Genomic DNA, 72,089 nt, shown 5'->3' on the forward strand with positions numbered 1-72,089 from the left:
CTTTCATTAAGATATCAAGACAATACATTTATGAAATGGAAATTACATCAATACTTATACAAGATTTTCCATAAGCTCCTAATCCTAACATCAACAGCTTTAGTCCTAGCTAAGAAGCCTGACAAAGCTGAGGATGAAGAAGAACAGGAAGAAGACAAGATTAAGTCATCTTCCTCTTCCTATCTTCGACAAACAAGATGGCGAGTCGGATGATTCGCTCTTGCTGACAGATAGCTTCCCGCCTTTCCTCCTCCAATCGCTCCAGATGGCGATGGTAGTCCATATAGAAGAACAGGAGGCGTGTCAGTACCTCCTGTGGGACAGAGTCCCATATCTCCTCAGGAATGGCTGTGACATGCCATTCCTGCTGCCACTCGGCACAACTTAGCTCCATATTGAAGGTTTGGTAGTTCAAAAACATGTTGTATCGAACCATTGTGTTTTTGACAGAAAAAGGAGGATAAGTGTGTGAGAAGAATGTGATTGAAAGACTGATGTGAAGTGGTTGCTTATATAGGCAAGAGAATGCCAAGAGACGCAAAGATATTTAATGCTGACAGGTAGAATTAATTCTACCTCGTCTCCCTAGACTTTGAAAAAGAATAACAGTCATTGGAAAGAGGAATCATGGTCTAGACCGCACAAGACACAAGAAACAGTGGACTGTTCAAGTACGAATACCATTAATCCTAATTATAGTGACTATTAATCTTCCACTTCAACATATTCTAGTTCGAACTGAGACTGTTATCAAATTTTATTCACAGATAAGCCAAGTAAAGGATTAGACTGAGAAATCAGAACTTAGACCTATACCAGAACTTAACAGTCATCAGAACATAATTTCTGAACTCGAAAAAGGAATGCCCATCTTAGTAAATACTCATACAAGTTCTGAGTTATGGACGTCAGAACTTAATCATCAGAACGTGTAACTTAGAACTTATCCTCAGAATTTGTGCAATAATGACACTATGACTGTTTATCTAAAATAACATAGACCACCACATAAATTTTCATCATTCAGATGGAGTGATTAGTGTGTGCATTAAGCTAAAAACAGACAAAGAGTAAAGTCTGAGTCACTTCAGTACATCATAGAAATAAGGCATAACTAAAATTTTGCTAAAGATCTGTCATTGTCCTGAAACCTACTGATGAATGAGTTCATGCTTAAGTCCATCTCAACTGTTTTGTGCTAATTTTATGCATCTTTTGCAATTCTATTTTACAGTGGCTTCTCAGTGTAAGTGAGTTACGACTGTTTATCAGAATTTATGCTATTTTCAGAGTATTTCTCCAGTAATCATAGAGTGTGAAAAGTCACCAAGAAAATATTTTGCTTTTCTAATGCATATTTACTTAATACCAGCAATGCACTTGGGTCGTCCCTTCCACATTTTTACTCTAGATCTCAAAGGAGTACCTGATTTTATTCTTTGATCTTTTTGCTTTTTCTTTAGATAAGAGAGGTTTATCAGCACTTAGTACATTCAGCAGTTTTACTAGTATCAGAACTTAACAGATGAGTAGCATTATTCTAATTTGTGACTTAGTAATAAGATATACAAAGTAAACTTAACTAAGCTCAATTATCAGAATTTGCTAGTGTCATAAGATTTCCACCGAAATAATTACTTCTTACATGGAATCATTTGTTTATTGAAGACTACTAGGTCAGTTATCTAGCACAGTTATCCTCATAGGATTGAATAGGTAATAGAACAAACATATCACTTATCAGAGTTTAGGAACATATATCAGACAACAGTCAGTACTTAAAGACATTTATCAATTAAGCACTGAATATACAATGAGATTAATTCTGTAAATATTGAGCATAAAGTCTGATAACACAGAACAAGTCTAAGCAGATTTAGAGAAAGAACCTGAAACCATTCCAAGTTCATTTACCAATCTTGTAAAAGTAGCTTCACATAATGGTTTTGTGAAGATATCTGCCAATTGTTGATCTGTGGGAACAAAATGCAATTCCACTGTACCTTCATCCACATGTTCCCTGATGAAGTGGTACCTGATGCTGATGTGCTTTGTCATTGAGTGTTGAACTGGATTACCTATCATAGCAATAGCACTTTGATTATCACAGTAAATAGGGATTTTGAAATATGTTAACCCATAATTCAGTAACTGATTCTTCATCCAAAGAATCTGTGCACAACAGCTTCCTGCAGCAATATACTCTGCTTCTACAGTTGATGTGGAAATTGACTTTTGTTTCTTGCTGTACCGAGAAACCAATCTGCCTCCAAGAAATTGGCAGCTTCCACTTGTGCTTTTCCTGTCAATTTTGCAACCTGCAAAATCTGCATCTGAGTAACCTATTAGTTTAAAATCTGATTCTCTAGGATACCATAATCCCAGAGCAGCTGTTCCTTTAAGATACTTAAAGATTCTTTTTACAGCTGTTAAGTGAGGTTCTCTTGGATCTGCTTGAAATCTTGCACAAAGACAGGTAGCATACATGATATCAGGTCCACTAGCAGTTAGATAGAGTAGAGAGCCAATCATACCTCTGTAGTCAGTAATATCTACTGATTTACCGGTATCCTTATCCAGTTTTGTTGCAGTGGCCATTGGAGTGGATGCACTTGAACAATCTTGCATTCCAAATTTCTTTAGCAAGTTTTTGGTGTACTTGGTTTGACAAATAAAAGTGCCTTCCTCATTCTGCTTGACTTGAAGGCCCAGAAAATAGCTAAGTTCCCCCATCATACTCATCTGATATCTTGACTGTATTAGTTTGGCAAACTTCTTGCAAAGTTTGTCATTTGTAGATCCAAAAATGATATCATCAACATAAATCTGGACCAGAAGTAAGTCCTTTCCATGGTTGAGGTAGAACAGTGTTTTGTCTATTATCCCTCTGTTGAATCCACTTTCCAGAAGAAACTGAGATAAAGTCTCATACCATGCTCTAGGAGCTTGCTTAAGTCCATAAAGTGCTTTATCAAGCCTGTAGACATAATCTGGATGTTTGGTATCTACAAAACCTGGAGGTTGTTCAACATATACCTCTTCCTCCAATTCTCCATTGAGAAAAGCACTTTTCACATCCATTTGAAAGACAGGAAACTTTTTGTGAGCAGCATAAGGCAAAAATGTCCTTACGGCTTCTAACCTAGCAACTGGTGCAAATGTTTCATCATAATCAATTCCCTCCTGTTGAGAATATTCTTTTGCAACCAGCCTTGCCTTATTCCTTGTAATTATGCCATCACTGTCAGTTTTGTTTCTGAATACCCACTTTGTACCAACAACAGTTCTATTCTTTGGTCTTGGCACTAGGGTCCAGACTTTGTTTCTTTCAAATTCATTCAACTCTTCCTGCATTGCTTGCACCCAATCAGCATCTTGAAGAGATTCTTCCACTTTCTTTGGCTCAGTCTGAGAGAGAAAAGAATTGTAAAGACACTCATTTGAAGTACCTGTTCTAATTCTGACACCTGCATCAGGATTTCCAATTATCAAATCAGGTGTATGTGATTTTGTCCACTTCCTTGCAGATGGAAGGTTTTCTCTAGAACTGGATGCTCCCCCATGATCCATGCTATCTTCATTTTCATTTTCTGATGCTCCCCCTGAAACTATGCTCTCTGAGTTAGATTTTTCAGTATTTAGATTTTCAGCACTATCAGTACTTGGCTTATCAGAACTTGACGAATCAGAACTTGAAGAGCCAGATGCATGTTCTGATGTTTCTTGAGATGTGGTAGGATCTTGAGTATGCTCCCCCTGCATAGGTGCATCTTCCTTTAACGTAGTCACCACAGTTTCAATAACATCAGAGTTTAATCCATCAGAGTTTGCAGTATCAGGACTTAGACTGTCAGGATTTTCAGTATCAGAATATGAGTCTTCATTTTCAAATCTCAGCTGATCATGGTCAATGAAATCTTTAAGACCAGTGATCTTCTTGTCATCAAAAGAGACATTGATAGATTCCATGACCACTTTTGTTCTCAAATTATAGACTCTGAAGGCTTTTGTGGAAAGTGGATATCCAACAAAGATTCCTTCATCAGCTTTTAGATCAAACTTTGATAGCTGTTCAGGATGAGTCTTGAGAACAAAACACTTGCATCCAAATACATGAAAATATTTCAGATTTGGCTTCTTTTTCTTCACCATCTCATATGGTGTTTTTCCATGCTTGTTAATGAGTGTTACATTTTGAGTAAAACAAGCAGTCTGTACAGCTTCAGCCCAGAAATAGGTTGGAAGCTTTGCTTCTTCAAGCATTGTACGTGCAGCTTCAATGAGAGTTCTATTCTTCCTTTCAACAACTCCATTTTGCTGTGGAGTTCCAGGAGCAGAAAATTCCTGCTTTATTACATAGCTTTTGCAGAACTCTTCCATTATCAAATTCTTGAACTCAGTGCCATTATCACTCCTTAAAATTTTCATAGAATCTTTGACCATTTTATCCAGCTGTTTGACATGATCAATCAAGATAGATGCAGTTTCACTTTTTGTGTGCAAGAAATACACCCATGTGTATCTGGTGAACTCATCCACTATGACCAACACATACTTCTTCTTTGCAATAGACATGACATTTACTGGACCAAATAGATCAACATGTATAAGATGATAAGGCTCAAGAATTGATGAATTAGTCTTGCTCTTGAATGAAGATTTTCTTTGTTTGGCTTTCTGACATGAATCACAAAGACCATCAGGAGCAAATACTGTGTTTGGCAATCCTCTCACAAGATCTTTCTTGACCAGTTCATTTATATTGTTGAAATTTAAATGAGAGAGTTTCTTATGCCAATTCCAGCTTTCTTCAATTGATGCTCTACTTAACAGACAGATTGCAGAACCATCAGTACTTGTTGAAAGCTTAGCTTCATAAATGTTACCACGTCTGTATCCTTTCAGAACAACTTTGCCTTTAGATTTACTCACAATTTCACAGTGTTCTTCAAAGAAATCAACATGATAACCTCTGTCACAGATTTGACTTATACTCAGTAGGTTGTGTTTAAGTCCTGAGACCGGAGCTACTTGTTTAATTATGACATTTCCAAGATTGATATTGCCATATCCCAATGTTTTTCCAATATTGCCATCTCCATAAAAAACACTTGGGCCAGCTTTCTCCACAAAGTCTGATAGCAGGGCCTTATTTCCAGTCATATGTCCTGAACATCCACTGTCCAGAACTAGAATATTTTTCCTGTTGCCCTGCAATCACAAATACCACTAATTATTAGTTTTAAGGACCCAGACTTGCTTGGATCCTTTGGCCTTATTAAGTTTGTTAACATTTGCAGCGGATTTAGCATCAGAGTTTATGTTAACTTTTTTCTTATCAGAACTTACACTATCAGACTTTGAATCAGAATTTACACTAGAAGGAACAATGGAAACTTTCTTCAAAGAAGGTTTTATTTGATAATAATCATAGTACAAACTATGATATTCCTTACAAGTATAAATGGAATGCCATAAACTACCACAATGAAAATAAGGATTTTGTGGTTTGTATCTAACAGACTGACTCTTAACTCCTGATTTTGAAGGTAAGGAGTTAATATTCTTATTCTTCCTGCAAAAAGAAGCCAGATGGTTAGAACTTCCACAGTTATGACATGTTTTCCTAGGAGCATCAGGAACAGGTTTATAATCATTGCTTTTATTCACACCTTCCTTTCCATTCCTATTTTTCCTAGGTGATTTTACCTTGTTTGCATTCTTGACATCTTTCAGCTTATGCTTAAGCTGCTTCTTTGTCATTAAGCCTATGTTCACTTCAGCTGTCTTTTCCTGTTTTAGTTTGTCAGAAGTTAATTCCTCTTTAACTTCTGATTTCTCATTTTCAGACTTTACAGTTACAAACTTAACAGGTTTAAACTTTGGCTTTTGCTTAACAACAGGCTTAATTTCTTCAGTTCCTTTATCATTCTTATCTTCTCCATAACCTAAGCCCTCTTTCCAGTTTCCACTACTTAGCAAATTTTGAGTTGTTTTGCCAGAGTTAGTCCAAGTCCTGATAATCTCTCTTTCCTTTCTAACTCAGTTTTTAGAGATTCATTTAATTTTAGCACTTCATTCCTAACATAAAAAGCATCATCTCTATCCTTCTGAGTTTGATGGAACATGACTAACTCTTTTTTCTAAGAAATCATTCCTTTTCTTAAATGCAAGATTTTCAGAAGTTAATCTTTCACATGTTAAAGTTTGATCTCTATAGCTAACAAACATGGTTTTAAGATATCTTCTCAACCCATTAATATCATCAGTATCAAAAGCATAAGTAGTCTGAGGTACCTTTGTTTCAGCAGCTTCAGAACTGCTCTCAGCACTTTCTTTATCAGCATTTGCCATCAATGAATAGTTCTCCTCACTTTCAGAGTCTGAGGTGTCTGTCCAGCTTTTCTGCTTTGTGACAAGAGCCTTGCCTTTGTCACCCTTTACCTTCTTGCAGTCAGGAGATATGTGGCCTTTCTCACCACAGTTATAGCATTTAACATTGGTGTAATCTCCTCTGTCAGACTTTCCTCCTCTGCCTTCAGATCTTCTGAAATTCTTCTTATCAGAACTTATGCTTTTCCTGGAAAACTTCTTTCCCTTCCTGAACTTGTTAGGTCACACACACACTGTAGAGGGGGTGAATACAGTGTATAGTACACTCAAATCGAACTTTAAGAACTTAAGTAACAGAAAACAAACTTTATTGAAACAATAAACTCTGTTACAGTATGGAACTGTTACCTCTCAGTGATGAACAAATATCACGAGAGCTACAAAGGTTACAATGAATAATCTTTTCTAATAATGATAACACTTTTAGTGTAAACCCTATGTCTGTGTTTATATACTACACAGTTACAAGATAATCGCTAATTGATATGGAATATAATTCTGCTTCCTAAAATATATCAATCAGATATCTTTTCTTCCAAGTATTCCATTCTTTACGGAATTCCTTCTTCATGCATATCTCTTCTTATGTTTATCTCGATCTTCTTTCCTTTAATCAGCTACTGTCCTTATCTGATTGTCCTTCAGCACTTAAGTTCTGATATCTATCTTCTGATGATTATCTCCTGATAATATAAGTACTGATATCCTTAAGTCCTGACTTCCAGTATAAGTACTGATCAACAGTTAAGTACTGATTTATCCTGTTCACGTAAGATTCTGAAAGCTAAACATAAAACATATTAGCCATGACATTATCAAATATATCTAACATATTCTGACTCACGAGTCTCTATCAACTAAAACTATTTCATAAAAGAGGTACGATTTCTTTTACTCATTTTATTCTTATCATTGTTACATATTTATTTATGTTACTAATTGAAAACTATAAAGATGGCTATGCCGTCAAGTAATACTATAAAGATGGCTCTACCGTCAAGTAATACTACTATAAAGATGGCGCTGCCGTCAAATAATAATCAAAAGTTTTTTGGTCGGCTATGCTGTCGTAACTTTTGTATAAAGTTATTATTTCAACTTGCTTGTTTAAATATTATGTGACATATTATATCTTGTTTAAAATCTATTCAGAATGGCGAATCTTGCAAAATTAGAGTTTCTTGCCTTGGATGTATCTGGGGATAATTATCTATCTTGGGTAGTCGATGCTGAATTACACCTTAGTGCTAACGGGTTAAAAGACACCATAGAATCGGGAAAAACTCCAAACGTTGAACAAAATGCCAAGGCTATCATTTTTCTTAGGCATCACATTCATGAAAATTTAAAATCTGAGTACTTAACCGTCAAAAACCCACTAACCCTTGGGAATAATCTCAAATATAGATTTGATCACCAAAAAATTGTTCATCTACCTCATGCCCGATATGACTGGCTTAACATAAGCTTACAAGATTTCAAATCTATTGGTGAGTATAATTCTGCCTTATTCAAAATAAGTTCAAAACTGACCTGGTGTGGTGAGAATTTTACTGATGCTGACATGATTGAAAAGACGCTTTCAACCTTTCACCCAAACACTATGATTCTGGCGCAATAATTTCGGGAGCGCAACTTTCAAAAATATAGTGAGCTGATATATCTCCTTCTTGTAGCTAAAAGAACAACGAGTTGTTATTGAAAAATCATCAGATACGTCCCACAGGCTCTGCCCAGTTACCTAAAGTACATAACACGTCATTCCGGAAGAATGGGCGTGGGAAAGGGCATAGAGGAGGACGAGATTACGGACGGAATCGTGGACACGGATATTTTCGTGGACGGTTTCGTAATCAGTATAACTCTGGTCACCTGAATTGGCAGCGTGATGGATACAACAACAACTCTGGCCACCATAAGTGGCAGAATGAGATGCCAAATAAAAGGAAGGCACCACCAGAAGGGGATACTAGAGATATCTGCTTTAGATGTGGGGCTCATGGGCATTGGACTCATACTTGTCGTACACCCAAACATCTTGTAGAACTTTATGAGTCATTCAAAAAGGCAGAATGGACAAAGGATGGAAACAAACTTGGCTAGCTATAATGATGAACCGATGATTAAGACCACAGATGAACTAGAAAATGGTGTTAATATCTACTATAGCCTAGATGACTAGTTTTAATATGCACTTCTTTTATGTCATGTGTTGCATCTACTTATTTCGACATCTACTTCCATGTACTTGTTTTATGTTCTTGTTCAATGTTCTAGTTTTATGTACTTTTTTTATCTTAATAAAGTCATTTTTCACTTATATATATATATACTTTTTCCGTGGGAGTATTGAAATTAATGATGTATATGCTTTTTCCGTGGCATGTGATATTATTATGAACTCTGATCCAGAACCACAAAATATGAAAGAATGTCGACAAAGAGATGATTGGCCAAAATGGAAAATTGCAATCCAGGAAGAATTACAATCCTTGCGCAAGAGAATGTATTTGGACCTGCAGTCCGAACACCAGCTGGTGTGGTCCCCGTGGGGAACAGATGGGTATTTGTACGAAAATGAAATGAGAGAAATAAAATTATAAGATATAAAGCCCGGCTCGTAGCCTAGGGATTCTCTCAAAGGCCTGGATTTGATTACCAGGAAACTTACTCTCCTGTGATGGATAGAGTTACTTTTCGTTTTTTTATGGGTATGGCTTGTATGGAAAAATTGGAAACACGTCTGATGGACGTTGTGACAGCCTACCTATATGGATCACTTGATAGTGATATCTATATGAAAATCCCTGAAGGATTAAAATTGGATGAGAATAAGACTTGTCATTTATACTCAGTTAAATTACAACGATCAATATATGGACTGAAATAATCTGGTCGTATGTGGTACAATAGGCTTAGTGAATACCTATTGAATGATGGGTATGTTAATGATAAAGTATGTCCATGTGTGTTTATTAAAAGATCTCAAACTTGTTTCGTTATTATTGCTGTATATGTGGATGATTTGAATATTGTAGGTACTTTTGAAGATATTACTAATACTGCTAATTATTTGAAAAATGAGTTTGAGATGAAAGATCTTGGAAAGACAAAGTTTTGTTTAGGTTTATAAGTGGAACACTTATCTTCAGGAATATTTGTTCATCAATCAACCTACACAGAAAAGGTTCTTGATCGATTTTACAAGGACAAATCTCATCCTCTGACTACACCAATGGTGGTTCAGTCACTTGAAGTTGAAAAGGATCTATTTCATCCCAGAAAAGAAGATGAAGATCCACTTGGACCAGAAGTTCCATATCTCAGTGCAATTGGCGCTCTTATGTACCTCGCAAACAACACATGACCTGATATTGTTTTTGATGTGAATCTATTAGCAAGATTCAGTTCAGATCCAACTAAAAGACATTGGAATGGAATCAAGCATATATTGAGAGATATCTTCGCGGGATAATTGATCTTGGATTATTCTTTCCAAATAATTCGAAATCACAGCTGGTTGGATATGCAAATGCTGGATACTTGTCAGATCCTCGTGTTGGACGATCACAGACAGGTTACTTATTCACATATTGCGGTACTTCTATCACTTGAAAATCTACAAAACAGAACATGGCTGCAACTTCATCAAATCACGCAGAATTACTAGCAAAACATGAAGCAAGTAGGGAATGTGTCTAGCTACGATTCATAATCCAACATATTTGGCATTCATGTGGATTATCAAATGTCACAGACGGCCCTACTATTTTGTTTGAAGATAATTCCGCTTACATTAAACAGTTAAAGGAAGGATATATGAAGGGAGATCGAACAAAACACATCTTACCAAAATTCTTCTACACCCACGAATTACAAGAGAATGGAGATATTGATGTACAACAAGTTCGATCATGTAATAATCTGGCGGATATACTTACAAAGTCACTACGGACATCAACATTTGAAAAGTTACGAAATAACATCGGAATGCGAAGATTAAAGAACATATTACATCAAGATGTCAATATGTGAGATTTTTATTCTGGGGGAGACTGTACTCTTTTTCCTTCGTCAAGTTTTTTTTTCCCACCGGATTTTTTCTTGCAAGGTTTTAACGAGGCAATCAATCTTTGAGATACTCACATTTGACAATCAAGGGGGAGTATTATAATAATGATTGTTAAATCTTAATAATGAAGACTCGCAATACTTACTAAGAAAAACTCGCGATACTTATCAAGAAATACTTAATTTAATATTGGAAGTTTGTCACGAAAATCAAGATTTTGTTTAATTATTAAGTTTTCCTAATATAGTTGATAAAACTCTACTAAAAAAAATTGCGTAGTCATTTGTTCTTGAACAATCACAAAAAAAGTAATAATATTTTTGAGATCTCTCTATTTTCTTCTCCATTTCTTACTCTATAATTTATAATTTTTTTATAACACTCCGTAAATATTTTGTGAATTTTTCGCTTCTCGATATGCTGGGCAGTAGAGTAAAAAGTGGTGTATTATAACATCATAAGCATAATGGTAACTAAAATCGAGATGTGCGCATATAAACATTAAATAACTTGAAATTGATTTAGTCCGGTGCAGAGGTGAACGCAAACAATTTCATAGCCAGCTCTTTCATAAAGCCAAGAAAGATGGTCGACTACGTAATACTGAAAAGTCAGAAACTGAGAAATATGTGCTCAACGATTCAACATTATTAACCTTATCGCCCGTCACTCCTGACAAAACAAAAAAAAAAACTTATCTTCTCGCCAAGCTTCTTCAATATTTCCAAAGTCTATCATCGCATTAATGTTCCTACCCCATTATTCTCTACATATATTTCTACAAATCTTATCAAAATTCAAAAGCAAAGACAATTAAACAAACAATGAGCTGGTGGTGGTCTGGTGCAGTTGGCGCTGCAAGGGTATTAATCTTCTAATCTTCTTATCTCCTTTATGTTTATGCATACTTTTGTATTAAGTTGTCCTTTTTTTTGTTATGTGCTGATACAATCCTTCATGCAAATGTATATTTATTTTAGAAACCTCGCAATCAAGAAAATGTTACGTTGGACTACGAAAGTGTGGCCCTGGTTGTGGGTATTACAGGCATAGTTGGCAATAGTCTGGCTGAGATTCTTCCTCTCCCTGACACCCCGGGAGGCCCCTGGAAAGTCTATGGCGTTGCTCGTCGTCCGAGACCACAGTGGGATGCAAATCACCCGGTTGAGTACATCCAGTGCGACATTTCCAATCCTGAAGAAACTCAATCCAGACTCTCTGGCCTTAAAGATGTGACTCACCTCTTTTATGTCACTTGGGCTAGTAGATCAACTGAGGTTGAAAATTGTGAAATCAATAGTAGAATGTTTGGAAATTTGTTAAATTGTATTATTCCAAATGCACCAAAGCTGCAACATATTTGTTTACAAACTGGGAAAAAACATTATTTCGGGTCTTTTGATTCGTTTGGGATGGTAGCACATGATCCTCCCTTTAGTGAAGATCTTCCGAGGCTGAATGCTCCTAATTTTTACTATAATCTGGAGGATATCTTGTTTGAGCAAGTGGCCAAGAAAGAGGGCTTGACTTGGTCAGTTCATAGGCCTGGAACTATATTTGGTTTTTCGCCTTACAGTATGATGAATATGATTTGTACTCTGTGTGTTTATGCTGCAATATGCAAACAGGAGGGTGTGGTTATGAGGTTTCCAGGGACTAAGGAAGCTTGGAGTTCCTATTCAGAAGCTTCGGATGCTGACTTAATTGCTGAGCAAGAGATATGGGCTGCAGTAGATCCAAATGCCAAGAATGAAGCATTTAATTGCAGTAACGGAGATGTGTTCAAGTGGAAGCATTTCTGGAAGGTGTTGGCCGAGCTATTTGAGGTGGAATGCGGAGAATTTGAAGGCGGAGAGAGATTGACATTAGTAGAGTTGATGAAGGATAAAGAGAGTGTGTGGGATGAGATTGTGAAACAGAACAATTTGGTGCCTACTAAATTAGAAGATATTGGACTGTGGTGGTTTGTTGATTACATACTTGGAGTTGAGTATCCTTTAGATACCATGAACAAGAGCAAGGAGCATGGATTCTCGGGTTTCAGAAACTCCAAATCCTCGTTCATTCATTGGATAAATAAGCTCAAAGATTCCAAAATTGTTCCTTAGGTTCATCCTGCTTCCTTCTGGTGTTTTCATGTTTAATGTGTTTGATTTGTATTTTTCTTTTTTGCAAAATGTTCAATAAAGTAATAAACTACATAGAAAATAAAGGAAAGCATTGGCAATGCTTCTAATACCAATGTGTTTCCCCTGATGGTTTGTCTTTCTTAGTATGTTAAAAAATGTTCGCAAAAGAATATAACATTTGTTGCAGATTATTTGTTCAATCATCAATCAATCAATAGAATTTGTATGCTGAAATAGTAAAAACATCAATTGTTAAAGGAAGGTTAAGAAGACAAAAATCAAATAGAGACTACAAACTTGAGAAAAGTCATTTGTTATAAATTGTTTAATATCTAGTTTAATTGTTCAAAAAGAAAGATAATAAATTTTGAACCAGTGGTCCAGATATGAACAAATGAAATAAGCGACCAGATTGACATAGCAGGTCTACGTCTAGGAATTAGTACCACAAAATCAAGAAGTTGATTGAAGTTGTTATAAAAATGTTTGAAACTGTCCGCTTAAAAGTATAGATGGTGCCTCTATCTAAACACACCAGGGAAAATTGATTGTTAGATTTTCTTTTTCAAAAATTATTTTTTCAAGCAAGGAACTTGTATGATGCAAGAAGTAGACTGCTTCAGACATTTTTTTTCTTATAATCATATTGCCTTCCGCCCCTCCACTGAGGGTTACCCTTACGGGAAACTGCTTCAGACATTTTTTTTTCTTATAATCATATTGCCTTCCGCCCCTCCACTGAGGGTTACCCTTACGGGAAGTTGAAGTTTAAGTCTTGTTAAAGGCAAGAATGCGTAGGGTTACCCTTACGGGAAGCTGAATTTTAATTCTTGTTAAGGTGAATGCTCAATCAGAATAAGAATATGCAGACCCTAAATATATATACATAATTAAACATTCTGCAAAATGAATGAACAATATGATACAAATTATAAAATTACAATACAAAACATCCGTGATCTGATCCATGTTCAAGTTTAACACTGTTTGAGAGTTAAGTTACACATCTAAGCCTCCGTATAGCAAAGATCTTGCGGGGCTATATGCTTCAAACTTTTATTATAATCAAGAGGATATATATTGTTTGAAAATGGAGCCAAAAAAAGGATGCCTTAACTTGGTCAGTCCAAAGGCCTGGAGTTATTTTTCATTTTTCCCTAAAAAAAATCGAAGAGCAGTACTAGATTTACAGAATTTTGTACAAAAAATTTGTACATAATGACATGGGCAATTGATGTCTCGTATTTTAATTAATTTTGTTGATATGAATACAGGGGCCCATTCCAATTAAAACACGCCACATATCATTATGTACACAATTCCGTACACTAAGCATTTTCCAAAAATCAAACCATGGAGGGAGTAGTTTTTTTTATCAGATTGGGACAAACTAGCGGGCCTATATATGACTTTTGTCCTCATAATTGATTGAAAAAATTGAATATTTCAAAACCACGGGGGAGTAGTTTTTATGATGAGAAATGTCTTGTGCAGTTGTGCTATATCATGACTTGTGCATGTGCACGTATATGGTGTGCACTCTTGAACCCGGGAACTCCCTAGACCGAGCTCTGATATCGTGATAAATAATTAGTTGCTCTGATACCTTAAGATGGTAGAGAAAGACAATAACGGGATCTGATCTTATAGTCTTGGCGCATAAACTAACTTTTAAATAACTTGAAATTGATTTGGATTAGTACCTACGTGAATGAACAAGAAAGATGGTCGACCAGGTGATAATGAAAGTCCGAAACTGAGAACTATCAGTGCAACAATTCCACATTATAACCTTATCATCACTCCTGACAAAAAAATAATGCTCCTTCATCACTTTCCTACTTCATTGTTGTCTATATATGTTTTCATTTCTCTTATCAAAATTCAAAATCAAAGACTATTAAACAAACAATGAGCTGGTGGTCGTCTGCTGCAGTTGGCGTTGCAAGGGTGATCCTCTAATCTCTCTTCTTTTCTAATTACTAATCTTTTCGTTAATCACTTTTGTTAATGCATACTTTTGTAGTAAGCTGTCCATTTTTTTGTTTATTTTAGAGACCTCTGAATCAAGAAAATGTTCCGTTGAACTAGGAAAGTGTGGCCCTAGTTGTGGGCATTACAGGCATCGTTGGCAACAGTCTGGCTGAGATTCTTCCTCTTCCTGACACCCCGGGAGGCCCCTGGAAAGTATATGGCGTTGCTCGTCGTCCAAGACCACCATGGGATGCAAACCATCCTGTTGAGTACATCCAATGTGACATTTCCAATCCTGAGGAAACTCATTCTAGACTCTCTGGCCTTAAAGATGCGACTCACCTCTTTTATGTCACTTGGGCTAATGGATCAACAGAAACTGAAAACTGCAAAATTAATAGTAAAATGTTTACAAACTTGTTGAGTTGCATTATTCCAAATGCGCAAAAGCTGCAACATATTTGTTTACAAACTGGGATAAAACATTATCTCGGGTCTTTTGATTCATTAGGGATGGTAGCACATGAACCTCCATATATTGAAGATCTTCCGAGGCTGAATGCTCCAAATTTTTACTATAATCTTGAGGATATCTTGTTTGAGCAAGTGGCAAAGAAAGATGGCTTGACTTGGTCAGTTCATAGGCCTGGAACTATATTTGGCTTTTCGCCTTACAGTATGATGAATATAATTTGTAATCTGTGTGTTTATGCTTCAATATGCAAACACGAGGGTGCGGTTCTGAGGTTTCCAGGGACTAAGGAAGCTTGGAGTTCGTATTCAGGAGCTTCGGATGCTGACTTAATTGCTGAGCAAGAGATATGGGCTGCATTGGATATAAACGCCAAGAATGAAGCGTTTAATTGCAGTAACGGGGATGTGTTCAAGTGGAAGCATTTCTGGAAGGTGTTGGCCGAGCTATTTGAGGTGGAATGCGGAGAATTTGAAGGCAGAGAGAGATTGACATTAGTAGAGTTAATGAAGGATAAAGGTAGTGTGTGGGATGAGATTGTGCAACAGAACAATTTGGTGCCTACTAAATTGGAAGAGATTGGATCCTGGTGGTTTGTTGATTACATACTTGGAGTTGAGTATCCTTTAGATACCATGAACAAGAGCAAGGAGCATGGATTCTTGGGTTTCAGAAATTCCAAATCCTCGTTCATTCATTGGATAAATAAGCTCAAAGGTTCCAAAATCGTTCCTTAATTAGGTTCATTCAACTTCCTTCTTGTGTTTTCATGTTTAATGTGTGATTTGTATTTGTAGCTCTAATTTCTGGTGTGTTCAATAAAGTAATAAACTACATAGCAAAATGAGGAAATCATTGGCAATGCTTCTAAAATAAATGTTTTTCACCTTCTTGATGGTATGTCTTTCTTAGTATGGTAAAAAACTTTGGCAAAAGAAGATAACCTGTTCAATTAATAAAAGTTGTATGCTTTAATAGTAAAAACAACAATTGTTAAAGGAAGGTGAAGAAACCTAAAAACAGGAAGAGAATCCTAACTTAAGAACAGTCAAATATAGAATACGGATCCTAAACAACTTTTGCAGTTTCAAGTTAATTAATCAGTTAAATTATTTCAAACTGTATTTCCCAATAAGAGCATCGTTGTAATTATTTTGAAGTTTAAGAGCCCGTTTAGGAAATCTTAAAATAAATAATTTATGACTTAAAATTAATAAGTGACTTAAAAGTGAAAAGTAAATGAATACTTATAAGTTATGTAAGTATTTGGTTAATTTTACTTATAAGTCAATTTTTTTTAACTTAAATGAACTAAAATAAATAATTTTTAAATATGATTATCTTAATTCATGACTTTTAAATAAACTTAACATTTAAAAACTAATATTAACAAAAAGGTGAAAAATTAAAATTAAATTGAGAAAAAATACATCGTTACTAACATTCAACTAATCAACTTATAAGTTGTAAATTCAACTTACAAGTTGGGTCAGCAACCAGTCCGAGATAAGTCCGATAAACAAGCCCCAAGTCTTTTTGAAGGTAAAATGTGTGGGGTATAAGATTACAACTATTACAACAAAGTAGTGCAAAAGGATAAGTTACAAAACATCCCTGATCTATGTTCAAGTTACACACCGTTACAGAGTCGAAGTTATACATCTAAGCCGGAAAGTATACAAAACGAGACAGATGAAAATTGCCATGAGAAAATACAATGGTCATTCTGCAGCTTCATCAACAGTAACTATGATAGCTGCTCGACAGTAAGGGCAGTCCCCACAAGCACGAACCCATGGATACAAGCAGCACTGATGATATTTATGCCCACAAGGCAAGCATACGAGTTCAGCTCCCTCCACGAAATTCTCTAAACAAATGCTACACTCAAGTGACGCCCTAGAGATATTTTCTTCATCGCCCTTCTCTGTAGTGGTGAAAACCTCGATGTTCAAATGATCCAAATCATCTTGAGTAAGTCCAGAAGGGCGGTTTTTTGTAGATTCTGATGCTATGTATGATCCCATGTCAGAGTTAGATCTGATAGATGGGTTAAGTCTAGCCAACATGCGCCACTCCTCAATATCCCTCATATTTCTATGCAACTCACGGTATGAGGCTCTTATGTTTCCCCTAGGATCACTTCAGGAAAATAAGAATTTAGGTGAAAACATCCACTTCCACTTAATACAGCAAGTCACTTTGACAACAATGATAAGAACACATTTGACGGTGTAATAATAAGCCCAAGATCAGATTTTACAATTAATAAATAACTTGCCAAACTCGTGCGTCACAAACCTAAACAAATGAAGAAAATGTCACAAGGAAACCAAAAACCCTAGAGAAAGCTACCTCATTTTGGGTCGAAAAGAGCTCATTACTACGACTAGACACAAAAATTCACATTTCCAATTTCGTAAGTGGACCACACCATTGTAATGAACAAGCCTAAGAGAGAGTCGAAGGAACCTCAATTACATAATGGAACATGGAATATAGTAGCAGTGTCAATGGAAAATATGTGGCTGGCACTACAAAAAGAGAAAGAGAAGGAAATGAAAATCTTGACATAAGAATGTTTCAAGATTCAAATTTCAAGTGAAATAAATCCCTTGAATGCCCAGTATAATCTGCAGGATCCTCGAGTCCAACTAAAGTTTCTTCTGTGTCTAGTGGAAGACATGAAACCGGCCTTTGTTTTAAAAATCAGACTATCATTATGAGTGACATATTGAAGTACTTATGCTTTGAAAGAAAGGTATATGTCTGCAACACCTTATTGAAAGATTATTTGCTCCTAAATTATAAGCCTTTTAATACATCAGAAAACAGTCAGAATAACAACTTAAATAACCAACACCAAATCAAGAACTACCAAAAAAAAGCAGATCAACTTGCATTCAAAGTGACTAATAGCAATTATTGCATCAGAAATCAGTCAGGATGACAAATTAAATGACCAACACCAAATCAAGAACTACCATACAAAATCAGATCAACTTGCATCCAAAGTGAATAATAGCAACAGCGAAAAGAAGATTGCACAAAATGTATTACAAACCTCCGTCCAGCTAATTGAATGCCTCTTAATCTTTCAAGAAGCCTTTCTCTTGCAAGCAAGACATCTCCCGGAAGCCTTTCACTCCGAACAAATCTCGCACGAGTAGGTATGCTTGTAAAAACTCCCAAGTCAACATTGGCCTGAATAGGCTGACTGCTAGAAGAGCCCCCTCCTTGATCAAATCTAACTGATTCACGCTCCTGAGAACAATAGTGCAACTCAGTAATCCTCTAAAAACAGGTAAAGTTCCACATTACTAAAGAATTCACGAAAAGCATATCCACAAAACAACAATTATAACTCTAAAATATGGCCAAAATTGTACAACAAAGGAATAAAAAAATCACACTATTGCGAGAATTCATTATACACTCAAGCCATACGTCTTCAGTGGATCGATGTCAGAAAGGAACATATAGCAAAAGATAGATACAAAAAGCAAAAGATGGATACAAACATAATGACATGATGCAAACAATCATTCTGAGTTGCAGAAGAATGATTTTAGCGTCACCACTGCAAGTGTCATATCTGTTGCTTGTTTTTAACATCACAAGTCACAACTTCAAAGAACCAAATCAAACAGAAGTTAAAACATACCACAGAGAGCATAAAATGGAAGGGAAAAGAAGAGAGATAACACCAAAGGAATTCATAGAATGACTTGAGCTTTGCTTCTGAGCATCTCACTAGGCCTCCACTGATAGCTGATCACATGTTGTCTTAGATAAATGAATCCTATGGTTTAACTTTCCTTTCTAAAAAATTGTGCCTCACTTAGACGAAGGTGCAACTTGCCATACACATGCCTTAAGCCTAAGGAGGTGAGGTATGCACATCTTTTTAGCATCAACCTTGCCCCACTACACAATTAACACTGTTTAAACAGTGAGGGGCGAGAGTTATAAAAGGTAAGTTGTGAACTTCCCTATTAGGTCTAAGGTTTCCTATTAGCCTGTAATTGCAACCAACTCTATGCCTCAAATAAGCAGCTTTCAGTGTTCTAAGACGAGAATTCATAGTCAATAGAGCGAAGATTATGGATGATGATGCTGTAAAGACCTAAGCAACTTATCATCCTGTAATCTTGAATATACCTTATTCTTTTATGGTAAATATCAAACGGCATAAATGAGATCATGGAAATCGAAATGATCCAAAAACCTGTTCCGTATCAATCCAATATTTTGGTAAAACAAGAATGATCATCTACCGTAGATATTCATGAGTTGTAATAACATAATAGACCTAAAATGTACCTCACACGCCATTCCGCCGTCAATCGTCATCCTATCCTATTCATTTCAATATTTAAAACGCTACGCGTCACAATCCTTTCCCTCCACCTTGGTGGCGGAAAAGTTTCCCATCTTTAATTCTCTATTGGCTACTACACCTATTACGAAAGAAAACAAAAAAATGCACCAAAACAATCAAAATTCATAACCGTCACTCACACCTTCATTCAAACTTCCCGCGCTCATTTCCTAATTTCCATACTAAATAAATTACAACCAACTTCCTTCACACTATCCTCCCTCGCAAAAATAGCATCTAAAGCCATTCCCGAAACAAAACCAACACTCGTACAAATCAATCTCAACAACCTAATCTCACAAATTAACCTAAAACCAAACTTATCAGCACAATCTCTCTCTCAGTCTCTCTCTCTCTCAGACCTCAGTCTCTCTCTCTCTTTCAGTTTCTCTCTCTCTCACACATACACACAAATTTATCAATCAAGCACAACTAAAATTACATAAAAATCAAAACTTTCTCGTAAATTACCAAACTAGCTCTCCGAACAACATGATTATCGCCTCGTCTCGGATGATCACATCCCTCCACATCATGATGACGCCGGCGAGAGCCGTGGCTATGATTATTATTATTATTATTATTCCGGCGCCGATTAGGATGAAACGAATGCCCATCGCCGGCGCCGGAATCAAAAGGTCCGAGTTCGTTAGGGTTCCGGCCGAACCGGAACCGGCGGCTACTAAACAACTCCGAAGCACTCGTCATTCAATTCATGCCCTAACCTGTTGAATAAACACAAAGTTCAGAGCAATTAAACGCAGATATAGATACAAAAATGAATAAGAGTGTATGTATAGGTGGCAATTGGATTGAATTGGTGTGGCAAAGAGCGAGAAGATTACAATCGATAGCGACCGAATTTTATGTATTTTGTGTTGTTCGGTTGAAATAACAAGAAATTGAATATTAGGAAAGTGTATAAAGTGGGGAGATTTTTTTGTTAAGTGTACTTTCTTTTTCTTTTCTTTTGGTAAAAAAATTTGTTCTTTTTTCTTTCTTTTTTTAAGTAAAAAAGAACATGCATTTTCTATGATAATCTCATAACTCATTCTAAGCTCTCATGAAAGTCTAGCATTACCTCATGTGCTAACATATGAACATTAACAAATTTTTAAGTAAAAACTACCTGCATATTATCAGAATACTTAAACAAATTGATATAATTGATGATAAAGTGTCAAAAATGATTTTTTTTATCGTAGATAACCCGAATCCGCTAACCTTCGGTTGTGCACCGGGTAAACCTTATGGGCTCACACAATAATCTGCAAATCAAGTGAATTAAGGTAAACTGCATTTAAGCAGCAAGAGCCTTTGCCTAAATTAATTTTGTATTTATCCATTATACAATTTTACAATTTTTTTAACCCTAAAACTTCTTCAGCCTTAAGAGCGATCTGACCTTCATATTGTCTGCACCTAGACTCGGCAACTTTGGACACGACACGACACGACTTACACGACACGAAACGACACGAAAATTTAGTGTTTGTGTTTACATTTTTAGTACATGACACGAATGTACACGAACACGAAAGCACACGGTCGAGATTTAGTGTTGGTTTTGTGTTTAACCTTCGAGTACACGACACGACACGACACGATACGAAGTATACGACATAAATAAATATTATAATTAATTTTAAGATTTTTATATATATATGTAGAAATATAATAAATATATGCATATTTATTTTTAATATATTATTTGATTTCATTATATTGTATATAATTGAGATCTAAATATATATTTTTTATATTTTTTATAATTTTTTTATCTAAAAATCTTATATTTTAATTTATATTAATATTAAATTTAATATATATTAATATTCAATTAACACGACATACACAACACGAAACGACACAAAACGAAAGTATACGAACACGAATGTACATGAACGCTAAACATGTCGGGTTTTGTATTTGACATTCAAGTACACGAAATTAGAGATGCACAAAAGACCCATCGGACCGGGTTTTGACCGGGCCTTAAAAAGCCCGGGCTTTGACCGGGCCGGGCTTTTCGGGCTTTGACTTTGACCGGGCCGGGCCAGCCTTTCCAAAAATGTCAAAGCCCGTTTGGGCCCTCGAGGCGGGCCTAACCGGGCTTTTTTTCGAGCCGGATCGGATCAGGCCGGGCTTTTTTCTAATTTAAATCGGATCGAGTATTATTAGAGATTCCGAAGAATACATATGTCAACAACTAGATCATCGTAAAAATGTACTAGTTCATATGGAATATTTTATGAAAACATTACTTCATTGAAAATATTTAAGTTCGGCAAAAAATAAACATGTTTATAGAATAATATGTTTTATCATTGTTATGATAACAATGATATCCAAATATATCTTCTTTCATTATTTATGCAACGAAGTATATAAATAATATTATTAATCACAAATATGTAAATATATATATGTTTAAAGTATTATTTATATTTATAGTAAATGTGAATTTATAAATATATAGGGAAATATATTAGAATAATCAGAGTATAACTGGGCTTTTTCGGGTTTTTAATCGGGTCGGGCCGGGCCGAAACCCGGGCTTTTAACCGGGTCGGGCTTTGCCTAAAAATGTTGGGCCCGTCGAGGCCCGAAGCCCGGGTTTGACTTGACCGGCCTTTGACCGGATCGGGCCGTGCAAATTTTCGGGTCCGGAATTTTTGTGCATCTCTACACGAAACATAAAAATAAACGACACGAAAGTATACGACACGAACGAAAGGTCTATCTGCAGCTGACTATTACATACTCTATCTTTGGACGCATCACAAACGGCACTACTTAGGGGTTGTTTGGTTGGGGGTTAATGGGCTTGGTTAATGGGAATGGGAACCCTACTCCCTAACTATGTTGTTTGGATTAAATTTTAGAAGTCCAGCAATGGGAACCCGTTTCCTATTAACCGGGTAACCCAAACCTTATCGATATCCCGGGATTTCAAATTCATTCCCGACTATCTTATTCGATATTTCTTTCTTCTCTTCTCTGTCGATTTCTCTACTCTCTCGTTATTTTCTCCTTCTATCTCTCTCTCCCTCTTCTGTTTCTTCGCTCATCTCTCTCCCTCTCTCGTTATCTCTCCTTCAATCATCATTTCCATTCCATTCCATTCCCATGCCAGGGTAATCCAAACCAGTTTGATTCAGTAATCTCATTCTGATTCCAGGATGATCCAAACACCTCTGGTTAAGTCATTCCTATTACCGTTACCCCCCATTCCCATTCCCGATTCTCATTCCGATATGCTATCCAAACACCCCTTAATCCAATATAATTCAGTTCTGCAAACAGAGCCGTGTAAATATTCACCTTCACCCGGACTTGTGAAGTTTCTCATACACTGTTGTTCCCATGCGCGATGTCCCCTGCCTGTGCTTTCAACCCATGTACTAACGACCTGAGATTTAAGGCAAAATCAATCATTTATGTTTTTGTTTGAGTAAGTTTAGTTAAATATTATTTCAAGATATCAAAATGAAGTATTATATTTTATTGTTATTATTATTTTTTTCAATTAAGCATATTGACATTTTTTAACGTATTCATCAAATTTGAATTCTCAATCTCTCGTAAAAAAAGAAGGAAAGATAATTATACAAAATGTTGGATATAATATTTGTTAGTGACAGACGGAAAACCATCATAACAAAAGTTCCAGGTGTCCAGTCTATATAAAGTCGCATATATGATACCGAAAAAAGTTTCATATAGCCTTGGTTTATGTAATTATGAACTATATGAAAATTTTTCAATACCTATTCAAAGAACTCACAAAAAAATTACTTAAAATCTCACTTGATATGGATAGAATATACATTCTAAATATACATTAAATATTGCTTTAATTACGCTTGTAAATCTTGTCCAAAGCCCAATATAAATCAGGTCGATCAAGGCCTGTTACAGATTAAAAACGGCCCAAGTCGTCATGATTCACGATCCAAGGTCGTCAAGTCCACGAACACAAGCTGTTCACGGACTAGGCCCAATACGGATGAAAGAACAGAGACATGACGTCCAACATGTACACTAACTCCTATAAGGAAAGATCTAGAATCTCTTACATGAGTCCTAATTACCATCTAAGTTGGAGACTTGTCCACCAAGTCTCCCAATACAAGTCTAACCCTAGACCCACCTCTATATAAAGGGCTCTAACCCTTAACCTAGAACTAGGTTTTGACTTAATCCTCGAACAAGGACATACAAGCCACTACGTCCTTGGTGTGCCCCCGCCGTCATAGCCCCGAGGGCATTATCAAGAATTATATTTTTGGCTTGATTCTCTACAATAGAGAGATACGTAGGCATCTTGCGAGGATAGCCAGTCCCCACCGCGGGAACAGATATTAAAGCTCGAAACTCACAAACCCTAGCATTAAATACTAACGAACCCTAGTTTTATTCCACAACATTTGGCGCAGTTTGTGGGAAGACAACAACAACCATGGTACTTACACGGAGAAGAAACAATAGTGAAACTGACGATCCCGTCCCATCATAAACAATATCAGCAATAGTGGAGATACCCATGCACTCAACCTATGCCCCCACCCAAGGAGGAGCCCCTGTAGAGGCATCCAAGATCCCGCCCCTAGGGATGAATCCCCCAGCTCCTCAAGGGACGAATCCTCAATTTCAACAACTACAGGTAACAATAAACCCTCGACAAGTTGGGTATGGGTACACAACTATTGTGACCCCAGGGACCACCAACCCACCTTACGGCATGCCTTTATACCCCGAGGTCGGAGGAAATGGACCCTATAATCAAGGCGAAGGACAATGGCGGACGCCCTTATACATCCATTTCTTGGCTCCCATCCCTGAAAATCGAGAATTCTTTGGACCATACTTCGCTAGAGACTCTGATTCGTCGGACGATGAAGTCGCTTAAAGGAGGAGGCGTGCTGGTAAGGAGCCAATGTCTAGTGGTTATCAACAGCCCAGGAGCACTCAAGGGACAATTCACCAAGATGTACAGAAGAGGATCAGGGCTGATGAAGCTTAGATCCAAAGGCTTAAGCCAGTGAAACGTGATCTGGATATGCACCAAACACCAAGACCTCCACATGAAGCAAGACTAAGGGACTTTCCTCCCGTTATAGACCTGAAAGGTCCAACACTAAGACAAAAGTTACGACCTCAAGGGTTGTTCCAAGTGATTTGATGCCCCTGGGAGATCCTGATGATCCAAACCCACCATTCACTAAAAAGATAATGAATGTCCGCGTATCAAGGAAGTTTAAGATGCCCACCATCAAGGCATTTGATGAAACTGGCGACCCAGCTAATCATGTTGGGACTTTCTCTAATGCCCTGTTACTACAACTCGTGAATGATTCTATCAAGTGTCGGGCCTTTTCTCAAACCCTGTCGGGTATGACTCAAAGATGGTATAGCCGCCTACCCCGTAATTCGATTGGATCTTTCAAATATTTGAGCCAAGCTTTCATCAAGCAAATTCATTAGTGGCATAATACACGAGAAGAGTTTGGCTTCCCTCATAGGTCTTGTCCAAGGAGCAAAGGAGTCCCTGAGAGACTACCTAAACCGATTCATGAAAGAAGCCCCGAAGGTCCCGAATCTCGATGACAAGGTAGCTATGATAGCCCTACAGCAAGGGACTAGAAATGAGTTCTTCAAGATGTCCCTAGAGAAATGCCCTCTTGAAAACATGCTGCAGCTCCAGGATATATCCGGAAACTATATCAAGGTAGATAAAAGTACGAAGAAGACGGTGGTGAATAATGAGCCCGCGGGCAACAAGAAGCAAAAGACAGTTCATGAGTATGACGCCAGTGACAAGTATCCTCGAACTGGAAAAACCTCTGACTTCTCTTCTAAGAAGAATCAACCATTAAGGTTCACTGAATATGCAAGGTTGAACGCTCTAAGGAGCCAAATCCTTACGAAAATTGAGAAGGACAAAGAGTTGAGATGGCTGAAGCCACTAAGGTGAGACCCCAAAAAAGAGACAAGGGTCGATACCGTAGGTTTCATAAAGATGTTGGTCATGATACTGATGATTGTAGGCAACTCACGAATGAGATTGAGTATTTGATTCGAAGAGAAAAATTCGAACGCTTAACTAAGGGTAAAGAGGCTGGAGGCCAAAAAAGAGATAACGATCGAAAAGACGACGACCGAAAGGGTAATGACCGAGATCGTAACCCACGTCCCCGAGGGCCAGTAATCAACATGATTTCAGGAGGCCGGATAGAAGGTGGGACTACAAGGAACTCTCAAAAAGCTTATGCGAGAGAATTAATGAGTATAGTAGGAGTGTCGTCTAAGTGTTCTAAGACAGAGATGACGCTTGAGTTCGGTGACCCCGACCTTGATGGTTTGAAGTTTCCTCAGGATGATCCTCTAGTTATCACTCCGATCATCAATCAACAAACACACTAGTCTTATTGTATTATTATTATCCCTTGTAATAATACTTGACTATGGACCTTTAGAAATACTGATACTATTCTCATAATCTTATTTCTAAGTCACACACTTATAGATATATAATGCATATCATATTTCAAGTATATTTATTAATCTAACATTTATATCGCATTAAATAAAGACATAATAAATTATAAAGAAAATATTTGATAGAACATAAGCATTAAAAATCCAAATGTCTTAAACTAAAATATTATATTGTTTTATATAGGGCACAAACACTAACAATCTCCCAATTACACTCGAGTCAATCACCCATGTATCTAATACTCATGGAACTAGTATGCATTTCACATATATATCTCCTTGATCATTAATCTCATTAATAAGGTGATATCTCCTAAGAACATGCCCAAACAGTCTCCTTGGATGTTTCGAAAGCATCAATATATTCGGATTCCATTATAGAAATATTAATGTTCTTAATGTGAACTATTTCAGCTAACATCGCTTATATTTAGAAAAAACATAAAACCAAACTTAGACATAAAATTATCCATATATGTCCAAAAACTGTTTTCAGAAACTAGCATCAGTGTAACCCTTTACAACCAGTTCCCTATCTTCTCCATACACCAAGAATAAATTTTTAGTCCTCGTCATTCTCAATGCATATGATATATCAGGATAATTATATATCATTGCATATATTATAGATTCAATTGCCGAAGCATATGGAACTTTGCTCAAATGACCCTCATCATCTAATGATATAGGGAAATTATCCTTTGAGATCACTATCCCATGAGAAATCGGGGCATATCACCTATTTGCCTCGTGCATTCCAAAATGATGTAACACTTTATCAATGTATCTAATCTGACTTAGGCCTGATTAATCTTCTTAATCTATCTGTATAGATCTTGATTCCTAATATATAGGAATCATCGCCGACACCTTTCATCGAGAAGTTATTTTTCAACCAAGTCCTAATAGCTACCGTTGTTCATCTTCATTTTAAATAAAGCCAAACTCTTTGATTGTATCATCAAAATGAACATTCCATCTCCTCGAGGCTTGCTTCAATCTATAAATAGATAGAAGTAATTTACACACCATCTTAGTAAATTTTGGATCGACAAAACACTCAGGTATTATCATATATGCATCTTCTTCAAGGCTCCTATTTAAGAAACTGATTTTGACATCCATTTTCTAGTGTTAGGATATATGTGCATTAGTTTGATGATATGATAAACAAAACACTTAAGTAGAAATCTAGTGTTTTTAGCCTCAACGGATAAGACCACTTTGGCTATCCGTTGATGGTGTAGCTTTACTTAGAAATAAGTCTAGTTTTGTAGCACATTTCAGTCTCTGTATTTGAGATATAAGTCTTAGAAGTTGTGGGAAATTATAAGTCATGTTGACTACTAGAGGATATGCAAATAGGAGGCCTAATTGTAAATACTTCATGCCTTGTAATTTTGTATAAATGAAGTGGTATCAACTGATAACTTAAAGGCCTTCAACGGATGAGAAACAAAGCTTCAACGGATGTCTCTAAAGCTTCAACGGATAACATCCTTCAACGGATGAGTGCATCAACGGATAAAGCTTCAACTGCTAAAGCATCAACGAATAAAGCTATCAACGGATGAAAGCTTCAACGGATGCTCGATCCATAGCAGTTGATAGTGACAGTTAACAAAGCAGATAGAGGCACATGGGTTGACAGAGACAACTGGAATGCGGTAGCCTCTCTGAGGAACAGCAGAAAAAGCAGCCGTTTTCATTCTGGTACAAAAAGGAAAGTCAACAGATAATCCTATATTGTATTGGATAAAAATGGAGTAGAAACAAGTGGAGAACTATTTTATTATTGTACTTTATCTTTGTCTTCACTTGTAAAACTTGGTGATATATAAACCAAGTTGCAGCTAGTAATTAGGTGTGAATTTTCCAGAGCTGTTTAGAAAAACCTTGAGAGAAAATCATCTAGTTTGTACTAGGACGTAGCTGTGATCAATTCTTTGAATCACAGATTTTCTGAAATACCATCTCTGGTGGAACAACAAATCCACCAGAAAAGTTTTTAAGTTCTTTGTGTTATTTATATTTGTGTTTCTGAATTTAAATATGTCTGCACCTGCTTAAAGCAATTCACACACATTTGTATTGCATTCACTTAGCCTTGAAACTACTCAAAACTTGAAAAAGTTTTGAGATTTACATTCAACCTTCCTTCTGTAAATCTCATTGTTAGTTCTTTATAAATAACAATTGGTATCAGAGCAAGCTCTTGACGCACAAAGAGTTTAAAGATCTTGGAAGCTAACAAAGATGAGCAAGAAGGATATTGGTGTAAAGATCCCAGTTCTTGACAAAGACAGTTATCACCACTGGAAGGTAAAAATGCACCTTCATCTTCTCTCCCAAGATGAAGGTTATGTAAACTGCATTGAGAATGGTCCTCACATTCCCCACAAAGTAGCCACAGTTGCTACAGCCACAGTTGTTGTTGGCCAATCCATTCCAAAACCTAGAGCAGAATGGACAATGGAAGACACAGAAGAAGTCCACAAGGATAAGAAGGCTATGAACATTTTGTTTAATGGTCTGGACAAAGACATGTTTGATAATGTGATCAATTGTACAACTGCCAAAGAGGTTTGGGACACAGTTCAGCTACTATGTAAAGGTACAGAGCAAGTAAGAGAGAACAAGATGCAGCTTCTCATTCAACAGTATGAGTATTTTCATTTTGAAGAAAATGAATCTTTAAATGACACATTCAATAGATTCCAAAAGCTGTTGAATGGACTGAAGTTGTATGGTAGAGTGTACCAGGTGAAGGATTCAAATCTTAAAATTTTAAGATCCTTGCCAAAGGAATGGAAACCCATGATTGTTTCCTTGAGAAACTCTCAAGATTATAAGGACTTCACTCTTGAAAGATTATATGGAATTTTGAAGACCTATGAACTAGAGTTGGAACAGGATGAGGTGCTGGAAAAGGGGAGAAAGAAAGGAGGTTCAGTTGCTTTGGTAGCTGAAAATGAAAAGGAATGCAGACAAGAGACTGTGAGATCAACATCAAGCTTCAAGGTTGGTGTAAGCAAGCAAGAATCAAGCAAGGGAAAGAAAGCAGCTGTTGACATTGAGGACAACTCCAGTCAAGATGACTCTGATGGAATTGATGAGCATCTTGCATTCCTGTCCAGGAGATTTGCAAAGATGAAATTCAGGAAAAACACTAGAGCCACTAAACCACATAAGAACATGGTGGACAAATCCAAGTTTAAGTGTTATAATTGTGGTACAAGTGGACACTTTGCAAGTGAGTGCAGAAAGCCAGCTTCTGAAAAGAAGAAATTTGAGCAAGTGGATTACAAAAAGAAATATTTTGAACTGCTCAAGCAAAAGGAGAGGGCTTTCATTACTCAAGAGAAAGACTGGGCAGCTGATGGAGCTGAAGAGGATGAAGATGTGGAATATGTCAACTTGGCTCTCATGGCTGATTCTGAGGAAAATGAAGTTAGTTCATCTAGCAACCAGGTAATCACTACTGATGTATCACAGCTTACTAAAGAAGAATGCAATGATGCTTTTAATGACATATCCACTGAATTGTATCATTTGTGTGTGTCTCTTAAATCACTTGCTAAAGAAAATAGTAGGATTAAAGAGAACAATCTGTTTTTAAGTGATAGAAATGTTGTGCTTGAAGATAAGTTGATTGACCTTGAGAAAATTAAATTGCATTGTTTATCTGTTGAAAATGAACTAGCTGAATCTGTTAAGAAAGTAGAAATACTTTCTAAACAATTAGAGAGAGAACAAGAGGTGATTAAAGCCTGGAAAACATCTAGGGATGTTAGTGCTCAAATTGCCAAAGTTCAAGGAATTGAATCATTCTGTGAGAATGCCTGGGAGAAAAACAAGAAGAAAATAGAGTTAATTGATGGATTATCAACGGATGTGGAATCAACGGATGATGAAAGTCATCCGTTGAAGGAAGAAAAAGAGCATATATTGAAGGCTCGTCAATTAAAACAGGCAGATGTTTCTAAAAGAGAAAATCTGAAGAATCTCAACAAGAAGTTTGGTTCAACTTCCAAGAACTTTGTCAAAGGAGAAGCTAGCACATCCAAGGATGCCAGTAAGGTGAATATAGGACACATGACTTTAGAACAGTTGAAAAATAGGCTTAAGTTGGTTGAGGATAAAAAGGAAACTAAAAGAAAATCTAATAGAAATGGGAAGGTAGGGATTAACAAACATAACAATTACACACCTGATAAGTATGCTCCTAGAAAAAGCTGTGTGCATTGTAAAAGTGTTAATCATCTATCTGATAACTGCAAATATGTTAAGAATGCTCCCATGCCTTTAACTCCTTCCATGCCTAACATGTCTATGTCACCTCTGCATGCTATGCCTGTTATGTTTCAACAGAATCCTTATGCTCATTTTGCAAACATGCCATATGTTAATAATCCTTATTTTGCTGCATTTAGTATGCCTCAAATGCCATACAACATGCCTATGTGGAATAACATGTTTGCACAATCCATGCCTTATCATATTCCAAATGTGCTAAATGATTCTGTGACTAACCCTACACTTCAACCAACTACATCTGAGACCAAGAATGGACCCAAGGAAACTTGGGTACCAAAATCAACTTGATTGATTTTGTTGTGTGCAGGGAAAAAGAAGGAATTTATGGTACTTGGACAGTGGTTGTTCAAGGCACATGACAGGAGATTTCACCCTGCTCACAGAGTTTAAGGAGAGAGCTGGCCCTAGCATAACATTTGGAGATGACAGCAAAGGGTTTACTATGGGATATGACTTGATTTCAACAGGAAATGTCATCCTTGATGAAGTTGCATTAGTTGATGGTCTCAAACACAATTTACTGAGCATCAGTCAACTATGTGACAGAGGGAATACTGTTTCCTTCAATTCTGAAGCATGTGTTGTCACCAGCAAGAAAGACAACAAAGTGGTTCTAACTGGAGTTAGAAAAGGAAATGTGTACTTGGCTGACTTCAACAATACAGATGCAGAATCCATCACTTGTCTTTTCATCAAAGCAAGTCAAGAGGAAAGTTGGCTATGACACAAGAAGCTATCCCATTTGAATTTCAAGACAATGAATGATCTAGTCAAGAAGGACTTAGTTAGAGGAATCCCTCTAGTTGAATTTTCAAAGGATGGTTTATGTGATGCTTTCCAGAAAGGTAAACAAAGGAAAGCATCATTCAAAAAGAAGCTTGAAACAACACTTGATGAACCACTACAGCTACTGCATATGGATTTGTTTGGACCAGTCAATGTATTGTCAATTACAAGAAAAAGATATTGCTTAGTGATTGTAGATGATTTCTCCAAGTTTTTATGGACATATTTTCTAGGCTCAAAGGATGAAGCAAGTGAAATCATTATCAATCACATTAGGCAAGTCAACAATCATCCTGGCTTGAAGGTTAGGAATGTCAGGAGTGACAATGGAACTGAGTTCAAGAATTCAACAATGAGGCTGTTCTGTGAAGAAAATGGAATCATGCATGAGTTCTCAGCTCCAAGAACACCACACCAAAATGGGGTAGTTGAAAGAAAGAACAGATCCTTGATTGAAGCTGCTATAACAATGCTTGAAGAATCAAAGCTACCAACATATTTCTGGGCTGAAGTTGTTAATTATGATTGCTACACTCAGAATATCTCTTTGATCAATCAAGCTAAAGGCATGACTCCTTATCAGTTGTTCAAGAGAAGAAAACCAACTCTAAACTTTCTTCATGTCTTTGGATGTAAATATTTTATACTAAGGAATCAACCTAACCACAAAGGGAAATTTGATGCAAAGGCTGATGAAGGGATATTTGTTGGTTATTCAGCTGGAAAATCTTATAGGGTCTACAATCTAAGAACCAACATTGTTATGGAATCTGTGCATGTTGTGTTTGATGATAAAAAGATTGATGGACTAACAGATGAGGGACACCATGAAGGACTCAAATTTGACAACATTGAGATATATTGTGATGATAGTGAAGATGAAAATGGTGGAGATGACACTTCAAAAAGGATTCAAAACCTGCCTTTGGATAATGCACAAAATACTGTATCCGTTAAAAGTCATAATTCAGCATTCGTTGATAGAGGCAATGCAGTATCCGTTGAAAGACATAGTGCATCATCCGTTGAAGTACATAATGAAGCATCCGTTGATCATAGTTCATCAACGGATAATCGAATTACATCATCAGTTGATAGAACTCCAAGTTCCCTGCAAAGGACCAACAACTCAGGGGGAGTTTCAACCAATCAACACTCTATCTCACATCATGACAATACTGAGGCCACCTCATCTATAGCAAATCTTCCACCTCAAAGGAAATGGATCAAGAGTCATCCCTTTGAACTGATCATTGGTGATGCAACATCTAAAGTGCGAACTAGAAGGGCTACTCAAGATGAATGTCTGTACAGTAGTTTTCTATCACAGGAGGAGCCTAAGAGAGTGGAAGAAGCTCTATTGGATCCAGATTGGATATTAGCTATGCAGGAAGAGCTAAACCAATTTGAGAGAAACAAAGTTTGGAAGCTGGTACCCAAACCAAAGAACAAGAGTTCTATTGACACAAAATGGGTATTCAGAAACCAGATAGATGAAAATGGCATTGTCATAAGGAATAAAGCTAGATTGGTTGCCAAGGGCTACTCTCAACAAGAGGGAATAGATTTTGATGAGACATTTGCTCCTGTTGCAAGACTTGAAGCCATCAGAATCTTTCTAGCCTATGCAGCCCATGCCAATTTCAAAGTCTATCAAATGGATGTCAAGAGTGTGTTTCTGAATGGAGAATTGGAGGAAGAAGTTTATGTGAGCCAACCTCCAGGGTTTGAAGATCCAAATTTTCCAGACTATGTGTACTATCTATTGAAAGCACTTTATGGACTGAAGCAAGCACCTAGAGCCTGGTATGAAACCTTGTCAAAATTCCTTTTGGAGAATCACTTCACTAGAGGTACTGTTGAAAAAACTCTCTTCTTTAGGAATGTTAATGGCTCAAGTATACTTGTTCAAATTTATGTGGATGACATAATATTTGGTTCTACAGATGATAAACTTTGTAAAAAGTTTGCTAAGCTAATGCAAAGTAAATATGAAATGAGCATGATGGGAGAACTAACTTATTTTATTGGTTTACAAGTTAAACAAGTTAGTGATGGAATTTTCATTAGTCAAACTAAATACATTTATGATCTTTTAAAGAAGTTTGACTTAATGGAATGTTCATCTGCAAAAACTCCTATGGCCACTGCCACTAAACTTGAATTAAACAAGGCTGAAAAGTCTGTGGACATTACAAGTTATAGAGGCTTGGTTGGTTCACTTTTATATTTAACTGCTAGTAGACCAGATATAATGTTTGCTACATGTCTTTGTGCTAGATTTCAAGCTGATCCTAGGGAGTCTCACTTAATTGCTATCAAGAGAATTTTCAGATATCTCAAGGGTACACCAAATTTAGGTATTTGGTACCCTAGAGAATCTGGCTTTGATCTAATTGGCTATTCAGATGCAGACTATGCAGGTTGTAAAATAGACAGGAAAAGTACAACAGGCACCTTCCAATTTCTAGGAAACAAGCTTGTGTCATTGTAACACCCCCAAATCCAAGGTCGTGAATTCGGGTCGTTACGATCACTTATTAATTAAATAATTCTCTTTTCACAATATTACTCGACCTTTTATTCAAACTCACATACACACAGGTTATATGCTTGGAAACATTATCAAATAAATCATTTCCACTTATCTACCTGACGGGGCTGGCGCACAAAAAGCCTACGGAACTCACGAGCGTTCCTTACCCGCCTAAGGACAGCAGTCCTGGTCTGATCCATGCTGGTAGTCTGTTGTGATATGATATATAAAAGCAAGGGTGAGCATTAAAGCTCAGCAAGGTATATATCCCCATATTTAAGTATGTAAGGATAAATAAAACCAATAATTATACTTTGTATCTCCAAAGCGTTCTGAAAGTTTATATGCTTATCAAATTTATAATATTCTCAAAATCAACTACAATAGTATATCCAATGAATACTTGTATTCATCTCTTTCTCAAAATCATTTTATACTCGTACTCATTTTATTTCAAAATCTCAAGATGTTACTCGAACCAAGATTCTCATATGGGTGTGATATATATTCGTCAACATCCCAATTTAAAACTCAGCCTTATCGGCAGATTTCACAAATGGATTTGATATATAAACATCAACATCCTTATTTAAACTCAGCCTTATCGGCAGATTTCTCAAATGGATTTGATATATATTCATCAATATCCTTGTTTAAAACTCAGCCTTATCGGCTCTCTGTTGTATATTTCACAACAGTTTTTCCAAAATGGAAGAAAGGGACTATACTGGAATAAACCACGTATCGGTGATCAGCCGAATACGAAATTTTCTCTACTAGTAGAAGGAATACAAACCTAGCCGCCTTTGGGCTCATCAAGACACTACACGGTGGTTGCCCATTGCCGTGCAAGTCCGAAAGTCAATGGTCACATAGACCATATAACCGTAAAATGCGCCACTCCGCGCTTGCATAATGCGCCACTCCGCGCCTGGTCACTGCCCGATACCACTCCGTGCCGGGCAGGCCACATTCCAGTCCCAAAACAGTTATATCTTTTGCTCAAAATCCTTTTTCGAAGGAATAGGTCGTTAAAAGTTGACCTGTAAATAAGATGTTTTATTCATCACTTTTAACTGAATTGATCTTTTGGAGTTGTCGGAGTTTTGAATTTAAAATCATTTTCAAATCCCTATCTGTAGTAGGGTGACACATATATTACTCACTTGTTCTTTATTGAATGAGGAAGCAAAACTCTTATGCTTCTAGACTAAGTTCCCTAAGGTTTTGATAGGTTTCAAATGATTAATCTCTTTCAAGAGTTTTGAATAATTTAGAAAGTACCCTTGGGAACTATGTCTATTTTTAAATAGGTTTTTAGAAGTCCGAAGATATTAAATATCTAAGGTCTCATAATAATCTAATAGGGATTCAATGAATTGATAAAATCTTATAAATAAAACATATCTGTATAAGGTTCAATGAATTGATAAAATCTTAAGTACAAAGTATTTCTAATTAAGGTTCAATGAATTAATAAACCTTAAATACAAAATATTTCTGAAATACAAAATATTTTTGAATGAGGTCCAACGAATGGAGACACCTTAATCAAATAATCAAAACAGGGTTTGGTATCCTATAATTGCTCTTTGAATAGTTAAATCTTTATTAAATAACGTGAAATGATTTATAAACTATTCAGTATATTTTTAAATACTTTCTGGATATTTAATAATCCCTTAAGTATCGCTTTATAAAATAATCAATCAAGTAAGGGTGTCCCTTAAATGAATAAACCAATATTTCTCGAAGTTTAAGTCAAAATCTCAATCGTTCGCTTGATATCTATATTACGCGAAAGGTACTTTATTTATGGAAATAGAAATCTTTCGCGTCCGGCTCTCTCCGGAATTAAATCGCTATTAAAATATCTCCAACTCCCATTATCATATATTATATTTGAAATACATTTCAATTTCTCATACTCGTGTAAAACGAAATTTGTTTTCGTAACAATCGCATAATTCGTATGCATTGATATCATAGACAAGCATATATATTTGAAATGTAAATCATGGCATCAATATCACAACAGTATATATATAGCATGGATAGTATGAGATAGGGTTTCAAAAACTTGCCTCGAGTAATCGAAGTGGTATGGTCTCTGGTGTTTGGTTGGCGATCTATAAACAAAAACCAACGGTCTAAGTTAGTACGCGATTAACGTCTCGCTTTTATTAAGCAACTTTCGCAACTACTCAAGTATAACGAATCTTCGATCGTCACATTCTCAACACTTATATTCTCACTTTATAACATGGTCGGGTTTTGAAATCGATCGTTCGCTTTAGAAAGTCCATTTCGAGTTTTAAGCTCGAACGTGAGAAAATGTTCGTCAAAACTAGGTTTTTTATGCGTTTCTCGCTTGCGCTCGCTTTACCAAAATATTTTTATAAAATCGAAAAATTAATATTTTCCCAAGATTCTTTTTGGACAGTCTTCTCTACTGTCATATCCATTTTTCATAATTTTTCCAGAATCTTAAAATTATTTTAAGTCCTTCAAAATCACCATGCAAGTGGACTTAAGTGCAGTTGGCTAATCGCAGAAATGTTTTACACTAAAACGACCATAACTCCTAAACCGTAAATCTCCTCATGATGATCTACACATGTATAGAAACTATAAAATAATCTCTATCTAGTCATGGCCAGTGGTTTTCAAATTTTAACCATTTTCATGGCCGAATGTCCTGCAGAAAACAGATCAAGTGCAAGAATGCCCAAACTCAATTTCTACTACTTGATCTTAACACAATCACTACCTATAACCATCATAAACACAAGTACTTCTCAAGATCCACCCACATGAACCTTATATGCTCTATATAGTACCACATACATGGATTACAACTCAACATCTCAAGTCTTTAGCAAGAACATAATCAATACAAACTCAAACAAACATAATCCTTTGGATCTTAACACTACAACAAACATAACTCTTAAATTCAACCATAAAACCTTAAAAGGTTGAAAGTTATACCTTCTTGGATACTAGGAAGGTTAGTGCTAGGATGATTGAGGCTTGGTTTGCTTAGAAAACACTTAGAAGGGCTAGATCCTTAAGAAACAAAACAAAGAAACAAGTTAAAATTTCGGAGTTACCTTTCAGCACCTCATTCAAACATTTTTATAAAATTGAAAAAAAATAATTTGAGGCTGAAATTTGGTACGAAGCTTACCCATGATATAAAAAAGCTATGGTAACAATTTCATGATATTTGAATGAGTATATTTTGAGTTATGAATTTTTCTTTCTCCCTTGCTCAGAAAATCCGAACTGCTGGAATGAAAAATGGGAGAGCTTTAAGTGAGGGAAAAGGGGTTGTTTTCTTTTGTGGCTAAAGTGTGGGAGTGTATAATGAATATATGGGATGTATGCAGCAGATTTGACAATATTTTGGCAAAGGTATGGGTTGGTTTGATTGTGTGGTGAAGTGAGAAAAGGGAGAAGTATGGCTTGTGTACTTGTTTGTCTCCCATCACTATTCAACACTATTCCACTAACTATTCTAGTTAGCTTCTAATCATCTAGTTACACTCCTAACTACTAGTTAGGACTTGGTTATGCATGGCCAACTTGCATGAAATTTAATTTCTCATTCGTTTATTTATCGTAAATGCAATCGTCGTTCCATTCCGATAGTTTCCACGTATAACGACTTGTTTCGTAGCGATTTCTTTTATCGCTTATAATCCTATAACCAATTCCATTCCTTCTCTTGATCATAGAAATACCTTGATATATTATTTATTTTATGTAGTATTCCTAGTTCTACGCCATTCTTTACGGATACGAAAACACGTAGTATAATTGTGAATCTTCGAATTCCGTCGGCTTTTACATTCACTTATTTTCCTCGATAAACAAGAATATGATCTCGGATTCTCAAAATTCCACTATTCATTTAATGATGATCCCCATACGTATTACTTAATTAGCTCAAGTTATTATTCACAGAAGTTTTAAAATATTACAAAAATCAGGGTTCTTACAGTCATTGTTCAGCAAGAAGCAAAATTCAGTCTCTACTTCTACAGCTGAGGCTGAATATATTGCTGCAGGAAGTTGCTGCTCTCAAGTGTTATAGATGAGGAATCAACTCCTTGATTATGGACTTCATGTTGATAGAATTCCTATCTTTTGTGACAACACAAGTGCCATAGCCATAACAGAGAATCCAGTATAGCATTCAAGGACCAAGCACATTGACATCAAGTACCATTTCATAAGGGAGCATGTCATGAATGGTACAGTGGAACTACATTTTGTTCCAAGTGAACAACAAATTGCAGACATCTTTACCAAGCCACTTGATGAATCAACATTCACAGGGTTGGTAAGTGAGCTAGGTATGCTTAATTACTCTTAAAATTCTTGTCAATTGCAGTTTGTATTGGAGCCTGAAATGAATGTGTTGCAAGAACAAAGTTGGCTTTTAATATAGTTTATTTTATCAACGGATGTTCCCTATCCGTTGAATGTCAAAATTGTTCTATCAATGGATGTCCATTATCCGTTGAAAGACAAATACATTTCTGGATATTTTATCCGTCAATAGATAAAACTGTGTTACTCTTCAACGGATGACTGTTTACTTTATCCGTTGAGATGTCACATCAGTCGTTTCAAGTGGTTCACAGCCGTTGATTCTATTCTCTTAACCGTTGATACTTATATATACAGCTGTATGTATTTGTATTAAAGGTAGTTTTTAGAATACTTATAGTTTATTCTTAAACTGCTGTAATCTACTTATATATATATTGTTTAATTTTTTTTATGCTTTTTAATTTGAGAAAGTATATAAGCCCTTTTGATTTCTTATCTTTACTTTACGCTTTCTTGAATCTTCAAAAGCTTTTACCATTTTCTCTCTGCAAAACCCCTAATCTATTCTCTGCAACCTCTACTCACAACAATGGCACCAGTAGTAAAGATAATGTCCCAATCTGGGTTCATCTATGAGAAGAACAATTTCATAGCTTTGGTAGAAAAGAATGAAGCCCACTCAGATTATTACAAGATGATGGATTTCATCAAAAATTGCAAACTTAGCTATGCAATGCTGGAAGCCCCAACGATTTACTGTGAAGTAGTTGAGGAGATTTGGACAACTGCTGAGTTCAACTCCATAGATATGACCATCTCCTTCACTCTCAAAGGTAAAAATCACTGTGTTAACTGTGATGATTTACTGTCATGTTTTAAATTACCTGAGAACAATGCCATAACACCACACACTGATAATGATGTATCTAGCATGTTAGATTCCATAGGCTATTCACTCAACTCTGCTAGTCTAGGCAGTATTAAAAGAAAAGGCCTTAGGAAAGAATGGAGTTTTCTTGGTGATGCCTTTATCAAGGTAAAATTAGTAATTTTGATGCCATAACTTCATCTCTTGTTAATATGCTCTATATGCTTGTTTCTGATAGGTATTTTAATTTTAGCAATTATGTTATGCTAGAATTGGGTATTAGATTAGGTAACAAAGCTAATAGACCTAATAACATCTACTATGCTAGATTCTTTATGTTATTGGCTAACCATGTTGCTGAAGGTTTGGTCATAACGAATGAGAATAGTAAGCTCAAGTGCTGGGCACAAGAGAAAAGGGTTCTTGCAGATCGATTGAGGATGTATCTTAACAGCAGTGTGCCATTGGTATATTTACCAATCATGAATGTACCTCAGGTAAGTGAGGTAAATGCTTCTTCAACTCCTACTACTTCCAACCCCACTATTTATTTGCCTTCAAGAGTGGCCATGGAATCTGTGTCAATGCCCCGACAGATTTCTACCAAGGTCACCAAACCTAAAGTTCAAAAATCAAGGACAAAGAAAGCCACCTCTGTTGTTTCTCAAAAGACAACAGTTGTAATAACTACCATGAACCCTGAGGGGAGTGAACAGGGTGTGAGTGGTGAGGGGAGGGGTGAACATCAAGAAAACCCCCAGGATAAGGTAGGAAAGGTGAGTGGTACCCAAGCTAGCCAAGCCACAGTTTCTCAAAAAGCTGTGGTGGTTGAAAAGGTTTCAAGCACATCCCTAGCTGCATCTTCCCAAAAGGATGCAACTATTGAAAATAGTTCCCAACCAGGAACACAGAACAAAAGAGGGAGGGACACTGAAGTCACATACTCACCTGCAAAAGCTTTTACAAGAAGAAAGAGGGTTAAAACCCATATTTCTACACAGGGTGCACACACTGCACAGATACACCCACCTGTATCTATGCCTTCTCAAATTCAGTTGATGTGACTCCAACAAATGTGGAGTCACAGCCTCATTCTCTAACAATTGACACACATCAATCACCAAATTCTCCATCACCATCTCTGGATGTGGACATGTTATTGACATCAATACCTGATTCTCCCTCTTTAAAACTCAGGAAGAAGCCCCACTCAAATACAGGTGATCATCATCTTTTAGATGATTTGTTGGATCATCCGCCAATTCTTTCAGACTTAGTTGGAGAATCTGTGTCACCTAAATTAAAATCAATCCACACAGATTCAACAATTATGTCACTTTCAATTTCTACTTCTTTTCCTTCTTCAACGGATATCACTCATCCGTTGACAAGTGGTTGTTCTTCAACGGATAAGCTTAACAGCAGTTATCCGTTTATACCATCAGTTTCACCTTCAACGGCTATTCCTTATCCGTTGATGGTCTCTACACAAACAACTGAATCAATTCCAAGTGTAGAAGACATGATTATTGTACAATCACTCTTAGGACTGAGGGAAGGGAGTGATAATTTGAGTGAGAGGCTGGGTTGCTCCCAGGCAAAAGGAGAGCTTGAGAGCACAAATATGCATGCTATTTCTTCCAGCATGGCAAAAGAAAGTGAGAGGAGTACCACCTTAGTAGGTGAAGGTGAGGGTGTGAGGAGTGTGAGCCAGGGGGAGCCCCTGATGCAAGAAAATAGAGAAATTGAGAGAAAGGCAGGTACATAAGATATAAGGGTGGATCTAGCCATTGCTAGTGAGTCAATGATTGTGGATGATGCTGAAAAGGAAAGACAATTTCAGCAACATTATAAAGCTGTAATTGATAACATTTCCTTGGATGCTGACACTTTTACTCATCATGTGTCAGCCTCCAAGGAAATGTTATCAATTACAGCTTTGTAATGTTGCTAAAATTGTCTTTCCTTTTCAACATCATCCACAATCATTGACTCACTTGCAATGGCTGGATCCACCCTTATATCCTCTATACCTGCCTTTCTCTCAATTTCTCTATTTTCTTGCATCAGGGCCCCCCCCTGGCTCACACTCCTCACACCCTAACATTCACCTACTAAGGTGGTACTCCTTTCACTTTCTTTTGCCATGCTGGAAGAAATAGCATGCATATTTGTACTCTCAAGCTCTCCTTTTTCCTGGGAGCAACCCAGCCTCTCACTCAAATTATCACTCCCTTCCCTCAGTCCTAAGAGTGATTGTACAATAATCATGTCTTCTACACTTGGAATTGATTCAGTTGTTTTTGTAGAGACCATCAACGGATAAGGAATAGCCGTTGAAGTGGAAACTAATGGTATCAACGGATAACTGCTGTTAAGCTTATCCGTTGAAGAATAACCACTTGTCAACGGATGAGTGATATCCGTTGAAGAAGAAAAAGAAGTAGAAATTGAAAGTGACATAATTGTTGAATCTGTGTGGATTGATTTTAACTTAGGTGACACAGATCCTTCAACTAAGTCTGAAAGAATTGGCGGATGATCCAACAAATCATCTAAAAGATGATGATCACCTGTATTTGAGTGGGGCTTCTCCCTGAGTTATAAAGAGGGAGAATCGGGAATTGATGTGAATAACATGTCCACATCCAGAGATGGTGATGGAGAATTTGGTGATTGATGTGTGTCAATTGTTAGAGAATGAGGCTGTGACTCCACATTTGTTGAAGTCACATCAAGCTGAATTTGAGAAGGCATATATACATGTGGGTGTATCTGTGCAGTGTGTGCACCCTGTGTAGAAATTTGGGTTTTGACCCTCTTTCTTCTTGTAAAGGATTTTGCAGGTGAGTGTGTGGCTTCAGTGTCCCTCCCTCTTTTGTTCTGTGTCCCTGGATGGGGACTATTTTCAATAGTTGCACCCTTTTGGGAGGATGCAACTAGGGATGAGCTTGAATCCTTTTCAATCACCACAGTCTTTTGAGAAACTGTGGCTTGGCTAGCTGGGGTATCACTCACCTCTCCTACCTTATCCTGGGGGTTTTCTTGATGTTCACCCCTCCCCTCACCACTTACACCCTGTTCACTCCCCTCAGGGTTTATGGGAGTGTTACAACTGTTGCCTTTTGAGAAACAACAGAGGTGGCTTTCTTTGACTTTGGTTTTGAAACTTTAGGTTTGGTGACCTTGGTAGAAATCTGTTGGGGCAAAGACCCAGATTCCATGGCCACACTTGAAGGCAAATAAATAATGGGGTTGAAAGTAGCAGGAGTTGAAGAAGCATTTACCTCACTTACCTGAGGTACATTCATGATTGGTAAATATACCAATGTCACACTGTTGTTTAGATCCATCTTTAAAAGGTCTGCAAGGACCCTCTTCTCTTGTGCCCAACACTTGAGCTTACTATTCTCATTGATTATGACTAAACCTTCAGCAACATGGTTAGCCAATAACATAAAGAATCTAGTATAGTAGACATTATTTGGTCTATTAGCCTTGTTACCTAACCTAGTACCCAATTCTAGCATTTCATAATTGCTAAAGTTAAAGTACCTATCAGAAACTAGCATATAGAGCATATTAACAAGAGATGAAGTTATTGCATCAAAATTACTAATTTTCCCAAAGAAAACCTTGATAAAGGCATCACCAAGAAAACTCCATTCTTTCCTAAGGCCTTTTCTCTTAATACTGCCTAGACTAGCAGAGTTGAGTGAGTAGCCTATGGAATCTAACATGCTAGATACATCATTATCAGTGTGTGGTGTCATGGCATTGTTCTCAGGTAATTTAAGACATGACTGTATATCATCACAGTTAATACAGTAATCTTTACCTTTGAGAGAGAAGGAGATAGTCATATCGGTGGGATTGAACTCAGCAGTTGTCCAAATCTCCTCAACTACTTCACAGTAAATCATTGGGGCCTCCAGCATTGCATAGCTTAGTTTGCAGTTCTTGATGAAATCCATCATCTTGTGATAATCCGAGTGGGCTTCTTTCTTTTCCACCAAAGCTATGAAATTGTTTTTCTCATAGATGAACCCAGATTGGGACATTATCTTTACTACTGGTGCCATTTTTGTGAGTAGAAGTTGCAGAGAAAAGATTGAGGGTTTTGTAGAGAAAGGACAGTAAAAGCTTTTGAAGATTCAAGAAAGCGTAAAGTAAAAATGAGAAATTAAAAGGGCTTTTATACTTTCTCAAATTAAAAAGCGTAAATAAAATGATTAAACAATACTTAAGTAGATTACAACCGTTTAAGAATAAACTGTAAGTATTCTAAAAACTGCCTTTAATACAAATAAATACAGTTGTATATATAAGTATCAACGGTTAAGAAAATAGAATCAACGGCTGTGATACACTTGAATTGACTGATGTGACATCTCAACGGATAAAGTAAACTGTCATCGGATAAAATTTCCAGAGATGAATGTGTCTTTCACCGGATAATGGACATCCATTGATAGAGCAACTTTGACTTTCAACTGATAGGGAATATCCATTGAGAGAATAATCTTAACTTAAAGTCAACCTTGTTCTTGCAACAAATTCATTTCAGGCTGCAGTACAAATTGCAATATAGACATGAATTTTAAGAAAAATTAAGCATACCTAGCTCACTTACCAACCTTGTGAATGTTGATTCATCAAGTGGCTTGGTAAATATATCTGCAATTTGTTGTTCAATTGGAACAAAGTGTAGTTCCACTGTACCATTCATGACATGCTCCCTTATGAATTGGTACTTGATATCAATGTGCTTGGTCCTTGAATGTTGCACTGGATTCTCAGTTATGGCTATGGCACTTGTGTTGTCATAAAAGATAGGAATTCTATCAACATGAAGTCCATAATCAAGGAGTTGATTCCTCATCTATAACATTTGAGAGCAGTAACTTCCTGCAGCAATATATTCAGCCTCATCTGTAGAAGTAGAGACTGAATTTTGCTTCTTGTTGAACCATGACACAAGCTTGTTTCCTAGAAATTGACAGGTGCCTGTTGTACTTTTCCTGTCTATCTTACAACCTGCAAAGTCTGCATCTGAATAGCCAAATAGATCAAAGCCAGACTCTCTAGGGTACCAAATACCTAAATTTGGTGTACCCTTGAGATATCTGAAAATTCTCTTAATAGCAATTAAGTGAGACTCCCTAGGATCAACTTAAAATCTAGCACAAAGACATGTAGCAAACATTATATCTGATCTACTAGCAGTTAAATATAAAAGTGAACCAACCATGCCTCTATAGTTTGTGATGTCCACAGACTTTTCAGCCTTGTTTAATTCAAGCTTAGTGGCAGTGGCCATGGGAGTTTTTTCAGGTGAACATTCCATTAAATCAAACTTCTTTAAAAGATCATAAATGTATTTAGTTTGACTAATGAAAATTCCACCACTAACTTGTTTAACTTGTAAACCAAGAAAATAGGTTAGTTCTCCCATCATGCTCATTTCATATCTACTTTGCATTAGCTTAGCAAACTTTTTACAAAGTTTATCATCTGTAGAACCAAATATTATATCATCTACATAAATTTGAACAAGTATACTAGAGCCATTAACATTCCTAAAGAAAAGAGTTTTATCAACAGTACCTCTAGTGAAGTGATTCTCCAAAAGGAATTTTGACAAAGTTTCATACCAGGCTCTAGGTGCTTGCTTTAGTCCATAGAGTGCTTTCAACAGATAGTACACATAGTCTGGAAAATTTGGATCTTCAAACCCTGGAGGTTGGCTCACATAAACTTCTTCCTCCAATTCTCCATTCAGGAATGCACTTTTGACATCCATTTGATAGACTTTGAAATTGGCATGGGCTGCATAGGCTAGAAAGATTATGATGGCTTCCAGTCTTTCAACAGGAGCAAATGTCTCATCAAAATCTATTCCCTCTTGTTGAGAGTAGCCCTTGGCAACCAATCTAGCTTTATTCCTTCTGACAATGCCATTTTCATCCATCTTGTTTCTGAATACCCATTTTGTATCAATAGGACTCTTGTTCTTTGGCTTGGGTACCAGCTTCCAAACTTTGTTTCTCTCAAATTGGTTTAGCTCTTCCTGCATATCTAATATCCAATCTGGATCCAATAGAGCTTCCTCCACTCTCTTAGGCTCCTCCTGTAATAGAAAACTACTATATAGACATTCATCTTGAGTAGCTCTTCTAGTTTGCACTTTAGATGTTGCATCACCAATGATCAGTTCAAAGGGATGACTCTTGGTCCATTTCCTTTGAGGTGGAAAATTTGCTCTAGATGAGGTGGCCTCAGTATCGTCATGATGTGAGATAGAGTGTTGACTGATTGAAACTCCCCCTGAGTTGTTGGTCCTTTGCAGGGAACTTGGAGTTCAATCAACTGATGATGTAATTCGATTATCCGTTGATGAACTATGATCAACGGATGCTTCATTATGTACTTCAACGGATGATGCACTATGTCTTTCAACGGATACTGCATTGCCTCTATCAACGGATGCTGAATTATGACTTTCAACGGATGTAGTATTTTGTGCATTATCCAAAGGCAGGTTTTGAATCCTTTTTGAAGTGTCATCTCCACCATTCTCATCTTCACTATCATCACAATATATCTCAATGTTGTCAAATTTGAGTCCTTCATGGTGTCCCTCATCTGTTAGTCCATCAATCTTTTTATCATCAAACACAACATGCACAGATTCCATAACAATATTGGTTCTTAGATTGTAGACCCTATAAGATTTTCCAGCTGAATAACCAACAAATGTCCCTTCATCAGCCTTTGCATCAAACTTCCCTTTGTGGTCAGGTTGATTCCTTAGTATAAAACATTTACATCCAAAGACATGAAGAAAGTTTAGAGTTGGTTTTCTTCTCTTGAACAACTGATAAGGAGTCATGCCTTTAGCTTGATTGACCAAATAAATATTCTAAGTGTAGCAAGCACAATTAACAGCTCCAGCCCAGAAATATGTTGGCAACTTTGATTCTTCAAGCATTGTTCTAGCAGCTTCAATCAAGGATTTGTTATTTCTTTCAACTACACCATTTTGTTGTGGTGTTCTTGGAGCTGAGAACTCATGCATGATTCCATTTTCTTCACAGAACAGCCTCATTGTAGAATTCTTGAACTCAGTTCCATTGTTACTCCTGATATTCCTTACCTTCAAGTCAGGATGATTGTTGACTTGTCTTATGTGATTGATAATGATTTCACTTGCTTCATCCTTGGATTCAAGAAAGTATGTCCATGAAAACTTGGAGAAATCATCTACAATCACTAAACAATATCTTTTCCTTGCAATTGACAATACATTGACTGGTCCAAACAAATCCATATGCAGTAGCTGTAGTGGTTCATCAATTGTTATTTCAAGCTTCTTTTTGAATGATGCTTTCCTTTGCTTACCCTTCTGGCAAGCATCACACAGACCATCCTTTGAAAATTCAACTAAAGGGATTCCTCTAACTAAGTCCTTCTTGACTAGATCATTCATTGTCTTGAAATTCAAATGGGATAGCTTCTTGTGCCATAGCCAACTTTCCTCTTGACTTGCTTTGCTGAAAAGACAAGTGATTGATTCTGCATCTGTAGAGTTGAAGTCAGCCAGGTACACATTTCCTTCTCTAACTCCAGTTAGAACCACTTTGTTGTCCTTCTTGCTGGTGATAACACAGGCTTCAGAATTGAAGGAAACAGTATTCCCTCTGTCACATAGTTGACTGATGCTCAGTAAATTGTGTTTGAGACCATCAACTAATGCAACTTCATCAATGATGACATTTCCTATTGAAATCAAGCCATATCCCATAGAAAACCCTTTGCTGTCATCTCCAAAGGTTATGCTAGGGCCAGCTCTCTCCTTAAACTCTATGAGCAGGGTGAAATCTCCTGTCATGTGCCTTGAACAACCACTGTCCAAGTACCATAGATTCCTTATTTTTCCCTGCACACAACAAAATCAATCAAGTTGATTTTGGTACCCAAGTTTCCTTGGGTCCATTCTTGTTAGCCTTTTTCCTAGACTTCATTCCTCCCGCATCTTTTGACTTAGGTAACTTTGGGTCAACCTTGGTCTCAGATGTAGTTGGTTGAAGTGTAGGGTTAGTCACAGAATTATTTAGCACATTTGGAATATGATAAGGCATGGATTGTGCAAACATGTTATTCCACATAGGCATGTTGTATGGCATTTGATGTAAACTAAATGCAGCAAAATAAGGATTATTAACATATGGCATGTTTGCAAAATGTGCATAAGGATTCTGTTGAGACATAACAGGCATAGCATGCAGAGGTGACATAGACATGTTAGGCATGGAAGGAGTTAAAGGCACGGGAGCATTCTTAACAGATTTGCAGTTATCAGATAGATGATTAACACTTTTACAATGCACACAGCTTTTTCTAGGCGCATACTTATCAGGTGTGTAATTGTTGTGTTTGTTAATCCCTAACTTCCCATTTCTATTAAATTTTCTTTTAGTTTCCTTTTTATCCTCAACCAACTTAAGCCTATTTTTCAACTGTTCGAAAGTCATGTGTCCTATATTCACCTTACTGGCATCTTTGGATGTGCTAGCTTCTCCTTTGATAAAGTTCTTGGAAGTTGAACCAAACTTCTTGTTGAGATTCTTCAAATTATCTCTTTTAGAATCATTTGCCTGTTTTAGTTGATGAGCCTTCAACGGATGCTCCTTTTCTTCCTTCAACGGATGACTTTCATCATCCATTGATTCCACATCCGTTGATAATCCATCAATTAATTCTATTTTCTTTTTGTTTTTCTCCCAGGCATTCTCACAGAATGATTCAATTCCTTGAACTTTGGCAATTTGAGCACTAACTGTTAGTGTATACTGAAAATATTTATTTGAAGTATATACATTTATTTCTGGCCAGTTTAATTGAGAAACATTTAAATGTTTACATGTTATCTAATATTATATATTGTGAACAATCTAGTATCAAATGGGATACAGAATATTAGATTGTTAAATACGGTTATATGATATAATAAGGTTCATAGCACAGGTGGTGTTGGACAATCCACTGGTATGGCTGTAGTATTATTTAGATTAGTTTATATTGACTAATAAATAATACTTGTATACTTTGTGTATATTGAACAGGATCAAATTTAGAATTGTTCCCTTAATACTGATTAAGAAGGAGAACTAAGATTCTATGTTATTATTAATGCTTAGGTTCTTAATCCGGAAATAGTAATTGACACGTGTATATTATTTACATGCTTTGATTTATATATGAAGTAATTCTTTTGAATTATATCATTATACTTTGGGTGATGGAATTATATACATGGCGGATATTATTTATTGAAGGAATCCATGTCCTGATAATATTCGGGTTAATGATGTCCCCTTGAAAGCTCAAAAAGATTTAATTATGTGAAACCCTGCAGGTGGAATTTATTCTGGCATAATTAAATAAAGGTTGAGTGGATGATCAAGGATAAAAGATATTCATTAAATAAATTATCAGTAATTTATTTAATTAATGGACATGTAATATTTTAAACATGGGGAATTTAATAAGCAAATAATATTGGAACCGAATTAATTATTTAAATTGCGGTATTAGGAAAGGTAGTGCAAATATTAATTCTTTAGTGGATTGAATTAATATTTAATTACATTGGGCTAGGCTCAAGATGTAATTATAAGGCCCAACCTAATTATCCATGGTCCCTATTGTAGCCTATATATATTCTTATTCTCTTCTTGCTTGGTAGTGTGTGAAAACATATTGTAGCCACCAAGAAACAAGAAAGAGAGGATAACTTGAGAAGACGGAGGCCACACTTCGCTCAAGGAAATTTGGGAATACAATAGAAGAGCGTGGAATCGATCGTTAACAAGGTGATTTTCTTTTCGTAATCTTTATCGTAAAACGTAGTAGCACCCCAAGTCCGTGGTTCCCAACAATTGGTATCAAGAGCCTGGTAATGGGTTCTACGTTTTATGATATAATGTCCATGTCGTAATTATATATGCGTGTATATAGTGTTTTGCTTGTATTAGTTTTGATGCAGGTTGTTAATCCACTATTATGGCCATGTATATTTTAATTATGTGTTTGGATCCCACGTGGTTTAATCGTGGTTAATTTTTATTTTGGTTTCCACGTGGTTTAATCGTGGTTGTAATTTACACGAGGGTTGATCGTGTTAGAATAGATTTTACAAAATTAGATTTGTATTAGATCTATTTTTTGTAATTGTTCCGGGTATTTTGTAGTAATTATTTGCGATCGGAAATCAATTCCGATGGTTTTTTGTTCCGCTGTGCAATAACAAGGGGCCGTTGTTGGTGTTTGGATCGAACAAAAACCAAAACAAAACTCAACAGACAAGGTACTGGCGGCTGGCGTGTGGAAATTCAGGAGAAACAGGGGTAACGCAGGCCGAACCTGCGCAACATGCCGAGTTATGGCGGTAACGCAGGCCGAACCTGCGCAACATGCCTATTTTGGCTGTAACGCAGGTCGTACCTGCGCAACACGCCCAGATTGGCTGTAACGCAGGTCTGGCATGCGCAACAGGTGCTGGCGGCAGAATTTTTTTTTTCTCGAGAGCTGGATTTTTTTTTCAAAGGGCCATAATAGTGGAAAATTTATTTTAATTTTTTCCATTAATTTTTTAATTATTGCTTTAATTTATTGATTATGTGTCGTTAATTATGTGTGTAATTCCTTTAAAATTGCATTTTTAACATAATTAGGACGACATGGACATAAATTTTATTTATTGTTTTAATTAAATGTTATATGTTGCTAAAATTATGTGTGTATTTTGAATGCATGATTAGACATAATTGTAACGACATAGGGCTTAATTTTAAAATTCCTCAATTTTAATAAAAAATTCTAAGTGGGAGAGGGAATTAATATGAAATTAAATCCCATGGACTCCATTATTGGTTGTATGTAATTTAACATAAAAACGAATATAAATTATATATACGTCACCCATCGTGGCATGTAATTTATGGTGTCTACAATGTTATAGAAATTACTAGAACAAACTTCTTAAATTAATAAATTTTAAAAAGGAATAAATACGAATTTTCTTTATTTCTGATATGGGGCGATTTTGTCAAAAACTGGTTCATCGAACTTGTAAGGCTGTGGGTATTAAGCGAGACCGATGTGACTCCTCCACTACCTGGAAATCAAACCATTGATGAATATTGAATTGTAGTATTCTATTCAAGGCAAAATTACGAATATTGGAAGGTATACACGCCACCCATCGTGGCATACCAAGTTCCATAGATTTCGAATAATTTATGATTTGATGATGGTATACACTTAGCTATGAAAAATAATATAGTCCACCCCAACGTGACATATTGTTTAGTAATAGGACCGAAGTAACATTTAAACAAAATTAGGTGGTATACATGTCATACATCGTGGCGTACCAGAAACTTATGGTGTTTAGATGTTAGTGCATTTAATTTTAATAATTGTTAGAGGAATCAATAACTCTTAATAATTAATGCACCCTTATTTATATGATGTTTTTATGCATGATTCTCAGGATAAAATGGGCTTTAATCCACTATTCACCATACTTAAGGATAACTAACTTATCGGACCTAACTATATTGAATGGAAATGAAATTTGGACATTGTGTTGACTGCTGAGGAGTACAAGTTTTGCACTTATGAACCCAAGCCTGATCAGCCTGCTGCTGATGCTCCTGAAAATGAGAAAGAGTATTATAAACGGTGGATTAAGGCTGATGAGATGTCGCGATGTTACATTCTGGCAGCAATGTCGGGTGTTTTGCAGCATCAGCATCAGTCTATGGCCACTGCTTCAGATATGCTCTTTAATCTCAAAGAAGTTTTTGGAGATCATAATAGGGCTGCTAGGCAAGTAGCCATGAAGGCTTTAATGAACACTCAGATGGCTGAAGGCACACCTGTAAGGGATCATGTTTTCAAGATGATGTCACATCTGAATGAGATAGAGATCCTTGGTGCTGAACTTGACGGGGAAACCCAGATTGACATTATCCTTATGAGCTTGTCCAAGAGTTTTTAGCAGTTCCGCTTGAATTACAACATGAACAAGAGGCAGTATAGTCTCGCGGAACTGCTGACAGAACTTCAGGCAGCTGAAGGATTATTTCGGCAGAGTGTTCAAGTGAATGTGGCTGAGAAAGGTTCTTCCTCTAAGCCGAAATGTATTAAGAAGAAGAAAAAGGCTCAGACACAGAAAGCTGTGAAGGCAGTGGGAGTTCAGGGTGGTGTGAAAAAGCCTAAGGGAAAGTGCTTCAGATGCAAACAGTCAGGTCACTGGAAACAGGATTGTCCTCTTCCTAAGAAGACAAACAATACTGGTATGTCTCTTTCCCTAGTTACAGAAACATTTATAGCGGCTATATCTACGAGCACTTGGTGTGTAGATACAGGAGCCACTGATCATGTTTGTAATTCTATGCAGGGGTTCCGTCTATCCAAAATGCTTAGAGATGGTGAGATATACGTGTTCATGGGAGATGCTACGAAAGTAGCAGTAGTTGCAGTAGGAGTTATTCATTTATCTTTTGGTTTTGATAGGATTTTGGTTTTCAACAATTGTCTTTATGTACCTTTTTTTAGAAGGAATTTAATTTCGGTTTCTAAACTTGCTTTGGATGGTTATAATGTTTGTTTGGATCGTAATGTTTCTATTATGATGAATAAATGAATTATATGTTCTGGTACATTGCAAGACAATTTGTATATAATTATTCCTAGTCAACCTGCACTGCAATTGCAATTTAGGGAATTGAACAACACATCTACTAACTCTATTAAAAGAAAGGAACCTTCTAGTATGAACCAAACATATCTTTGGCACTTGAGATTAGGTCATATTAACTTGAGGAGGATTCAAAGATTGGTAGTAGACGGGCCCTTAAGCTCATTGGCAGTGGAGCCATTTCCAGTTTGTGAATCCTGCTTGGAAGGTAAAATGACTAATAGGCCTTTCAAGGCAAAGGGGAATAGAGCCAAACAACTGTTAGAATTGGTTCACTCTGATTTATGTGGACCCATGAATATCCAAGCAAGAGGTGGTTATGAATATTTCGTCACTTTCATTGATGATTATTCTAGATATGGGTACGTTTATTTGTTGCGCCGTAAGTCTGAGTGCTTTGATAAGTTCAAAGAGTACAAAGCTAAAACGGAGAAGCGACTTAATAAAAGTATCAAGTCACTACGATCAGATCGTGGTGGCGAATACTTGCTTGGAGGATTTAGGGAATATTTATCAGAAAATGGGATAGAATCCCAGTTAACTGCACCAGGCACACCCCAGCAGAACGGTATAGCAGAGAGAAGGAACCAGACTCTTTTAGAGAGTGTTAGATCGATGATGAGTTATTCGGATTTACCCAAGTCGTTTTGGGGACATGCCTTAGAGATAGCAGCTTATCTTCTGAACTTAGTACCTTCTAAGTCGGTTCCTAAAACCCCCTTAGAATTGTGGACCGGGGATAAACCGAGTCTAAGACATATTCGAATATGGGGTTGTCCAACACATGTGCTGAACAAGAACACGACTAAGTTAGAATCTCGTACAGAAGTAAAGTTGTTTGTAGGCTACCCCATGGGAACGAAAGGATATTTATTTTATAGTCCGAAGAATCGGGATGTCATTGTTAGCACCAATGCAAGATTCTTAGAGGAGGACTATATAATGAATCACAAACCCATAAGTAGTGTCGTTTTAGAGGAACTAGTGGGAGGGACAGATAATACCCATGAAGCTGTAGTAGAAGTAGAACAACCACAACAAAATGTACAACTTGTCACTAATACTGCACCAGTGCCTCGTCGTAGTGGGAGTGTTGTTCAACAGCCTGATAGATTCATGTTTTTGGGAGAGTCTTCAGACTTGGTCTCTGGTGAACATGATGATGATCCCCGTACATACGAAGAGGCAGTACAAGACAAAGATGCAGATCTTTGGCAAAAAGCGATGGAATCTGAGATAGAATCAATGTATTCTAATCAGGTCTGGGAGCTTGTAGAACCACCCAAAGGTATAAAACCTATTGGATGTAAGTAGATCTACAAGAAAAAGAGAGGATTAGATAAAAAGGTGAAAGCCTGGAAAGCAAGACTTGTTGTGAAAGGGTATACTCAGAAAGAAGGTATCGATTATGAGGAAACCTTTTCACCGGTAGTCATGCTTAAGTGAATCCGTATTCTTTTATCTATAGCAGCTCATCTCGATTATGAGATTTGACAAATGGATGTCAAGACAGCTTTTCTTAATGGAAGTCTTGAAAAAACCTTCTATATGCAGCAACCAAAAGGATTCATTAAGGAAGGCCAAGAGCATCTGGTATGTAAGCTTAAGAGGTCTATTTATGGACTTAAACAAGCTTCTAGAGACTGGAATATTCGTTTTGATCAGGCAGTCCAGTCATATGGATTTGATCAAAGTCCAAGCGAATCGTGCGTGTATAAGAGAAGTGAAGGTAATGCAGTGGTTTTTCTAGTACTATATGTAGATGACATTTTACTCATTGGAAACAATGTTGAGATGTTGTCATCAGTAAAGGCATGGTTGTTCAAACAATTTGACATGAAGGACTTAGGTGAAGCGGCATACATCCTTGGGATCAAAGTTATAAGGGATCGCAAGAAAATGATGTTGGCTTTATCTCAAGAGCCCTACATTGATGAAGTATTAGCTCGTTTTAACATGCAGAACTCCAAGAAAGGTTTTCTACCTTTTAAGCATGGAGTTGCTCTATCTAAGAAGCAGTGTCCTTCGACACCTAAGGATATAGAGAGCATGAAAGCAGTTCCTTATGCTTCAGCATGTGGAAGCTTAATGTATGCTATGTTATGTACGAGGCCTGACATCTGCTTTGCTGTAGGCATGGTTAGTAGATATCAGTCGAACCCAGGTCAGGAACATTGGAGTGCAGTAAAAACTATACTCAAGTACCTGAGAAGGACTAAGGAGTATACGTTAATTTACAAGGCCTCAGATCTATTTCCTTTGGGATATACTGATTCAGATTTCCAATCAGATAGGGATAAGAGGAAATCAACCTCGGGATATGTTTTTACTTTGGGAGGTGGAGCCGTTATATGGAGGAGTGTAAAGCAGAAATGCATTGCAGACTCCACCATGGAGGCCGAATACGTGGCGGCCTCTGAGGCTACCAAGGAGGCTGTATGGTTCAGGAACTTCCTTTTGGACTTAGATGTGGTACCTAATTTGCCTAGGAGCTTGACAGTATATTGTGACAACACTGGTGCTGTGGCAAATTCAAAGGAACCGCGAGACCACAAAGCAGCTAAACATATTGAACATAAGTATCATCTCATACGAGGAATCGTAAAGCGAAGGGATATAGTTGTAGCTCACATATTATCAGAAGACAACCGGGCAGATCCTTTCACAAAGAGCTTGCCAGCCAAGATTTTTGACAAGCATGTGGAAGCGATATGAGTCAGATGGATGGACACATAGATTTTTATGTAATAGTGGATTAAATAAACACTGATGTACACATAGAATATTTTGAGTATAAGTGGGAGATTGTTAGTGTATACTAAAAATATTTATTTGAAGTATATACATTTATTTCTGGCCAGTTTAATTGAGAATCATTTGAATGTTTACATGTTGTCTAATATTATATATTGTGAACAATCTAGTATCAAATGGGATACAGAATATTAGATTGTTAAATACGGTTATATAATATAATAAGGTTCACAGCACATGTGGTGTTGGACAATCCACTGGTATGGCTGTAGTATTATTTAGATTAGTTTATATTGACTAATAAATAATACTAGTATACTTTGTGTATATTGAACATGATCAAATTTAGAATTGTTCCCTTAATACTGATTAAGAAGGAGAACTAAGATTCTATGTTATTATTAATGCTTAGGTTCTTAATCCGGAAATAGTAATTGACACGTGTATATTATTTACATGCTTTGATTTATATATGAAGTAATTCTTTTGAATTATATCATTATATTTTGGGTGATGGAATTATATACATGGTGGATATTATTTATTGAAGGAATCCATGTCCTGATAATATTCGGGTTAATGATGTCCCCTTGAAAGCTCAAAAAGATTTAATTATATGAAACCCTGCAGGTGAAATTTATTCTGGCATAATTAAATAAAGATTGAGTGGATTATCAAGGATAAAAGATATTAATTAAATAAATTATCAGTAATTTATTTAATTAATGGACATGTGATATTTTAAACATGGGGAATTTAATAAGCAAATAATATTGGAACCGAATTAATTATTTAAATTACGGTATTAGGAAAGGTAGTGCAAATATTAATTCTTTAGTTGATTGAATTAATATTTAATTACATTGGGCTAGGCTCAAGATGTAATTATAAGGCCCAACCTAATTATCCATGGTCCCTAGTGTAGCCTATATATATTCTTATTCTCTTCTTGCTTGGTAGTGTGTGAAAACATATTGTAGCCACCAAGAAGCAAGAAAGAGAGGATAACTTGAGAAGACGGGGGCCACACTTCGCTCAAGGGAATTTGGGAATACAATAGAAGAGTATGGAATCAACCGTTAACAAGGTGATTTTCTTTTCGTAATCTTTATCGTAAAACGTAGTAGCACCCGAAGTCCGTGGTTCCCAACACTAACATCCCTAGATGTTTTCCAGGATTTAATCACCTCTTGCTCTCTCTCTAATTGTTTAGAAAGTATTTCTACTCTCTTAACAGATTCAGCTAGTTCATTTTCAACAGATAAGCAATGCAATTTAATTTTCTCAAGGTCAATCAACTTATCTTCTAGCACATCATTTCTATCACTTAAAAACAGATTGTTCTCTTTAATCCTACTATTTTCCTTAGCAAGAGATTTAAGAGACACACGTAAATGATACAATTCAGTGGACATGTCATTAAAAGCATCATTGCATTCTTCTTTAGTAAGCTATGATACATCAGTAGTGATTACCTGGTTGCTAGATGAACTAACTTCATTTTCCTCAGAATCAGCCATGAGAGCCAAGTTGACATATTCCACATCTTCATCCTCTTCAGCTCCATCAGCTGCCCAGTCTTTCTCTTGAGTAATGAAAGCCCTCTCCTTTTGCTTGAGCAGTTCAAAATATTTCTTTTTGTAATCCACTTGCTAAAATTTCTTCTTTTCAGAAGCTGGCTTTCTGTACTCACTTGCAAAGTGTCCACTTGTGCCACAATTATAACACTTGAACTTGGATTTGTCCACCATGTTCTTATGTGGTTTAGTGGCTCTAGTGTTTTTCCTGAATTTCATCTTTGCAAATCTCCTGGACAGGAATGCAAGATGCTCATCAATTCCATCAGAGTCATCTTGACTGGAGTTGTCCTCAATGTCAACAGCTACTTCCTTTCCCTTGCTTGATTCTTGCTTGCTTACACCAACCTTGAAGCTTGATGTTGATCTCACAGTCTCTTGTCTGCATTCTTTTTCATTTTCAGCTACCAAAACAACTGAACCTCCTTTCTTTCTCCCCTTTTCCAACACCTCATCATGTTCCAACTTAAGTTCACAGGTCTTCAAAATTCCATATAATCTTTCAAGAGTGAAGTCCTTATAATCTTGAGAGTTTCTCAAGGAGACATTCATGGGTTTCCATTCCTTTGGCAAGGATATTAAAAATTTAAGATTTGAATCCTTCACCTGGTACACTCTACCATATAGCTTCAATCCATTCAACAGCTTTTGGAATCTATTGAATGTGTCATTTAAAGATTCATTTTCTTCAAAATGAAAATACTCATACTGTTGAATGAGAAGCTGCATCTTGTTCTCTCTTACTTGTTCTGTACCTTCACACAGTAACTGAACTGTGTCCCAAACCTCTTTGGCAGTTGTACAATTGATCACATTATCAAACATGTCTTTATCCAGGCCATTAAATAAAATGTTCATGGCCTTCTTATCCTTGTGGACTTCTTCAGTGTCTTCCATTGTCCATTCTGCTCTAGGCTTGGGAATGGATTGGCCAACAGCAACTGTGGCTGTAGCAACTGTGGCTACCTTGTGGGGAATGTGAGGACCATTTTCTATGCAGTTTACATAACCTTCATCTTGAGAAATGAGATGAAGGTGCATTTTCACCTTCCAGTGATGATAACTGTCTTTGTCAAGAACTGGGATCTTTACACCAATATCCTTCTTACTCATTTTTGTTAGCTTCCAAGATCTTTAGACTCTTTTTGTGTCAAGAGCTTGCTCTGATACCAATTGTTATTTATAAAGAACTAACAATGAGATTTACAGAAGGGGGGTTGAATGTAAATCTCAAAACTTTTTCAAGTTTTGAGCAGTTTCAAGGCTAAGTGAATACAATACAAATGTGTGTGAATTGCTTTAAGCAAATGCAGACAGATGTAAATTCAGAAACACAAATGTAAATAACACAAAGACCTTAAAAACTTTTCTGGTGGATTTGTTATTCCACCAGAGATGGTATTTCAGAAAATCTGTGATTCAAAGAATTGATCACAGCTGCGTCCTAGTACAAACTATATGATTTTCTCTCAAGGTTTTTCTAAACAGCTCTAGAAAATTCACATCTAATTACTAGCTACAACTTGGTTTATGTATCACCAAGTTTTACAAGTGAAGACAAAGATAAAGTATAATTAAAAAATAGTTCTCCACTTGTCTCTACTCCATTTTTATCCAGTACAATTTAGGATTATCCGTTGACTTTCCTTTTTGTATCAGAGTGAAAACGGCTGCTTTTTCTGCTGTTCCTCAAAGAGGCTACCGCATTCCAGTTGTCTCTGTCAACCCATGTGCCTCTGTCTGCTTTGTTAACTGTCACTATCAACTGCTATGGAACTGAGCATCCGTTGAAGCTTTCATCCGTTGATGGCTTTATCCGTTGATGCTTTAGCAGTTGAAGCTTTATCCGTTGATGCACTCATCCGTTGATGGATGTTATCCATTGAAGCTTTAGAGACATCCGTTGAAGCTCTGTTTCTTATCCGTTGAAGGTCTTTAAGTTATCAGTTGATAACACTTCATTTATACAAAATTACAAGGCATGAAATATCTACAATTAGCCTTCCTATTTGCATATCCTCTAGTAGTCAACATGACTTATAATTTCCTACAACTTCTAAGAATTATAACTTGAATACAGAGACTGAAATGTGCTACAATACTAAACTTATTTCTAAGTAAAGCTACACCATCAACGGATAGCCAAAGTGGTCTTATCCGTTGAGGCTACAATTACTAGATTTCTACTTAAGTGTTTTGTTTAACATATCATCAACCTAATGCACATATATTCCTAACAACCCGGCCGAACCGGAACCGGCGAGAATTCAACAACTAAGAAACGCTCGTCATCCAATTCATGCCCTATCCTATTGAATAAACACAAAGATCAGAGCAATTACACATACATAGACACATAATATAAATATGAGTGTATGTATATGTGTCAATTAGATTGAAATAGAGTGGAAAATAGCAAGAAGTTTACGAATCGAGAGCGGCTGAATTTTATGTATTTTCTTGAAATTATATGGATTTTGGTCTGACAAAAAAATCAAACCCCGAAATTTTAGATTTATTGTACCCATTTTTTTGGATTTGGATATAGATTTAATTTTTAAGTCCATTTTTTTTTAATTTTGATTTGAATATAAGGTATGTCGATCCGAAATCCGATCCAACCCCGATTTGAACTCATAATCTGAAAATAAACATGAATATATATAATATTATAAAGATAAATACATATCTATATAATTATATATATACTTTTAAATATTACACATTATATTACATTATTTATAATATACTTATATATTATTTTATATACTAGACAAATATACAATATACATATTATTGTATAATTTTAGAACATATATTTAGCTTTATATTAAAAATTAATTAATATTAAATTCAATAAAATTAAATTATTGTATAACTTATACGGGTAATAAGGTGAACAAAACAATTTTCTAGTGATAAATATTGTTAATTGGGTTGATTACTAAAATATAGTTGTACATATATAATCCCAACTAATATTGTGGTATAATTGTTTAAGTTGGCACGTTAAATTCATCTCCCCTTAGAGATGCATAAAAAGCTCATCGGGCCGGGTTTTATCCGGGCTTTAAAAAGCCCGATTTTTTTTGAAAACGGATCGGGCTGGGCTTTTTATAAAATCGGGTCGGGCTTTCTGATAAATATAGGGCCCGTTTTAGGCCCACGGGTCGGGCCGGATCGGGCCGAATCAGGCTTATCCGGGCTTTTTATTTATATATTAAAAAAAATATTTTAATATTTTATAACTCGAATTATGAGTAGTTTAAGTACCGGAGAAAATAATATCTTGATATATCATATAGAGTAGTTTAGACACCGAAATAAATAACTAATTTTTAATATAATATATAAATAATTATATATACCTTAATTACTTCTAATATTATATTAGAATATTTTAAAAATCATAAAAAGTATTGTATATTTTCAAATTTTATATAAAATATCGGTTTTCTAATCGGGCTTTTCAAAAAGCCCGGCCTTTTATCCAGGCATTTATTTGGGCTTCGATTCGGGCTTTTATCTGGATTTTTTTTAATCCAGGCTTTTCGGGCTTCAGGTCGGGCCGAACCTGGGCCGGGCTTTTTTCCGGATCGGGCTTTTTTTCGGATCGGGTTTCGGATTTTTTGAACATCTCTATCTCCCCTAGTGCTACATGTAGCGTGTTTGATTCAAGATGCTTGTAATATTAATATTGAAAAATATTTTCCGGATTTTGAAAAAATAATATATAAGTATATTATATATAATGTAATATAATGAAAAATATTATTATTAACATTAATAATATTAATATTGCATATATGTTTTATTTTTAATTTAACAAATGTTTTGTTTTAATTTTAAACATTGGATAATAAATTTAGTTTCAATTTGTGTTAAATTCCTCTACAATGTTTGTGTCTAATGTTCATGTATATCTTTTCCATCATTGTTTTAATAGCTCCCTAGGTCTCTTTGGTTTGTTATGGGTGTTAAGTGGCATTTATATCCACTTAGAACGTCCTATAAAAGCTCGAATTGGTGTTTTGTACTCAAGTTATTTGTGTGTTTGATGTGTTTTTGTAGTGTTTTGCATTTCAGGACATAGTCGGAAGCAGGAAGGGTTTTACAATGTTTTTATGCTTAGAATGGTGTTAGGAAGGTGTCTTGGAAGATTGCTCGTTGAATGCCATCAAAAACCAGCAAAGAAAAAAAAGTTCGGAATTTTTTCGAGTAGCGCGCTGTGATTGCGCGCGCCCGCGCCAGTTTGTCAGAAGGACAGCGCGCCCGAAACTGAAGAATCTTGTTTCAACTAGAAGATTAATTTTCTGGACTTCCCTTCTGATTGAGCTGCTATATAATGACTCTTTAAAGACGTTTTTCATAACGGAGACTAAGAAAAAGACGGCGAGAAGACCTAGGAGCACAAATACAACAAAGGAGAAGAAAAGCTTAGTTATACTTGTGATTCTTTAATTGAGTTGTAATCTTGGATGCTAGTTTTCTTGTTTGTTAAACCTAATACTCTTGTTTAACGTACTTTGATTATTATTCAGTTTACAAAGACTTAGTTTATTATACCATGCTTTCATCGGAACCCACGATGATTATGAGTTCGGTTATGGGCTAATCGTTATCGTGGGGTTCTAACGGATTTACTTATGGATTTTAATAGTTAATTTGTTTCGATACTTTAGTGTGTGGTGATTGTATGATATCCTAGTATTGGTTGTGCTTATTCGTCTTATGAGCATCGAGAACTTATAAGATAATGTGTTAATCTCTATTGAAGCCAAAATGAAAATTGGGGTTTAGAACTTGTCATGCTAGCATAGGTTCTTGTATTTGATATGCATGATTCGTAGGTAATTTTAACCATCTTACTTGCCCTATAAAATCATGATAGATAACTTGTGCATTAAACCGTTATGTTGTCAAATTCTATAGACATATAGGGTCTCAATATAATTGGTGTCTATTCAGTTTCTATCTCTTTTGTGGATGTATGGTAGTAGGGTATTCGTACAACGAAAGTTGGCATTTAGTAGTTTCGTGTTATCTTATTAGTGTAAATCAACCTTAATTCTCTTAGCTAATATTAGTTAGTATAATCTCGTAGTTATAAACAATCTCAACTTGTTATCATCTTAGCATTGAATAATAACCATACCATTGTTGCATAAGTGCATAAATTGAAGTTAACCTAAAAGAGTCTCTATGGGAATGAACTAGAGGTAGTTCTATATTACTTGCGAACGCGTATACTTGCGTGTAATTTAGCGTGTATTTTCGTCCTAACAAGTTTTTGGCGCCGCTGCCGGGGACTCGTGGTTTACTTTTAGTTTATGTGCTTGACATCAGTGGTCGTTAAAGTTCACTGACTCGGATATTTTACTTACTTGTTTGTTTGTTGCTTTTTCAGCTACTCTAGAGAGCGTGTATGCTAATGCGTTCTCGATCTCGAAAGAGAACACTGGATAAAGCGGAGGAAGTTGTGGAAGAAGTTCTTGTTGAGGAGAAAGTTGACGAAGAAGCTCTTATTGCAATTGGAGAACCGGAAGCGAATACGAAAGCTTTGATGGATTACTCTCAACCAAAGATCAATGATATTCAGTCTAGCATTGTCAGACCAGCCATCGTGGCTAACACTTTTGAAATCAAGGCTAGCAAAATTCAGATGGTGCAGAACTCGGTTCAGTTTGGGGGTTCTTCGATGGAAGATCCCAACATGCATATTAGAGATTTCATCGAGATCTGCGGCACTTTCAAATTTAACAATGTGTCTGAAGATGCTATAAAACTAAGGCTTTTCCCATTCTCTCTGAGGGATAAAGCTAAGTGTTGGTTGCATTCTATATCACCTGGCTCTATCACTAAATGGGAAGATCTTGCTCAAAATTTTCTTACTAAGTTCGTTCTTGTGGCGAAGACTGATGCAATCAGGAATGCTCTTCCTCAATTTGTGCATCAATCGGGAGAGTCTTTGTGTGAAGCTTGGGATCGTTATAAGGAGATGCTTAGAAAGTGTCCTCATCATGGGATGCCTGAATGGATGATTATTAACTGCTTTTATAATGACTTGGGAGCACAGTCTAGAACCATGCTCGATGCAGCATCAGGTGGAGCCTTATAGGCCAAGAGCTATGATGAAGCTTATGAGTTGATTGAACTGATGGTTGCTAATGAATATCGGAACCCTTCTCAGAGACTAAATCAAGGCAAAGTAGCAGGAATTTTAAATGTGGATGCAGTTATTGCTATAGCTGCTCAGCTTAAGGCTTTGACGATGAAGGTGGATTTTTTGGCTAATTATGGAGTTAATCATATCACTAGTATCTGTGAGCTTTGTGCTAATGCACATGAGACAGAGCAGTGTGTTATATCTAGTGAATCAGCTCAGTTCGTGAGCAACTTTCAGAGGTCACAACACCTAGTTCCAACCACCTATCATCCCAATAACCGCAATCATCCTAACTTTAGCTGGAGCAATACTCAGAATGCGAATCAACAGCCTTATCAGCAGTATGTAGCAAAACAGTACAACTCTCCTGGTTTTCAACAAACGCAATATGCACTAAGACAACAACTCCAACTACAGTAATCTAATGAAAAATCTGAATTGGAGGAGTTGAGGGTCATGTGCAAGATCCAAGCGGTGTCTATCAAGACCTTGGAGAATCAAATTAGGCAGATTGCCAATGCCTTGCTGAATCGTCAACCGGGTACTCTTCCTAGTGACACAGAAGTTCCAGGCAAGAAGGAAGCAAAAGAGCAAGTTAAGGCAATTACATTGAGGTCTGGAAGGGTTGCAAGCCACGAAAAAGCTCAAGTTTCAGAATCTGAAGATGTGGCTGAAGAAGATGTGCAGAAGGAAGCAGAAGTGGAACAAAGGAAGAAAACTGTGGAACACACTCCTCCTGAGGGTAATACAGGGGAGAAACAGTTCTATCGTCCACCTCCTTTTCCTAAGAGGCTGCAGAAGCAAAAGTTGGATAAGCAGTTTGTGAAGTTTCTGGAGATGTTTAAGAAACTTTATATCAACATACCTTTCGCTGAAGCTCTTGAACAGATGCCTAGTTATGCGAAGTTTATGAAAGGCATTCTCTCTCGGAAAGTGAAGCTCGATGACTTAGAGACCGTTGCTCTAATGAGGAATCCAGTGTTGTGCTGCAATAAAAGTTGCATCTGAAACTTAAAGATCCTGGAAACTTCACTATTCATTGCACCATCTGAAACTTGTCGTTCGATAAGTGCTTATGTGATTTGGGAGCTAGCATCAATCTGATGCCTTTTTTTGTCTTCAAGAAGTTGGATTTACCTGATCTAAAGCATACTTATATGTCCTTACAGTTGGCCGATCATTCTATTACATATCCACGAGGTATTGTGGAGGATGTCTTGGTCAAGGTGGACAAACTCATATTTCCTGCTAATTTTGTAATTCTTGAGTTCGAGGAGGATAAAAAGATTCCCATAATCTTGGGAAGGCCATTTTTGGCTATTGACCGAACCTTGATAGATGTGCAGAAGGGTGAGATAACTATGCAAGTGTTGGATCAGGATGTGACTTTTAATGTATTCAATGCCATGAAATTCCCTACTGATAACGAGGAGTGCTTAAAAGTGAAATTGGTTGATTTCATGGTTACTTCAAAACTTGATCAAATGCTAAGGTCTGATGCCTTAGAGAAGGCCTTGTTGGGGAATTCAGATAGTGAAGATGATGAAGGTGATGAGCAGTTGTGTTATTTGAATGCTTCTCCTTGGAAGCGAAGGCTGGATATGCATTTTGAAACTCTTGGAATGTCAGAACTGAAAAATGTTGAGGGGCGTCTCAAGCCATCTATCGAGGAAGCTCCTACACTCGAGCTTAAACCATTGCCTAAGCATTTGAGGTATGCTTTTTAGGTGATGCATCTACTTTGCCTGTTATTATTGCATCTAACCTTTCTGGTAGTGATGAGGAAAAGCTCTTGAGAATTCTGAGAGAGTTCAAATCGGCAATTGGATGGACTATAGCAGATTGCATGCATAAAATTCTGCTAGAGGAAGGAATCAAGCCGACTGTTGAGCAACAAAGGAGGCTAAATCTGATAATGAAAGAGGTTGTGAAGAAGGAAATTCTCAAGTGACTAAATGCGGGGATCATCTATCCTATTTCTAACAGTTCTTGGGTGAGGCCGATTCAATGTGTGCCGAAGAAAGGAGGCATCACAGTTGTTGCTAATGAGAAGAATGAGCTCATTCCTACTCGAACAGTCACGGGGTGGAGAGTTTGCATGGATTACAGGAAGCTGAACAAGGCCACGAGGAAGGATCACTTTCCTCTTCCTTTTATTGATCAGATGTTTGACAGGTTGGTTGGGCATGAGTACTACTATCTTCTGGATGGCTATTCAGGTTATAATCGGATTTGCATCACTCTAGAAGATCAGAAAAAGACTACCTTCACTTGTTCATTCGGTACATTTGCCTTCAAAAGAGTTTCTTTCGGGTTGTGTGGTGCACCTACCACATTTCAGATATGCATGATGGTTATCTTCTCTGACATGATTGGTCAGAATATGGAGGTGTTTATGGATGATTTCTTTGTGTTCGGGGATTCTTTCGACGAGTGCTTGCAGAATCTTGGCGCAGTTCTTAAAAGGTGTGTTGAGACCAATCTAGTTCTCGACTGGGAGAAATGTCACTTTATGGTGCAACAGGGCATTATTCTTGGGCACAAGGTCTCTAGTAAGGGTCTTGAGGTGGATAAAGTCAAGGTTGGGGTCATCGAAAACTTACCTCCACCAATTTCTATTAAGGGAGTCCGCAGCTTTCTTGGTCATGCAGGCTTCTATAGGCGGTTCATCAAGGACTTCTCTAAAATCTCGAAACCATTGTGCAATCTGCTAGAGAAGGATGTTCCTTTTAAATTTGATGATGAGTGTCTAGCTGCTTTTGAGATCTTAAAGTAGAGCTTAATCACGACACCTGTCATAACTGCACATGATTAGAATGAGCCTTTTGAAATGATGTGTGATGCAAGTGACTATGCAGTTGGAGCAGTGCTTGGACAAAGGAAGAACGCCGTATTTCATGTGGTCTACTATGCTAGTAAGACCCTCAATGGTGCTCAACTAAACTATACTACTACTGAGAAATAACTCTTAGCCATTGTCCATGGTTTTAAGAAGTTTCGGTCTTGTTTGCTTGGGACAAAGGTGACTGTTTTCACTGATCACTCTGCTATTCGCTATCTTGTCTCAAAGAAGGACTCGAAGCCTAGACTGATTTGATGTGTTCTTTTACTTCAGGAATTTGAGTTGGAGATCACGGATAGGAAATTTACTGAGAATCAAGTCGTTGATCATCTCTCTCGGTTAGAAGATCCTAGTACAGCTTCACATGATAAGACATTGATTAATGAGTCTTTTTCTGATGAGCAGTTGTTTGGGGTGTGTTAGGTCCCAATTTGTTTATAGAAGGGGGGGTTGAATGCAAACAATACCGTTTAATCGAATAAAATGCGGAATAAAAAGGTGAAACAAAATTCAAGTTAAATAAAACTTTTATTAAACTTGAAAGGTGTTACAACTACGGTATCAGTTACAAGGGATTAATCTCAAGTCAATTATTACAAATCTAGAATAAATTCGACATGAACTTTTTCTATTTTTGCAATTAAAAGATCAAATGATAAATGCTATTTGAGATTAAGTTCTAGGGATTTTAATCCGCTAGATTGTTACACAAGAACAAGATAAATAATTCTAGTGGTTTGGATTTAACTTTACAATCTAGAATTTTGATCTTGAATAAAGCAGATGAAAAATGAAATAATTTGCTTTTGTTTCTGCTGTGTTCTTGACTTGTGTTTTCTGTTGAATTATTGCATCAAACTCTTCTGCTGTGTTTTTGTTGTTTAAGTAAACAGAACAATCCAGTTTACTCAGCAAGACTTTCGGCAAGACAATCAAATGAACTGGTATGACAATCCATTTGAACTGGTAGGACTTTCGGTGAGACTATCCTCTTGAACTAGCAAGACAATCCCAATAGCTAGTAAGACAATCAGAATGAACTAGCAAGACTTTCGGTATGACTATCAATTGTCATACCGATTGTCATAGTAGTTCAAATCACATTGTCTTACTGAATTATTAATAGATTTTAATCTAATAATAATTCTAAAAATCCTTAATATTAATTCTGAATTAATTAATCAATTAATTCAATTAATCAATTAATTCAATTAATCAATTAATTCAATTAATCAATAAATTAATTTTTGCAGATATAATTTATTTTCTTAATTAAATTATTTGACTTAATTAATTAATAGAGAATTAATACTAATCTTGAGCAGCAACCATTCTTCTGAAAATCTTCTGAAAATTACTGTCAATTATGAATCAATTCCACCACTTCAATGTTGACACTCGATGTACTGTCTGGTTCATGAGTGACTAACATCCGTGACGTTTCTTCAAACCTTGACCTTGATACTCTTGATTTTCTTCAGATTAAATCCTTGTAATTAATTGATACCCTGACGAGATCTCTGTCACTTGATTAAATCCACAATCTTGATTTATATCACTGAGGCTTGATCAATTTCTTGAGCTTCTTCCAGTGAATTAAGTCTTCAAGTCTGTAGATGAATAATGTTTCTTAACCCTTTGACAGATGTTACTTTGTGAGATCTCTCTGACGATAGATCCACTATTTACTTATTACATTCTTATTTGAGTTGAGTTATATCCTCGTATATATAAATAGGCTATGTCATATGCCTTTCAATCTCCCCCTATTTGCTTGTTAGACAATAACAACAAATACCTAGAGGATAACTCAACTAACAAATAAAAAAAAGATATAAACAGTAATGCAAAGTAAATAGCAGAAAAGTTCTGGATTATATTTAACATTTTCCAGATTCCAAAAGAAATTTACAAGTGAATACAAGATAGATGTTCCTCTAGCCTGAACATATAACTACATTAGACTATCTTGATTCATAAAGCTCTAATCATATTACATTGAGTTTTGAGCTAATTGACTTCAGTTGTCTTCTCTTCTGACTTCACCTTCTTCTAAATCTTGAAGCAACTCTTTGTCAAAGACACGATCCTTTTCTGAAGTGAAGCTTGCTGGTCTGACTGGTTGAACTCCAACTGACTTCAGCTTATTCTTGATCTGATTGTACCTTTTAATATTCTTTTCACAATAAGCTTGAATCAAATCAGCAGCTTGAGTCTTCAACATGGATGAGTATCCAGCAGTTCTTGAATGATGTTCCATCCAGACCAGATGCTTAGCTGAGTAGTCTTTAAGAGATTGTACATCTAGCTGACAGATTTGAAGACAATCAGACTTAAAGAATCTCACCTGATGAGGATTGTTGACCACTTGAGGACTAGCCCTGCTGGCAAACTCTTTAAGCCTTTCTCGAAGAACTTCATTCAATTCTGAGCTTCTTTTTACCTTGTTGAGAAGAACCCAAATCTCTGACAAAGAACGATTCTCAAACAGATGAAGTGACACCTTGAAAGATCCTTCACTCTGACAATATACAAAAATGCTCATCTCATTTAGGGATCTATCAAAAGCAGTTGTGATCCTTGAGACTTCAGTCTTGATAGCATTCATGTACATGTCATTGTTAGGATTTGAGATTTCCAGCTTGTCAAGAAGATGTAGGAACTGCCTATCATTGTTAGTGCTCAGCTGAGGCATATCAAGTACTCTCCTAGCTTCATCCCATTTTTCACCAATCTTCAGTCTGACATCTCTTCTCCTTTCTTGAGCCTTAATGTCATGAAGATGTTGCTTTTGAAGAGTTTCTGTTCTTTGTATGTCTTTCCTCATGTCAATGATCTGGGAGACCTTTTTGAGTTCAGCTTCTTTTCTTTTCATCTCTGACTGCTGCTGCTGAAACTCTTTCTCAAAGATAGGATCCACTGTAGCTTCCTCTTCCCATTCTCCAAAATCACTTTCCTCTTCAGCTTCAAATAAACCATCTTTATCTTCCAAGACTGGTTCAGTGGGAATGTCAAAAATGTCAAAGTCATCCTGTTCTCCACTGTAATAGACATCATCAGCCTTTCCTTTGTCCCCAGCAGAGGTATCTTTTTCTTTCCCCATTCCACCACTCCCTTTCTTCTCCCCCTTAGTTGAGGGATCCTCTACTGACTTTCCCTTAGATCCTCCATGACCTCCATCACCTCCCGAGCCTGAGCCTCCACCAGACGGCCCTTCAAAGTAAGTCCTTTGTTCTTCATTGGGACAGTGAGAATTTTTGATCATGTAGTACAGGTGCTTCATCCCTTCATTCAGATGTTCCATACCTGTCTCTATCTTCAGAAATCTAGAGGAATCCAGTGAATGATTCAGTTCAACCAAATCTTCAAGAGAAGTCATCCTTGTATGTAGAGAGCAGAAGTTAGAAATGTCATCAGCTGATAAAGTTGGAGTTTCCTGAATGGAATTGAGCTTTGGTGTGACAGTGTTCTTGAGATCTGAGATATCATTCCTTATGAGTGCCAGCTGATTGTTGATAGAGGTGGAAGAAGAAGACCGTTCAACCACTTGTGCTTTGAATGCTTGAGCTTCAGCTTGGATTTTAGCAAGTTCTTCTTTTAGAGCAACAATTTGAGCTAACAGGTTTTCAGTATCTGTGTCTATGTGTGCTCTCACCTGAATTTCACTCGTGTTTGGTTCACTCACCTCACGTGCTTGTGTTTCTCTCAATATAATTGCTCGTGAGGAGTCTTCCTGTTGCTGTTCTTCTGTACCTGCAGTTAAAATCACCCTAGCCTCTTCAAGAGAGGTCAGTGGTGGTGCAATGGGAATTCGCGAGTCCCGATCCTTAGTCAAACTTATCATTTCATGTGAAATAGATGTCTGAATTGCTTCAGGGATAGATTGACCGAGTTGCCCTCCACTTTCTCCAGATAAATCTGCGAGTGGAGAATCCCGTGAGGGAGCCAGAGGTGTTTGATCTGGGAGGGGAGAAAATGACTCTATTAAGGGTGGCTGAGAGTCAGATTTTCCCTCAGAAGTATGTGACTGCTCTTCTGCCGTAACTATGGCAGGCACTGTAACAGACTCTATGTGCACTCCTCGCTCTGTGTCCTGAGTATCATCTGTGGGTATGAATGGTTCCATTGTGAGTAATGGAATTGTGCTTGACTCAGTACAAGATGCCATGGCCCTATGGCGAATTTCAATAGATTCATCCTGTTGAGAGAATGTCTCTAGTAACTGTTCATTGGCCATTTCAAAGTCCATGTCCCGTTGGGAGGACAAGGATGGGCTTTCAGATGCCTCAGTATAAGTTCTTCTTTTCTTTGGAGGAGGCAGAGCTGAGGGTTCACTCACATTTAACAATGCACTACTTCCTATTAATCTTCTGGGTAACATTTTAGACAGTGGGGGAGAGGTTGAGATAGAATGTGACTCTGTGTTTGGCTCTATGACCTGGGATTGAAGCTGTGGTTCTACAACTTCATGGTCAGCCCTATCAACCACTGGGGGTCTTTCAACAGAAGCAGGAATGGAGTGAGAGTGAGGAATTACTACCTGTAATGGAAGAGCATCTGATGTTGGAGGAGCCTGGGTGGCTTGAACCATTGGAGGTTGAGGTTGTTGTTCATGACCGGGAAGATTGAAAATAGGTAAAGGAATATAAGTGGCCATGAAAGCAGATACAAGTACTGGAACTTGCATGAATTTAAAGGTTGTGTCTTGGCGGGTGTAAATCTTTTTGCTTACTGGAGGGGGTTCGGTTACTGCAGAGTTAGCAAAAAGGGCTTTGTGTTCAGGTGTGAGAAGATGATCTGCTATAAGCATGAGAAAACGAGCATAGTAACATGATACCCTATGATTTGTAGAATGATCACGTAAAGCAGTTGTGAGACGTCTCAAGAGAATGGGAAAAAGTAGTTTGCCAAAATTGATCCTTGATTGAAAACAACCGCAAGACCAATATACTGCAGAGTGGAAGTGATGTTGTGAAAGTTGGATTTAGTGCAGTTGGCAAATACTTTAGAAAGTGTATCGAAGAAAATATCCCATTCAGACACCAAATTGGATTTTGAAAGTTTGGTTAAATTGATCACCCCCTGATAGTGAATAGCATGGAAAAAGTTTGTGATATCATTTTCAGAGGGTAAATTACAGAAATTGTCCAATGGAAAATTTAACGCCTGATTGATGACTGATTCATCAACTACATACTGTGTGTTTGCCACGGTGAATGAAAAAGATTTTGAATCATCGGCCACAGTAGAGGTTGTGCAAATCAGTCTAAGCAGATCGACATTTAAAATCACATTTGATTTAATAGCAGAGCTAACAATCGAATGGTCATTTAAAAATCTAATCCACGGCTTAAATTTTTCTACATCACATTTTTCTGGATTAAAATAACCAACCTGATTATGCGAGACAATTTGGAAATTGAGGGCCATTTAAAATAATAATAAGACACACACTTTCAGAATTTTAAGAATACTATTAAGAAAATTCGAATTAATTAAATTAATTTAATAATTCGAATCAAATTAATTATAATCGAAAAATTTAGACAGAAATGTATCTCGTTAAACTTCTTAACTCACAAACGCAGATTTGACAAGCCAAAAGACACAAATTAGAAATTAAAAAAAATTCCCAAAATCAACAAACAGAAACTGATTTTTTTTAACAAAAATCCAACAGCACTTCTGTATGTATATACTTGTATGTATATATCACAGGAGTGATGATTTTTGTATGCTGAGTAAAAACTCGAGCAAGGAAGATCAAATGGCGAATTGGGAGTAGCTGTTCGAAGAGAGAGAGAGAGAAAGAAGGAGACTGTTGAAATTTTGAAAGAAAATGAACTGATGAAGATTAAAACAGCCACAAAAATGATTAAGTAGTATAACTGGTATGACAATCCGGGATTGTCATACCGATTGTCATACCGATTGTCATACCAGCTTAAAAACAGACTAAATAAATAAATATAACTGGTATGACAATCTGATAGTCATACCGATTGTCATACCAGTATAAATTAAAAGAAAATATATATATATAATGTTTATAACTGGCAAGACAATTGATAGTCATACCGATTGTCTTGCCAGTATAAAACTATACTGAAAAACACTAAAATGACAATTATATACTGAAATGACTTTCAGCAAGACAATTTCAATTGTCTTGCCGATTGTCATTCTGGAAATAGAATGTTTACAAACAGAATTAATATGTATATATATGTGTATATATATAAGTACTGAAATGATTTTCAGCAAGACAATTTTAATTGTCTTGCCGATTGTCATTTCAGTAGAAAGACAATCAAATATGTACAGAAAATATGAAAAACTGAAATAAAGTCTTATATAAATAGTAGAAATTCAGAAAATATTTACAAAAACAAAGACAATATTTCAGAATTTATTATTTTTATTTCAAAAATAGATTTCTGTTGAATTTTAGCAAATAAAATTCATAGAAAATTTTTTTTTAGAGAAAATAAAATATTCTTAGATATTTGAAGTTAACAAGTCGAGTAAATAAAACAGATAAGATAATAAAAATTCCATAGAAATAAGCAAGAAATATGATAGAATGATAAAACAAATTTGCAAATGAATTTTTCATTTATGAAAAATTCATTTGTAAATTCATTCAAGAACAGATCTCAGATATTAACTAAATTAATCACTAAAACTATTCAACATGTCCAATTTACCAACTAATCTGGTAAATGTGGATTCATCAAGTGGTTTAGTGAAAATATCTGCTATTTGTTCTTCTGTTGGAACAAAGAATAGTTCAACAGTACCATTCATGACGTGCTCTCTAATAAAATGATACATGATGTCAATGTGCTTTGTCCTCTAGTGCTGCACAGGATTGTTGGTGATGGCTATTGCACTTGTATTGTCACATAAAATAGGAATTTTGTTCACTACAGAGCCATAGTCTCGTAGCTGGTTCCTAATCCACAAGATCTGAGCACAGCAGCTTCCAGCAGCAATATATTCAGCCTCGGCCGTTGAGTTGGAAACTGTTTGCTGTTTCTTGCTGTACCATGAGACTAGCCTGCTTCCTAGGAATTGACAACTTCCTGAGGTGCTTTTCCTATCAACAACACTTCCTGCGTAATCTGAATCTGTATATCCAACAAGGTTAAAACCAGATTCTTTAGGGTACCAAATACCTAGATTTGGTGTTCCCTTAAGATATCTTAAGA

At 36.6% G+C, this 72,089-nt stretch overlaps 4 protein-coding genes and 1 non-coding gene across 6 annotated transcripts; 3 read left to right on the top strand and 2 right to left on the bottom strand.

The window, feature by feature from the left end:
• Positions 1 to 7,347: 7,347 nt before the first annotated feature.
• Positions 7,348 to 8,496, top strand: LOC141703288 (uncharacterized). Its single transcript, XM_074506845.1, has 3 exons — positions 7,348 to 7,439; positions 7,546 to 7,883; positions 8,120 to 8,496. The coding sequence occupies exons 1-3, from the start codon at positions 7,348 to 7,350 to the stop codon at positions 8,494 to 8,496; spliced, it is 807 nt and encodes a 268-aa protein (XP_074362946.1).
• A 2,606-nt stretch (positions 8,497 to 11,102) lies between these two features.
• LOC141703289 ((S)-8-oxocitronellyl enol synthase ISY1-like) lies at positions 11,103 to 12,721 on the top strand. The gene is made up of 2 exons (XM_074506846.1): positions 11,103 to 11,328; positions 11,446 to 12,721. The coding sequence occupies exons 1-2, from the start codon at positions 11,290 to 11,292 to the stop codon at positions 12,571 to 12,573; spliced, it is 1,167 nt and encodes a 388-aa protein (XP_074362947.1). The 5' UTR covers positions 11,103 to 11,289; the 3' UTR covers positions 12,574 to 12,721.
• Positions 12,722 to 14,317: 1,596 nt separating this feature from the next.
• On the top strand, positions 14,318 to 15,910 carry LOC141703287 ((S)-8-oxocitronellyl enol synthase ISY1-like). The gene is made up of 2 exons (XM_074506844.1): positions 14,318 to 14,544; positions 14,686 to 15,910. The coding sequence occupies exons 1-2, from the start codon at positions 14,506 to 14,508 to the stop codon at positions 15,775 to 15,777; spliced, it is 1,131 nt and encodes a 376-aa protein (XP_074362945.1). The 5' UTR covers positions 14,318 to 14,505; the 3' UTR covers positions 15,778 to 15,910.
• Positions 15,911 to 16,471: 561 nt separating this feature from the next.
• LOC141703290 (putative E3 ubiquitin-protein ligase RHY1A) lies at positions 16,472 to 20,382 on the bottom strand. 2 transcript variants are annotated; one of them, XM_074506847.1, is made up of 4 exons: positions 20,267 to 20,382; positions 19,893 to 20,146; positions 18,105 to 18,304; positions 16,472 to 17,182 (listed from the first exon to the last, which is right to left on the bottom strand). In XM_074506847.1, the coding sequence occupies exons 2-4, from the start codon at positions 20,127 to 20,129 to the stop codon at positions 16,762 to 16,764; spliced, it is 858 nt and encodes a 285-aa protein (XP_074362948.1). In that variant the 5' UTR covers positions 20,130 to 20,146; positions 20,267 to 20,382; the 3' UTR covers positions 16,472 to 16,761. The 2 variants fall into 2 exon arrangements, with proteins under 2 accessions (XP_074362948.1, XP_074362949.1); XM_074506848.1 differs by lacking the exon at positions 20,267 to 20,382 and having other exon boundaries at positions 19,893 to 20,260.
• A 41,408-nt stretch (positions 20,383 to 61,790) lies between these two features.
• On the bottom strand, positions 61,791 to 61,897 carry LOC141703293 (small nucleolar RNA R71). The gene has a single exon (XR_012567432.1). It is a non-coding gene; the product is annotated as a small nucleolar RNA R71 (small nucleolar RNA).
• Positions 61,898 to 72,089: the final 10,192 nt, after the last annotated feature.

Source organism: Apium graveolens, unplaced genomic scaffold (genome assembly GCF_009905375.1).
Source record: "Apium graveolens cultivar Ventura unplaced genomic scaffold, ASM990537v1 ctg6438, whole genome shotgun sequence".
In the NCBI taxonomy this organism is placed as follows: domain Eukaryota; kingdom Viridiplantae; phylum Streptophyta; class Magnoliopsida; order Apiales; family Apiaceae; genus Apium; species Apium graveolens.

What these genes read in the sequence shown, in the direction of transcription:
- LOC141703288 (XM_074506845.1), top strand. Translation starts at nt 7,348, where the DNA reads ATGGCTATGCCGTCAAGTAATACTATAAAGATGGCTCTACCGTCAAGT. An exon ending in CCGTCAAATAATAATCAAAA is followed by an intron (nt 7,440 to 7,545) that starts GTTTTTTGGTCG and finishes AAATCTATTCAG; the next exon opens with AATGGCGAATCTTGCAAAAT. An exon ending in ACAAGATTTCAAATCTATTG is followed by an intron (nt 7,884 to 8,119) that starts GTGAGTATAATT and finishes TACGTCCCACAG; the next exon opens with GCTCTGCCCAGTTACCTAAA.
- LOC141703289 (XM_074506846.1), top strand. Translation starts at nt 11,290, where the DNA reads ATGAGCTGGTGGTGGTCTGGTGCAGTTGGCGCTGCAAGG. An exon ending in GTGCAGTTGGCGCTGCAAGG is followed by an intron (nt 11,329 to 11,445) that starts GTATTAATCTTC and finishes TATTTATTTTAG; the next exon opens with AAACCTCGCAATCAAGAAAA.
- LOC141703290 (XM_074506847.1), bottom strand. Translation starts at nt 20,129, where the DNA reads ATGACGAGTGCTTCGGAGTTGTTTAGTAGCCGCCGGTTCCGGTTCGGC. An exon ending in TTGTTCGGAGAGCTAGTTTG is followed by an intron (nt 18,305 to 19,892) that starts GTAATTTACGAG and finishes TATTGTTCTCAG; the next exon opens with GAGCGTGAATCAGTTAGATT. An exon ending in ATTCAATTAGCTGGACGGAG is followed by an intron (nt 17,183 to 18,104) that starts GTTTGTAATACA and finishes ATTTTCCTGAAG; the next exon opens with TGATCCTAGGGGAAACATAA.
- LOC141703287 (XM_074506844.1), top strand. Translation starts at nt 14,506, where the DNA reads ATGAGCTGGTGGTCGTCTGCTGCAGTTGGCGTTGCAAGG. An exon ending in CTGCAGTTGGCGTTGCAAGG is followed by an intron (nt 14,545 to 14,685) that starts GTGATCCTCTAA and finishes CCGTTGAACTAG; the next exon opens with GAAAGTGTGGCCCTAGTTGT.